This window comes from Nuphar pumila, chromosome 4 (assembly GCF_984573655.1).
Source record: "Nuphar pumila chromosome 4, dmNupPumi1.hap1.1, whole genome shotgun sequence".
Taxonomy (NCBI): Eukaryota; Viridiplantae; Streptophyta; class Magnoliopsida; order Nymphaeales; family Nymphaeaceae; genus Nuphar; species Nuphar pumila.
In genome coordinates this window covers 120951193-121023281 of record NC_143252.1, presented here as the reverse complement: position 1 = coordinate 121023281, position 72089 = coordinate 120951193, and the positions used below count along the sequence as shown (strand labels likewise).

Genomic DNA, 72089 nt, shown 5'->3' with positions numbered 1-72089 from the left:
GACTCACATGACTAAAATGGTCAGTTCATGCATCTTGTATATGTTCATGCATTTTGTAAATGTTAATGCATGTGCATAATTTATTGTATTGATGTAAATCTTAGCATTAATGAATGAGCATTAAATTGAATTGTTATTTTGTTGATAGTATCTTTTTTATGTTATGTCTGTTGAGATATGTGTTATAAAACTGATATATGAGGTTGTGTTTGAATGTATTCTGATATCGTGCATTTATTACAAGTATGTTATTTTCTACATGGTTTTCACGAGTCTGACTTGTTTTATGGAGTTTCAGGTTGATTATGACGTGCGAATGCAGAGCAGATGTAGAATGCTTAAGCGGTGTCGAAAGCCAGTCTTTTCCTTTCTCAGGGATAATTTTGAAAAATTAATTATTGTTATCAAAATACTTTGATATATATTTTAAATTATTAAAACTAAATTAAATCTTAATATTCATATTTTAATTCAGTTATGATGATTGATTACACTATAGCCCGCCCAGAATGTTTAACCCAAAGAAAAAGTTGTTTTCGCTGTTTAAAAAAAAAGTTTTCTTTAAAATTTTGGCGTTAAAATTTTGGAGCGTTACAAAACCGACCTTGTTTCCAGATGGCTACTCCAATTCAACTGTCCAACCAATCTAACATTTGATTTATCCTTTCCCTAGGACAACCAAACCTGTTTAGTTGTCTATCTCTAGACGGGCAAATCAGTTTAGTCGTCCAATCAGTTCAAGCAAATAAGGCACATTTGCCTCATCTCCAACCACTTTTGCACAATTCTGATAATATTCTCTCGAGATAAAATTTCTTCTAAGAAAGACTCTTCCCAATTAGCCTCACCTCTTATCTGGAATGAACACATATCTATTTAGACTAGATCCAAACTTTTAAAGCTCTATGATCCAGATTCGTTCTGAACACCTACAAATAGGGGTCCACCCGTATGATTAGGAGGAAGAAGAAAGACATCCAAACGTTGGTACTAAGAAGAATGAACACAAGACCATTGACACTCATCTCCTTGATTTTCCTCACTTGCGCAGAGGTTTTGTTGGAACAACTGCAGAAAACATCATGCTTATTGATGCTTAAATGAGATATTGGACTGATATGCATGTTAAATGAATGCATTTCTTTATTGATTGAATTGAGCATGCATAAATATCAACGATTATCCTACCTTGACTGTGTAAATGCATAATGATTGCATTATTGTATTGATTTTATGGTAGAAACTAATCGAAAGCATGTATAGATTGCTATGAATATTGTTGCATTTAAACCCTAAATGTGGTTGTATGTTTGCATTATCACGATTAACAAGAGATTTAATTAAGAGATCAGAATAAAATTAATTCTCTTAGGGCTTATTGAGAGAGTATGCATGGTGTTAAAAATTCTGTGAGATAATTGGCTTAGCACGAAAGGTTGCTTTTATCCCTCATCTACATGACCAGTAACCAGGAAAACTACCATGATTTATCTATGGTATGGTAGGTATGACTCATGAGAAAAATTTGATATTTCGAGATTGCAAAAATTGAAAACTCTTTCTATAAAATTATATTCCATCTCTGAAGTATGCACAGTTGGGGCATCATGCAGGTTAATAAGACATAATTATTTGAAAATGCAAACCTTGGTCGTATCTCTATCTGTGAGAGTTTGTGTTGTACCCACAAACAGATATTGACAAGTGAAACAAGATTGTTAATTGCATATAGATAGAATATGGTACACACCATTTAAGTAAGAAAACAATAAGTGGAGATAAGAAGTTATTCATACATGAATTACTCACATCACTAAAATGGTCAGTTCATGCATCTTGTATATGTTCATGCATTTTGTAAATGTTAATGCATGTGCATAATTTATTGTATTGATGTAATTCTTAGCATTAATGAATATGCATTAAATTGAATTGTTATTTTGTTGATAGTATCTTTTTTATGTTATGTCTGCTGAGATATGTGTTATAAAACTGATATATGATGTGTTTGAATGTATTCTGATATCGTGCATTTATTACAAGTATGTTATTTTCTACATGGTTTTCACGAGTCTGACTTGTTTTATGGAGTTTCAGGTTGATTATGATGTGCGAATGCAGAGCAGATGTGGAATGCTTAGGCGGTGTCGAAAGCCAGTCTTTTCCTTCCTCAGGGATAATTTTGAAAATTTAATTATTGTTATCAAAATACTTTGATATATATTTTAAATTATTGAAACTGAATTAAATATTAATATTCATATTTTAATTCAGTTATGATGATTGATTATACTGTAGCCCACCCAGAATGTTTAACCCAAAGAAAAAGTTGTTTTCCCTGTTTAAAAAAAAAGTTTTCTTTAAAATTTTAGCGTTAAAATTTTGGAGCGTTACAACACCTACCATGTTTCCAGACGGCTACTCTAATTCAGTTGTCCAACCAATCTAACATTTGATTTATCCTCTCCATAGGACAACCAAACTTGTTTAGTCGTCCATCTCTAGATGGGCAAATCAGTTTAGTCGTCCAATCAGTTCAAGCAAATAAGGCACATTTGCCTCATCTCCAACCACTTTTGCACAATTCTGATAATATTCTCTTCAGATAAATTTTCTTCTGAGAAAGACTCTTCCCAATTAGCCTCACCTTATATCTGAAATGAACACATATCTATTTAGACTAGATTCAAATTTTTAAAGCTCTATGATCCAGATTCGTTCTGAACACCTACAAATAGGAGTCCACCCCTATGATTAGGAGGAAGAAGAAAAACATCCAAACGTTCGCACTAAGAAGAATGAACGCAAGACCATTGACACTTGTCTCTTTGGTCTTCCTCACTTACGCAAAGGTTTTGTTGGAACAACTGCAAAAAACCCTCACTTTCTTGTGGAAGTGGTGAACAGTCGAAAATAACTCAAAAGCCTAAAATGGACCCGTGTTCAAAAAAGGTGTGTTTGTTTACCCTTTCTCTGTTTTTATTTATTTATTTTATTTATTGAGTTAATTTTATTAGTTTAGAGCAGATACACGTTTCTTTTGCTTATCTGTATCATTTGTTGTGCGAGTTGCGCTATGAAATCAAAATGCATGCTCAGGCTTTACCTTCCCTTTGGCAAAGGATGGTCGAAGTTCGTACAACGTCCCCACATCTTTTCAAAGAAGTTTTTAGCACTTTAAAAGGTAAGTCTCAAAAAAATTTATCAACTATTTGTGGGGATCACGATGTGACCCATTTTCCTTTAAATTTTCATAGCTAGACATGCATTTTGGTCTCTATTTTTTTTTTCTGCTCTGTTGGATGCTAAACTAGGTTTAGCCATCCACCTTATTCTTCTCATAGACTGGGCAGTATGAGGGCCTATCTACACCTGTATTTTTGCTACTTTTAAAAATATTGTTGTTATTTTTGGACGACTAAATTAGGTTTAGTCGCCCATCCTACTTTTCCCGCAGACTTGGTAGTTTAAGGGCCTGTATGCATTTTTGTATTTTTACTGCTCTTCATAATATCGTTGTTTTGTTTGGATAGCTAAATTAGGTTTAGCCATCCATCTTGCATTTTCTTCAGACTTAGTCGTCTCAAGCCCTGTTTGTGTATTATTTGCTCGCCATCTACTCTACTATCTCTAATAGGTATGGCCATCTAGCCAGACTCTATTCCTGATAAGTTTGGTTGTTCGACCAGACTATGTTTCTGACAAATTTGGTTATTTGGTCGAAATTTGTCTTTCTCCCCTTTTATGTTTCTGTAGATTGGTTGTCCATGTCTTGCAGATCAATTTCACAAACTTGACCATCTTGGCCCTGCAACCTCATTGCAGACATGGACGTTTAGGCCCTGCAAGTTTCCTGCAGATTGGTCATCAAGGTCATGCCGATCCTTTTTGCATACTTAGTTGTCTTGACCCTGTAACCTCATTATAGACTTTGCCATTCAGGCCCTGCAAGTTTTCAGTAGAGTTGGTAGTCCAGGCTCTGCAACCCCTTGCTCTTTGGCCATCCAAGGCTATTTTTTGTTTGAGTCATCTAGCCCAATTTGGTTGTCTGACTATTTAGCTGTCTAGCCTCGTTTGGTTGTTCGAGACCCGTTATCCCGAATCTTGATTTCATTGAGTTTCTTTTTATTTTGAATATAAGCCTTTTTGCATTAGTTTTTTACATAAATATTATGTTTAAACTTTTATCACATTTTTAGATACTATCGATAGAGAAATTGTATGACATTTAGAAATTAGGAAAACATAACCTCCAACAATTTTAGGATATTGTGTGAAAACCTTATTTTCCTAATTGTGTGCTTCTTGCTTTTTCCTATTCTCTCTTTTAGGATTAAAGCCCGCTTTTTGTTTTGGATTTTCAATTCTCTCATGTTCTACAATTTAGATCTTCGGATCCCCTCACCTGTATATTTAAGTTGTTAGCTTGGGTATATTGATAGTAGTACCATTCGAAGTCAGAATATCTATACTAGTACTCTTAAGTTGTTAGCTTGAGTACACCAAGTATCGATTTTGGAAGAGAACCCCTATCCTAGAACCCGAAGAAACCTCACAAATCTGTAAAGTATTTTTTGAAGAGACTTACAATACCTGTCTGCTTCAAATTCTCTTTTTACTTGTTTGAGTTTCTTTGAATTACTTGTTTGGGGTATCATGAACACCCGATATCGAGCCAAGAAGACCAATCTCCTATCTATTTCATAGGAACCACCTCAAGAAAATCTCACTTATGAGATTTCACCTCACCTATTTAGATCCATGCACGAGATATTCTATCAGATGTTGTCAAATGCCACCTAGAAGGTGAATTAATATGAAGAGACCCACACATATGTCTCTAGAGAGCTCTAAGACCCTAAAGAAAAGGAAAGAGTCCAGTACAGTCTAAGTTCAACTCTCGCCAGTACTCTTGAGTTCTTCATAACATTCCTTCAATGGATTATGAGAGAGATGATTCAACTCAGACAAGTCAGTTAGGAGACAAGTCCACAAAACTTTTCATGTCAGACCCCCAACCAAGAAGGGTGATGAGCTAGCATAGATGAGACATCAAATGAGAAAGATGGAGAAAAGGATAAAGGAATTGCAAGAAAGCCAAGAGTACCAACATACCCAAGAGGAGTTGGAAGAGAGAAGAGATAAACATGGCTGGAAATAAGAGTATTGAGGTGAACCCTTGGTGTCCGACCGGGAGAGGAAAATGCACAGACACTAGATGACCCATCCGATATACACTAGATCCTTAGAGTCAGACAAGAAAATCAAATCCCTTGAGGACATGGTCTAGACTCTGAACACCAAAATGAGATATATAGATATGGACCGAAAGGAGCATTCTACAGAGGACTTCTTACCTAAATGCTACGATGATAAAGATAATAAATTTCTTCCTAAATTTTTGAAATTCAAAGAAAAAGGTGACCCAAAAACTCACATAGCACTATTTATGGGAACCATGGTCAAATATCGTAACAACGATATGAGGCTAATCAATTGATTTCCCAGGTGCCTAAAAGGGGAGGCATTAGACTTATTCACCACCCTAAATCTCTAGAACAACTGAGAGTTCAAGCAAATTATCAACATATTCATGGAGTGGTTCCATTTTAATATGGAGGCCCTACCCACCATCAACCAATTATATGACTTCAAGTAGAAGAAGGAGGAGAATGCCCACAAGTTTATAAACCGATGGATGTCTATGACTAGCAAGATGAATAAGTCGATCTCATACTCGCATGCACTGGTTATAATAATGGACAATTTCTCCCAACTCCTGAGGATCCTGATTAGCATGGCTCAGGTGTAGAATTATGTCAAGCTCATAAAGAAGGCTACCACCTTTGAGGTAGGCATTAGAAGGAGAGTGTATGATGGGTTTCTGAAAAGCAACAAGGACAACAATGTCTATAAAAAATCAAACCCGATCAAAGCCCAAGTCAATGTTGCTCGAACCACCGAACAAGGTCGAAAATAGGGCCATTAGGGACAAGAGCAAGGTCACCAAGAACAGAGGTAGAGCCATCGAGGTCAGAGGGGAGGTAACTAGCGAGGTGGCCTTAACAAACAGAATAAGAAGGAAAGTGGGTATGATAGAAATCCAAAGTGGACCAGGGATAGGAGGTTCACAAGGTTCAAACCAACCTGATCACAGGTTTTGGATTTGCTACTGTAGAATGATCTAATTAAATTGCCTAAAATATCAAACCCCCTGCAGATGAAGGGTAAAGACCCATCCAAGTATTATCAGTTTCACACAAGCACATCATTAAGGACAATATTGAAAGTGACGAGTTATTGGTTGATAAGAAAAAACATAACCCGATCAATCATGAGCTGGGCATTTTCTAAGAGCCCTTTCTGAATCATAATTTGGAAGATGGGATTCAGGCTTGTGAATAAATAGAGAATTGGTTATCAGAAAAGGATATAAAGCAAAGACTACCTGTCAACTCAGTGATTTTCATTCCTCGGGTCCTCACATGCAATATTAGTCCTCAACAAATGCATATAACTCTGCAAATGTGTTTCCAAAGAGGGGTAAGAGTACAAGAAAGACAGATTTCCAGGGAAGATCTAAGAGATATCACGCGTCCCCTCAAATAAGTGCAATTTGTTTGGACCGTTCAAATAACAATTACATCAGGGTTCCTCCCCCAGTGTCTTATCACAAAGACACTAGCACAAAAAAAAATGGTCTTCCTACATTTTCTCTTTGAAAGAGTCAGCAAAAAAATGATATGAGTCAAACCGCACATCCAAAAAAGACTTATCAACTGAAGAGAGTATCACCCTTGATGCCTCACCAAATCTTTTCTCAATATAAATTTTGTAAGGGAGAGGTAACCCCCTCTCCAAGCTCAATGATGAATGGTGCATCGTTCAGTTTGGGCCAAGCATCAATTGTGAACTCCTCTAAAAGGCTCAAGGAGTTCGAGAACAGGAGCATGATAGACGACTTCTATATCAAGAGTCACCCCTTATATCAGCATGTGTGAAAATATAAAAATTGATAGAGAATCGCCTTATATGTTTGTTATAAGTAAAACAAAGCCCGTTAAAACACCTCTAGCAGCTCACTTCTAAGTTGGCTCCCAAAGGTTTCCCTGCCATGGAAGAAAAAATGAAGATAGAGGATGTTCTGTATGCTAGTTTGGTGGGTAATTTTAATAAGGCATGCTCTTATATCCGTTGCCCAACACCTGATGGGTTTGTTTCCCATCTCTGCTGCTGTTTGCAAAAGAATTGTGAAAGTTATCACAAATTTTTTGTAGAGTGGCTCAAGTAATATAAGAGTGGCTCCATTGGTCTAGTGAGAGGAGGTTGCACAGCTGGTTGATTTTGGGAGCCTTGGGAGAAAGGATTTGTGCAGCCTTAAGGATGCTTTTCTCATGAAATGGTGGTGATTAATTAGTAAAGATTCTGGAACGCTAGCCTTGTTGCTAAGAAGTATGATCTCCATGGTTAGCCATGCAATGGTCAATATGCACAAAATGGCACTGAGGCTCGAGTTTTTGGAAGGGTTTGCTAAGGCTCCTAAAGGATTTTATGATGACTATTAACGTGGATATTGGGAATGGCCGGGCGACTAAATTCTGGTGGGATGTATGGGCAGGTGAGATCCCTCTAAGGGAATCCTTTTATTAATTATTTTGTGTGGCCTGGGGTTCAAGATGTGCTGTTAATGACTGCTGGTCGGCAGTTCAGGGTTGGAGCATGCAAACTAGAACCACATTGACTTAGTTGGGGCAGAGGGAATGACAGGAATTGAGAGGTTTGACCTCTGGCTTGGGACTGAGTGAGCAAAATGGATGAGCTTCGTTGGATTTTCTCTAAAGATGAGTTCTCAGTGGCATCCTCCTATCAATCTCGATGCCCTCCAACGATGCAATAGTTGCCACATGGTGTGCTTTGGGTGGGTGGGCTGCCACCTCGGGGCCCTACTTTTGGATGGTTGGTGATCTTGGGTAGAGTCAGAATGGAGTTGTATTTGAAGAAAACTATATCATTTGGCAAGCATTGTATACTGTGTGGGTCAAGGTGGAAGCGGCAACTCATCTCTTTGGCGAGTGTGTTTTTTTAGGAACTTGGTTCAAAATTTTTGGGGATCTGGTGTGTCACTGGATGATATGTTAAACTCTACTTGGGACCTCATGCTTGCAGCAAAGTATCAAGCAAGACGTAGATGCAAGTTGCTTATCACATGGCGCCAAAATCTGGTTGCATAGAAATGAAGTTGTGTTTGAAGGCATGCATGTCAGTCTCCACTCCACTCAAAACAAGATTTGCTGCGAACTGTGGGAAATGTCTCAAAATTAGGTGGTCTCATACTGACAGTATGATTTGATATATTTTGGACCCTGAATCTTGAGTTGTCTTGTATATCATGATATGATCCAGGGGTGCATGTGCGGAGTTGTGGAGTTTTTAGGATTTTTCAAAGTGATATCTCATCACTTTGTGCTTTTTATGTACAACGGATTTTATTCAAACAAAAGTTGCCTTTCTTCTAACAAAAATATTTATTTTTTCTCTTTTAGGGTTAGTAAGTTAATTTCCTCTTGTTAAAGATGTGTTTTGGTTATTTCAATCTTATTAACAAGTGGAAGAAAAGGTGAGTCGTTCTTATGCTTAGGGGAAACTTTCTCTCATTTTAAAAGGAATATAGGAGGTTTTGTTTTCAAAAGCTTTCCAGATCCATACTTTAGGTCCCAAAGGTACTTTTGAGAGTGTTTGTCATCACGAATCTCAGTGGATCACATATACAATGGTGAAAATACGTTGTCGCCATCTTTTTTGATGGGGTCATTGGTTATAGGGTGTTGGGTGTTTATGGGATTGAGGAGATAAGGTTGTTGATTTCTAATCTTATATTCTCTTTGTGATCTCTTTATTGACAGTGAAATTTTATTTGTTGGCTTTGCTCATGGATGTAACCTTTGTGGGTGAACCACATAAATCTTGATGTGGTGGTTTGTGCCTTCTTGTTTCTTCAGATTATTGCTTTAGTGTGCATGTGTTTTTGAATGCTTCCTTAGGTTGTTTAAATTGTTTTGAGCAATCAGATTAGTGGTGGTTTAGCCACAACAGGATCAGGTGCAATCACATTGCACAAATGCAACATGCCGCTGCACCTGACCACCCATCATCTGTTGTTGAGACCTACGTACAACAGCAGATGGAGAGTGTGCAGCAGCACGTTGCATTTGTGTAATGTGATCGCACCTAATCTCAATTCAAAGAGTTGATACAAGTGTAGGATGACCCTACTCGAAATTTGCCGTAGAATGCTGCAACCAGACATCTCTCATGAACGTCACCAAGCTGAAAAGATGTCAACACGTTTGGAACTCATAGGTGTGCCATGGGGTTTTACACCAGTAGCTCCCGCATGAGTAAGGTAGTTAACCCGAACCCCATCCACCAAGAGCCTTCTCGGATCAAATTCCAATCCTTGAAGGCCAAACTCTGACCTAGATATTTGACAGCTCTATCCACGTTGAATTCTAGAGACAAACATACAAAGAGATAAAAAATCCAATAACAAAATATTTTATCCGAAGTGAGTGCAACAGCATAACACAAAAAGCTTAAAAGGGGTTCTTTTCTGTTATTGAATTCAACTATTTCACTTGATCATGCGAAGCAAACACTGGAGAGATGGTCCTCTTGGCCATCCTGCATGCCAACAAAATCAAAAAGGCTAAAAATGCTCCCAATAAAAAACAAGAAAGAGCAAAAGCATCCCTCACATATATATATATATATATATATATATATATATATATATATATATATATATATATATATATATATATATATATATATATATATATATATATATATAAAGAATTTCTTGAAAGAGAAAACGACAACTTACCAAACATTGGTTTATGCAGAAATGGCGTCCCTATCTTTACCAAACTCTCAATATATTTCATCTACCATACCAACGGGTGGGCTCCGCATGGTTGGTAGGAGCTGTCAGTGCACGCCTCCCTGTGGTGGAAGGTTGCAGGTTCAAAACCCCAGTGGTAAGTTGAATAATAACTGGTGGTCTAGCTTGCCTTTCAAAAAAAAAAAAAAACTCTCCATATACACTTAACTGCCTGCCATTATCAAATCATGGCTTATCAATTCATAAAAGCATTATAGATCATGATCTTGGTCGTATTTCAGGGATCGCCAAACAAGCTTTGATGATGTGTGGGAGTCGAGCATGATCAGTGTCTCCCACCCCACCCCACCACACCAACTTCATGATGACCATGTGTGATGATAATGATGATCTCAAATAGTACCCTGGGAGATCATCAACCTTGCAAAGATTCAACCAAACGTCAGACTCCATGCACGCTTTGGTTGGTTCTATGCATGTCTGTACCATTGCTCTCCCAACGACCTATCATCACAGTAAAACTAGAAAAATTTTAGTTAAAAATGAAGCATTTTAGATCATCATAATACAAAACGTATTAAAATATCATTTGTAACAATAAACAATTAGTTGGTCTCTAACAGGTTTTATCTCCTAATCGTCCTAAACGGTTTTGTTTTTTTTTTTTAGGAAAAAAACAACTGAGGGAAGTCCTAAACGGTTTTGAAATGCAATAGTTGTAAATGGTTTCCTTAAAATATTTTCTCTAACTTTTCTTCTTTCATTTATTAGACAAATAAACTGCACTCGGGTTCGGAGACCAAGCAAGGATACAAGGCTGGCTTAAGTGCCCCACACTCAAAATGCTGTCATGTGATTGGTCTGTGTTACATAAGCAGGCACATAAGTTCGACCCTAAATCTCATTCATCGGGGACCTGGTCATGCTGGTCTTAGCTTGCTATACTTATTGGTTGTCATTCTAGTGGTGCAAAACTTTTTTTTTTTTTGACAGAGAAAGCTGGGGTTAGGCAGACTCCTATCAGTTATAGATACCATTTGGGGTTCGAACTTGCAACATCCCAACACAAGGTGACGTGAAGTAACTCAGAGCCCCCGGTTGGTTTAGTGGTGAAAAACTTTAAGAGTGCCCCGCCTCAACTCTGAGAGAGCTTTTGCTTGGCCTTGAAAAAAACCACAAGGAATCAAACTAAGTGTAGTCGGTTCAAGAGCCCCCGGTTGGTTTAGTGGTGCAAAACTTTAGGTGAGATATTTTTCTTGTTTAGATGTGCTTTTGGACAGATGACAAAAACAAAACAAAAAAAAAATAATGGTGCATATTATATTAAACTTTATGACAAAATATTTGAATTTTTATTTAAATTGGTTTAATTCAAAGCATGTAAACTAGCGATGTTAAAGTAAAGACATTATAGGTCCGAAAAAGTAGTTAGAACAACCAAAAAATAAAACTAGATAGCACATTAACAATTGTCATTTGTGAATTAAAGTAATACTTCCATTCTTTTGAGGAGCTAATCACCTTCATTAACTGCTTAATTTGGGGCTCGAATCCTCGAGACTCGGACCCCTAACACGCCAGGCCTTGACCTCGCCGTCCAAGCTCCCACTGTAGACCAAGACGGACTCAGAAGTGGGCTTGGCCGGAACCACTGCCAAAGACTTGACCGGCCGCTCATGACCTACTAGTACCGCCACCGAGCTGTACCGGTTATCGGGGCCCCTCCACCAGATCCTGACCGTCTGATCTACCGAGCCGCTGACCAGGAGCCCCAACGCGAATGCGAGGCAGAGGACGGCCTGCTTGTGCCCGCGGAGAGCTCCGGCGACGGCCATGTGCTGTGGGCTGTCCTCCCTCTCCCAGATCAAGATTGACCGGTCGCAGGCACCAGAATATAGGACCGACCCGTCTGAGCTCAGTGCCAGTGCGTTGACCGCTGACCGGTGCCCTTCGAGGGTCGCCACGAGCGAGTGCTTCCTGTGACCGTTTGACCTGGCCCAGACCCTGATCCGCGTATCGGCCGATCCGGTGTAGACCGTTCCGTCTCCCGAGACGGCGAGGGCGTTGACCGCATCGTCGTGAGCTCTGACGGATTCGATGCAGCGGAAGTCCGATACGCGCCAGACCTTGAGCGTCCGGTCCCACGAGACGGAGTAGAGGAGGCCGCCGCGGACGGCGAGGGCCGCGACTGCATCAACGTGGTTGATCCAGAGGCTGGTGCGGTGGCGCCGGACACGGACGTGATTGCGCGGGAGGAGGGACCGGAGCGCCCGATCCGATACGGTGGGAAGTGAGGCGACTCGGCGGAGGCGGTCCACGAGCTCCCAGACTCGGATTTTGCCGTCCTGGTGGGCGGTGAAGATCCGTCCGGCGGAGACGGCGATGGACTTCACTGCTCCACCAACAGAGGGAGAGCCGAGGGTTTCGGATTCCGTTAGGTCTCCGGCGATCTGGAACCGGAGGAGTGCAGCGGAGGCCGTGCCGGTGAGGAGGGAGGAGGCGTAGACGGCGAGGGAGTGGACGGCTCCGCCCGGTATCCTGGCAGAGGAAGGAGCAGAAATGGCGGAGCCAGTGGGGCGGTCCGGCGACGGCTTGTAGAGGGAAGGAATAGAGGGGAGGCTGTGTTGCGGGGAGAGGAGGCTTCCGGCATCGGAATGAGGGGTGGCGGTGGCGGAGTTGTCGTCGGAGTGGAGGTATCTCGTCGGAAAATCAACGTTTTCCGGCGGGGTCACTATCGGCGCCTTGGGGTCGTCGGTAACCGGGGAGCAACCGAGGCAACGGAGCACCGACATTGAAGGGATGCAGGGAGAAGCAAAGCATTCTGAGTTGGTGGAGGGGGGGGGGGGGGGGGCTTTAAGTAGACGGGCTAGATACCGACACGTGGAGAAGGTCCGAAGATGAGGACAACTTTTGATTCAGTTGGTTAGGAGGTTTTCGATTGGGACCGAACCGGTGCTTGGTCTCGGGTATGCTCCGAACCGGTCTTGGAGTTTCAAACTTTCTTGGGGGAAACGGCGTATCGATCGTCTATGAAACTTCATATCGATTTATGACTCGGTTTTGTATCAGTGTTCAACTCAGCCTACTCACTGCACTACTGCAGTGAGTGGGAGCAACTCAAAAAAATAAATAATAAAAAAAAGGGATGGTTGTACGTCTTACTAGTGGAGGCGATTATTGTAAGTGTCAAGTTATAAAGATATAGTTGGAGATCATTTTTATTGAAACATAGTGACAACAACAAGCTTTTCCCATAAGAGAAGAATATGCTTATCCTGATACATATATGCTAACTGCCTGTTAAAATAATTGAATTTCTTATAAGACAAATTAAGCCGCAATGCAACGAACCCTAAGATTGAATCCCACAGATTTTACGGATCAAATGTCAAAGACAAAGAGTTAATGATAAGAAAGATATTATAGAAATGATAAAAACAGTGCCTGTTCGGTGGTAGATTATGAGTTTGAAGAAAAAATAAATAGTGACCATATGAGAAGCAGTTTGGAATGTATGTTAAGGACAAATGAAGGGCACAGGATTATTGAAGGAATCAAGTTTTGATATGGCACCCACCGACCAAGTTTTAGGCATACAAAATGGAATTTCCAGCCTAGACTGGTGCTAGAGCTTGATGACAACAATGACAAAATAGAACAAGTTTTATGCATTAAAAATCCTTTTTTATTGATTAAAAAATTATATATATATATATATATAGATAGATAGATATATGTCCTCAGGTGTTTATTTTAACACAAAAAATAAAAATTTTCACCGTGTACCCATCTTGATAAAGTAGCTTGTCAATGTGTGATTGAGAATAGGGATGGCAGTGGACCGGGGGAAAGCAGGGCCCCTCCCTGCCTTGCCCCGTTTGGACAGGGGATGAAGGGTATGAAATGGGGATGGACGCGGGGACGAAGGTTAAAATCCATCCCCGTCCGGGGGTGGAGGCGGGGATGGACACGCACTTTTCCCCGCCCCGCCTCGTCCCCGCCTCATCCCCGCCCCAACCCCGCCCCGCCTCATCCCCGTTTGAACCGGGGATGGAGGACATGAAACGGGGATGAAGGCGGGGGTGGAGGATAAAATCCATCTTCGCCAGGGAGGCGGGGTGGGGGTGGAGGATAAAATCTTGAGGCGGGGCGGGGGTGGAGACCTTGTCCCCCGCCCCACCCCGCCCCACCCCACTGCCATCCCTAATTGAGAAGGTCACTCTCATTTGGCACAGTTTGTTTTGGATTGGATCAGCCCTACAGGTCAACTCAAGCTATTCAGCGTCTACCAGTTTGGGCATACCGCATACGGTACACTTTCAGTGTGGGATGTGGACAAGGGTCCATATATAAGAACTACTAGATCTGGTGGGTTGACTTTGTTAAATAGGTGCCAGGTCCCATGGATCCTACTTTGGAGTACATATCTGGCTGGATCTGGATCTGGATCTGGATCTTGAATATGGCAATACTCAGAACACAACTATTGGCGAAAGCATGACGATTGGGTTCTGTGTCTTATTTCTTGATCATGAACATGTGGGTTAGTGTGGTTTATATTTAAAGGATGACCACATTGTGAACATCCTCTGGCAGATGGGAACTCTTCGACACTTTAATTGATTGAAAATCTATTTCACAAGCTCCTTGTTAAAACTTTGACATGGGACCAAATTTGAGTGATTTTTTTTTTCTTGTCACTTAAGCTTTAATTCGGCGTGACCCTTCATTTCTGTTTTAGAAGTATCATATTATGTCTTCTTTTTTCGTTATTATTATTTTTATTAAGTTGGTATTATATCAGTACGTACTATATGTGGTGTTAAAAGTTAAAACTCAGTGTATTTACAGTTGTTTGCTTTTTAATGACGGCCGAGAACTGGGTCACTTGATGAGCCCACCTCCTGCGAGGCAAACCTCAGGTGAGATCATCGACACTCAAGCCCACTAGTTAAAGGCACATGCACACCTGGTGGCAGTCAAACCGGGTATATGACTCATTTATTTTCATGTTGTTCATGTGCTTTCTCTCATGCTTTCACCCGCTTTCGCTAAACTAGTAACTATCATTGTTAGATTTTAACAAAAATATAATTCTAATACTAAAAAATCATGAAATATAAGAATAATATTTTTTATTTGCTTCATGTTTGATTCCTATTCAGTTCCCATATTGCTTCTTTGTTTGTTCAAGTTTTGTTTTTAACTCGCTTCTCGCTTCCTATAAATTTTAAAATTCTCATTTCTCGCTTTTTTTTGCTTCCTGCATCGCTTCACAACGTTGACCCTAATGGTAGGTATCACCATTTATTGATGATGATGATGATGAAGTGGATGATGTTTTTTTTCAATTATTAAATGAAAAAATCACACTTGGGATCGGAGACCTAGCCACACTGCTCTTAACTTGCCATACTTATTGTCACCAATATTTCAGTGGCATAAAACTTTGCAGGTATGCTCCTCAACCTCCAGGGAGCCTTCTGCTTTGCCTTGCTGAAGTGGGTGCTAACACAGAGACTCAAACTTGGTGTAGGGGGTGACCACTTATCCACGAGTCTGAGACCATGTGGTCAACCCCATGGGTTGTGAGGAGCTGGAACATTAAGTTTTTACACAAAGAGCAGGCAGAAAGGTGCACTAGATTCTACCTTCTCTTTCCTAGATAGCAGACCAAATTGCATAGACAGCATCAAGGAAATTTGCTCCAAACAATATCTTGTGAGGATTTAATCATGAACATACATCTCACATCTGCTTTCTCTAGAAAATAACATGTCAGACCTCAAGAGTGTTAATGGATGTACATGGGTCATAATCCATCCCCATCACCTCTTCATATTGGTGTGAGCTTTTCCATTGCTAAGACCTCTTCTAGCCACATATCTCTGCTGTTTCAATTTCTTATGACTTCTCCTGAAAACTGCAAATAGAGCATTGTCTCATCATCATTATCAATATTACTACTAAGTACTAAGAAGATTAACAAAAAGAAGAAGAAGATGATGATGAAGCAAATAATGAATTTAACTTATTTTTGTAAAATGATAAATTTGTAAAAATGCATCTAAAGTTTGGGAAATAATAAAAAAAGCACCTAAATTTTGAATTTTTTTTAAAAGGCAGTTAAATTTTTGCACTGTTAATAAAAAACAAGCTTCCATCCATTTAACCTAACCTAGGTTATCGCTAACCCAGGATGAATTGAGAGAGTTCATTTACTAGTTAACCCTTAAAAAACTCCTCCCTTTGTAGGTGTATTTTTGAAAATATGATGTTGAGGGTAAAATGGTAATTCCACATCACATTTAACAGCAAACTTGACTGTAGTAAACTCCTAGGCCTTTTTAATTAATCGTGATATTTTTAGGTGCATTTTTAAAATTTTCCAAAACTTAAGTGTTTTTTTTTTTACTAATGCCCAAACTTTAGGTGCCTTTTTGAAAAATTTCCTTGTATAATATAATGAATTTATCTTGGTTCTATGTTTTCTAACATGATATGAATCATCGATGGGCTTCACTTTAGCAAAAGAGAAAATTTTTCAAGCACAAGTTGCCAAATAGTTTTGTGTAGAAAGGTTAGGTTTGCATGCCACAGGAAATTCAGAACGAGCCATGTTTTGGATCTTCTTACTATTGCTAGTAACACAAAATATCCAATAAATTTATGTTTTCAGAACCATGCACACAAATGTATCTGAAGTGTATAAAAAGGATATGGGTGAAAAAGACAGAAAAGTGACTGCACTAATAATTGAAAGAAAAGTTAGGCTTCTCCTGTTTATGGAATTTTCCTTTCTTGAATAAGACAGGTCACGTCGTGCAGAATGTAAGCGGCAGTTTGTCCAAATTTTGAATAAAATTTTGCCAATCTGCATGACTTGAATTGTATGTCATTATGTACTGGTAGGGGTCTGCCTAACCCAGCTTGCTAATAAAAACAAAATCCTAGGGTATGAATTGACACTTCAAGTGAAACCATAATTATGTGATGAATTCTCAAAATTTAGTCATTGTTTGCTGCCGGTGATCACAATTCCATTAGTGCATATATACAATAAATGTTTGGATTTAAAATTCTTAAGTTCACAAATGACACCATATGCATGAGTTTTGCCTGAAACACTGTTTAATATAATTTGCATTTTAATCTTCACGGCATTAGCCCGAACTGGTACAAGAAAGAAACAAAAGGGACTAATGATCTTCAGTATCAAACTCTAGTAAAATTCAGATTTTTTTTTTACCCAGGAGAAACCACCTCACTCACTGACGAGTTTATTGGTGTAACCCTAAGTCTTCTTCGCCTACCAAGAAATATATTCAAATTCAGTTTTACGGTAAATACGCACACCAGTGGGTTTCGAACTCGTGACATCCCTTCAGCTTCCTGACATTCATGAGCCACCCTTATCAAATGAGTGGATCCCTTGTGGGCAAGTAAAAACTAGGTTTAAGATCAATAGCAGCAGGATTAGGATTTTGCTGGTAGCAGTAGAAAAGTGTCATTGTTAACTGTTATGATAAGCTGGTAAAAGTTAACTTTGTTTGGCAATATATCCATATGTTTGATCACCTCCTTTTTATTTTCAAAAGCTGTAGAAATTTGAGCCCTACAACTTTTTATCATTTGTGATCTCTTTTTTGACCTTGTCTGCAAGTAAATAAGTAAATAGTGAAAGTTGCTTGACTTTAGGTTCAAGTTGATAAAGCATAGCTTTAAGAAGTTAGTTTAAGAAAAGATGAAAGTTAAACTGAGAGATTATATAATATTGATGAATTTGTTTTTGGGATTTACATAAACATATACATTTAACAAGGAAAACAATTGTATGAGTGGGAGGTGCTATATATATTGACTATGGCCAGCTTGTTTAGAATAGTTATTCGCGGTGTAAAACTCTGAGTATATATTGCCCCCTGCCTACCAGGGACAGTTTTCCGTTGAATTCAATCTTGTAGCAAGGGACACACCCTGGGTGTCGAACTTGTAACATCTTTCAACTTGAATGCCTTAAGGGAGTGTTTGCTTCACTGGACAAATGTATCCTGCAGGACATGCCAGGTGGAGTCGCTGGTTCCATCCCACTTGAAATGCAAAGGGGTAGGAAGCAACGGGTCCCCACCGAACCAGACAGCAGTTGGGAAGGGACCGATCAGTCCCTGCACGGGTGGGTCCTGTGATTCAAACACGCCCTAAGCCACTTACCTAGCCGGGTGTGTGGAGCTTATGTAGGATTTGCATGAATATCTGACCAGAAGAGTTTTATTAGATGAGAGGGGGGTCATCTTCTGTTTCACTCCCAAAGGCTTCTGGTCCTTGTTTTCATATTTTGTATGTCCCAATGGGTCATGCAACTTCAAACTGATTGGTTTATTATGTCTATGCATGGTTGACAGCCTTAAGGATACCAATAATGACTTGTTTCTTTCATATTGAAATTGTAGATAGTTGGGGACGTCATGCAAATTATAGTGCGAAGTAGACACCCAACATTAAAAGGTGAAAAGGAGAAGCAAAGTAAAACCATTTCTAAAAGCTAAAAAGTAGAGGACTCATTATTGTTGCAAATGATTGCCATGAAAATATTTTAATTTTTCATTAGCATATGCATTTTAGTTCTTGAATACTGTAATTGAAGTGTTGGAGCAGCGTGGAGCATGTTTCCTACCGGGATATAAATTCTTAATTTTTGCAGATCCAACTTCTCTATAAATTGGTGAGGGGTCGAGGGAAGTCGGGTTTCATGCCCGTGAGGTGAGGTTTAGGAGAGTTAGCTCTCGAGGTAAAGTTTTGGAAGATAGTTATGTAATTTTATCCTATACTCTTTGTTATATTCAACAATACTAGTAAACTCTTTGTAAAACTTGTAGACTCTTTTTATTTAAAAGAAGCAATCCAACTCTTATATTATATCTCAGTTAATAAAGAAGAAGTGCAGTCATGGACACCGACAATTCTTGCCGAACCACGTAAAGTCATTGTTTTCATATGTGATTGCTTTTTTGTGCTTGTTTCTTCGATCCATCTGTAGGTTAAAGCATCATTCTTAAACATAAAGTTAGCTCTGATGGGGTTTACTGGTAGGGAGAAAGTCTTGAAAGATAAACCTCCAGACTGATTTTCTACATTGTAACTGGTAAGCATAGTAACAAATATCGAGAGATTTTATGAAAATCTTGCGATAATATCGCCCTGAAAGTTTAAAATGACAATTTCTTGCGAGACTTTCAAAAATATCGCAAGATTTATGAAAAAACATAAATACCGTGATTTAAATGCAATATTTATGTTTTAAACGGCTATTTATCACAAAAAAAATCATGTATTTTTATTTTTAAATAATTTTTATTAATATTTTCTTATAAAAAATAAATTTTATAATTTATAATTTATTTTTTTATTGCTGAGATTTTGCCAAAAAAAATGCGAGATTTATGAAAAATTTTCAATTTCTAGCCAGTTTTTGAAAAACGAGAAATTGCCGATAAAAACATTTGTCACTATGCTGGTAAGGGTCTGCCTAACCCGAGCTTGCCTATAAAAACAAGAGTTTTAGAGACAAAATCTTTGGATCAATTTTTATCTCAAGGAAAGATATATGGGAGTTTATGTATGGCTGACTTCCAAAATAACGTTTTCCAGTTTAGACCTAAAAGAGTAATAAAACTAATTACACTGTAGCTTCTCAACTCAATGAAAATTGTTTAAATCTAACATCAGGATCAACAGTAAAAAAAAATTATGCCCTGATGGTTCATTAAACCCTTAACAACAACACAAGTTGCCGTTAATGATTGTTGACTTGTCATTAACAGTTAAGTTTTCATTAATCATTACTTATAAAAGTAGATTTCAAAGTTTTGAGCTTGAAATTGCATATGGAGGGAGAGTTTTTGCCCAACTAACTCTGCATGTAACCTGTGTCTATATCCCTAAACACATGAATCCATCCAAGGCATCGATCTATAAATAGGCCAGGTCCTCTCCCTTTGCTCCACCCTATTGTGACTATCGAGGAGCCCAGCTCAATCTGTTAGAAACTACCAGAGAGGTTAAAAGAGTGGTTCTCTAAATAAAACCCACACTTTGACCTAGACCATTTAATTAGCATTGACCTAGTGAAGGCTCTTACCAGACTTCTACCAAGGTGAGTTATACTGATCTGTTATTTTGTATCTATTCTCATTTAGATCCTTGATCTAGATATTTCTTATGTTTTGTACACTTTTGTCTCGGTGCTCTTTGAGGACATCCTGTAAACTCGAAAATCCACATCTTTTAAAAATATGTGATTATAACATATTTTTAAAGCAAAAAGTGCAGAAGAAAATTTCGTATTAGCACACAGATATGTTTGAAGGCATTGTATTTATGGCTGTCAATGGATTGGGTACCCAACCCATCAGGATATACTCAGACCCACCCAAATAACAAGTTGTCAGATTCGGGTTTTGATGGGTCAATGAGATGAAATCTCAAACCCGAATGCATATAATTTCAGGAGCTTACGTTCACCAAAAATACACGGGTCGACATAAAACACTCAGGTCAAGCAGGGTTGAATCGGATACCTGGCAAATTTCGTAAAGCAAAGCTGGCCCTCATATTGCTCTGGTTAGGTTCAGAATTAGATCAACCTGAATAATATTTGGGTCGGCATTTTTTTAGGCCCATACTCGGAAATTCTGGTTGGGTGGGTCAGGCACCCAATACAAACCCATTGACAGTCCATGTATTCAGCTTTCCCAATAAAATGTGTCTGAGTAGCTAGTTTCTGATCCTATGTGGTGGGCAGGACTCAGAAGAAGAAATAGCTACACTCCCATAAAATATGGTATCAGGTTTCCTCGGGGACCTTGCATAACGGGCATCGACTGACAAGACTGAAACCTCTCTTCCTTATATTGTTTTGTATAAGGGTTTGTCCAATAGCACCAACCAAGCTAAGATCTTGGAGCACCGGGATGATCTTGAACACCACAAACAACAGAAAATGACTGCTCTGTACGACAAAATGACATGTTTCTTGAAATATCTCACTATTTTGAAATCTGGCGAATGTCCAAATACGCCTTTTTTTAGAACCTTTTTACCCTTCGCATTAGTAAACCTCTCGAGGTTCGTGCGATATATCATTACGCTATCTTGGTATCGCAAACTCTCACTAAAATATAGACTCACACATTTTTTTTTGCAGACCTCACGAAGTTCGCATAACCAAATTTGTGAACCTCACGTAACTGAAACCTACGTAACTTCACAAATACCGTACTAAATTTGCATATATATATATATAGTAGGATATTTATGAGATACCGTGCAGACCTCGTGGTGACCTCTGCACTAGTTTGCTCATGTGGTTGCACATCTTCTGCAGTAATCATCTAATCGTGTACAACATCAATTGTTCATGAAATTTCTTCATTGCGTGCACGTCAAACATTTACATCCCTAACCAGTTCGTGTAACTGCATGCCCTCCGCATGCCTGAAATCAATGTTTGGGATATCAATATCATTCACTGTTTGAGATAGTTGGATGTTTGTCAAAGGATTGAGCTTGATAGATCACTACAACAAAAACTCCAATTAGCGACGGATATTTGCGATAGATTTTTTTTGTCGCCCATTTGCGATGGATTAGTGAGAGAAAAATACCCATCGCTAACATTCAAATTATTTGTGGAATTAGCGACGAAAAACATATTGTCGCGAATCAGTCGTGAGTTAGCGATAACCAAATTTCGTCTCAAACTCCGTCGCAAATGCGTGATGGCTCAGCAACAGAAATTTTCTGTCGCTACTCCGTCATAAAGTTGCAACAGAATTTGGACATCGCTAAATTTCTCATAAATCCCTAATGTGAGCCCCTTTTCTCTTTCTTTTTCTGTTGTTGCCCGCCCGCTGCCCTTCGAGCTCTCGTCGCCCACCCGCCTGCCGCCCCGCAACCTCCTGTCGCCCGCCCGCCACTCGTCGACCTCTCGTCCGACAACTGCAGATGAACTCCCACCCCTCTATCTTCTTCTTCTTCTTTTCTTTTCTTTTTCCTTCCGTCGACCCCTGTCGCATCTTCCGCCCCACTCTCTCTCTGTGTGGTTGTCGGGAGGTCGGTGGCCCCTTGCCGCATATCCTGCCCCCCTCTCTCTCTATGGTTGTCGGAGGGTCCGCCCCCCTCTCTCTCTGTGGTTGCCGGAAAGGCCCCATCTCAGAAGGGACTGAGCCTTTCAGCTAAGCGAACTAGGCTGGGCTCGGTTCAAACCGAGCTCAGCTCGATAGGGTGACTCAGGGGACAGGCATGACCCACGGCAAGTGGGTCTGCCATAAATCAGGGAGGAAGAAAAATGAGGGGGACAAGAGGTGAGGGGATTTTGTGAGAAGGGACAATGGCGTTCGGCCACTATGTTCACACAAAGTGATGGAAGGAGGGGAAGAGTCAGACGACGCTTCCTCTTGGCTGAAAAAAATAGGAGGCAGAAGGGGGTGGGTTGCGGCTTCAACTGCCGCACCAGGTCGGTAGGGGGAAAAGAGCAGGGGGGTGCTCGACACCCTCCCTCCTAGCAAATCCAGGCCGGTGGCCCCATGCCCCCTTTCTCTTTGTGGTTGCGGACAGGGGTCATACTCGTGTTACTTTCTATTCTTTAGTATGGCTACAACCTTCCAAGTCTTCACACTTTTGTAGTTTTACGCAGCATCCACCTTTTGACTCTGCAACCCGAGCCCCGTAGGGGAAAATTACACGAGAACTTTGAAAACTAAAAATCAGGTAAATACCTGTGGTGAGTAAGTGATGCAAGTGCATCACATGTTATTTAATTTATTGGATTCAACACTTTTCTGTTCACACACTCACTTAGTTGTAAATATCTAGGACTACTTTGATGGAGTTCGGAGATCATGTTGAGCATGATTTTAATGTATGAGAATAGAAGTGTTCTTATTTTTGGAATTTGGATTTCATGCTAGTCATGGTAGTAGTTAGCGGGATATTGAAGTGTGTTTGCTGCAAGTACATGTTTGACATTGATTTGATATGAATGATTTGAATGTATTGCAATGTTTGATGTGATTGTATCCATGCTTACATGAAGTTACTTTCAATTTGTTTATGACTTTCATGTGAAATTGTATCATGAAAATATGTTTCAAATGAATGTATCGTGTTATGAATAGTTTGCACATGAAAATATTAAGTTATTAATGCATGCATCATAGTTCTTGTGATTGTATGACATTATATATATATATATATATATATATATATATATATATATGTGTGTGTGTGTGTGTGTGTGTGTGTGTGATATATCAAATCATTACATCTACCACGAATGCATAATAAATTTGATATTTTCTTCATCATAGCATTCTGATGATTCTCTTTTAACTGGTTAGGATAATATTTGTAATATCATACGACAAAATGACTGCAAACTATGAATAGATATACCGTAGGATAGTTGACAATGAGGTATCGCTTGAATATATGGATGGTGTTGAAAGTTTTATTGAATTTGCAACGGTAAGTGTCAGTACAATGGATCCCACAAGTTGGATTAGGTGTCTCTGCAAGATTTGTAAGAACAATCGATTTGTAGAACCTCATGACGTTAGACATCACCTATATAGGAAGGGTTTTGTGAGTGATTATCAGAATTGGACGTTTCATGGTAAAAAATTTAGGAACAATTTTGATACACGGGTGGATATGGTGCACGATAATCCTTATATGGATTTGATATTTGATACTGCATGACCAAAACTGGGTTCTGCTATGGGTCCTAGTGATGTAACAACTGGGGTCGAGGGAGAAGCATCAAACGATGTAGCTAGCAGATTTTATGATTTACTTAGAGATGCTGATAAGCCACTTTGGAATGGTTACGAGAGTCACATTATCTTGTCTGCAGTTCTTCAACTACTGAATTTGAAGTTCGAGTTTAATTTGAGTCAATCATGTTTTGACTGTTTGTGCTCTATTGTGAAGAGTATGTTGCCCAAAGATGAGAAATTGCCACAAAATTTCTATTGTGTGAAAGTTATGGTCAACGCTCTAGGTATGAGGTATCAAAAGATTGATGCTTGTCCAAATCACTGCATGTTGTATTTAAAAATAAGAAAAATAATAAATCATGTATGTCATGTAGGCATCCTCGGTTCAAGCCAAAGACAAGAGGCAATGGTAACCTGAGGTCAAAAGAAGTGTCATACAAGTCGCTCTGCTACTTTTCTCTCACCCCTAGATTTCAACGATTGTATATGTTTTTGAAGACAGCAAAACACATGAGATGTCATGCAAATAAAATTTGACATGATGAAGACAAGATCATGCATCATGTTGACATGGAAGCTTGAAAGCACTTTGATCGTACTCATCAGAACTTCACAATGGAAGTGAGAAATGTTAGGCTCGGTTTATGTACAGATGGATTTAATCCATTTGGGGGTAGATCAACTCCATACTCGTGTTGGCCAGTATTTGTAACTTCATACAACCTTCCTCCAAGCTTGTGTATGAAGCGTCAAAATCTTTTCTTATCTCTATTGATCCCTGGTCCAACCTCTCCGGGCCAAAATCTTGATGTATATTTAAGGTGAATGGTTGATGAACTGAAAGTACTGTGGGATGACGGTGTTCTCCCGTACGATGCCCACAAAAAATAAAATTTCAATATGAAGGTTGTTGTTCTATGAACAATTAGTGACTTCCCTGCATATGGTATGTTATCTGGTTGGAGTACACATGGGAGGTTCGCATGTTCGTACTGCATGGAGGATACAAAATTATTTAGATTGACGCATTGAAGGAAGCCATGATGGTTTGAGTGTCACCGTCGATTTTTACCCAGCGATCATCCGTTCCGACGACAAAAGAATATGTTTCGAGCAGGCACAACTGAAATGGAAGGTCCATCCACAAGATTGTCTAGCATAGAGATTTTAAGAAGATTGTGATACTTTTCATATGGACTGACAGATGCCCGTAGCCCGACGCCCTTCTTTGGATTTGGGAATGATCAAAATTGGACAAAGAAATCTATATTTTGTGAATTACCATATTGGTTGACTTTATTGATACGACATAATTTGGATGTGATGCATGTAGAGAAAAATGTGTTTGATAATGTATTCAATACAGTAATGAATGTTATAGAAAAAACGAAGGATAATCTGAAGGCCCATATGGATTTAAAAGTAATCTGTAAAAGACAAGAATTGGAACTCAAAGAGTACAATGGCAAAGTACTGAAACCAAATGCAAGGTACATGCTTGGACCAGATCAAATAAAGCAGGTATGTCAATGGTTGAGACAGTTGAGATTTCCAGATGAATATGTCTCTAACATTGCTCGGGCTATGAAGATAGACGAGGGATAATTATATGGGTTGAAGAGCCATGCTTGTCATGTCTTTATGCAATGATTGATACCCCTAGCATTCCATGAAATGTTAGACAAACCTATATGGGGGTATTATCTGAGCTGAGTAGATTTTTTAGAACATTGTGCGCATTGGAAGTCGTAGTATCTGAGGTAAAGAATATCGAGGATTCTGTCATCGCTACTATTTTTCAGCTATAGAAGATATTTCCGCCAGCATTTTTCGATGTTATAGAACATTTGATCATACATTTGCCATATGAAATAAGGGTTGATGGTCCTGTGCAATATCAGTGGATGTACCCATTTGAACGGTATATGTTTTCTTATATTTGTCTCTTCAATGCTACTGAAAAATTTATTGTAATTCGAGATGTATATTTTTGACAGATGCATGTTTGACCTAAAAAAAAAGTTCAGAATAAAGCAAGAGTAGAGGGCACTATTTATGAGGCGTACACTTTAGAAGAGATTTCAAATTTCTCATCTATGTACTCTGAACCTCATATTCCAACTAGTTACACATGTTCACCTCGTAATGATGATGGAGAACAATTTTCTGTAGCTAACAAACTGTCGATATTTCAACCACTTGGGCATGCCTTTAGCAGTTGCCGGTCAAGACTCTTGGAAGATCGAGAGCAAGACGCAGCATAAATCTATATCCTTTTTAATTGCTCAGCGATCGACCCATACATCAAGTAAGTATATGTAGATGCAACACAAATCTATATCCTTTTATGTTTTATACATGCATACATGGTTAGGTAATATGAGTATTTGATAAGTGCAGACGATTTGATCCGGAGTTGTGAAGAAAACTTTCACATCTCACTAATGCAGAAGTACAAAAAGAACATGAAACTAAGTTTGTGGCATGTTTGAAAGAGTTGGTAAGGACGATGACATAGATTGTCTCCGTGTAAACAATAATAAGTTACTTAATTGGTCGTGATCACAATCATTGTTTATGTTTGTAGGTCTGCCATGGTGATGTTAAAGATCAAGGAATATGTGATTTACAAAATGGTTCAAAAGTTGTGCAATGTTATAATGGGTACATCATAAATGGTTATTGATTTCATACAAAAGACTATGGTGTAAACAAATCAACGATGAATAATGGTGTGTGTGTCAAGGGTAGCAGTTATAGTGAAAATGAACATGATTACTACGGTGTTATAGAAAAAATAATAGAGTTGACTTAGGCATAAATAATAGGGTAACTTTATTCAAGTGTCATTGGTTTGATCTACCTGTAACAAGAGTTGACAAAGCCTCAAGCATTGTGGAGGTGAATCATAAATCAAGGTTTGGAACATATGAACCATTCTTATTAGGCTCGCAAACTCAACAAGTTTATTATACTTCATATTCGAGTATAAAAAAGTCAGATAGAAATGAATGGTGGGCAGTTTGCAAGGTGAAGTCCAAACTATACCTCAAGTATGATCAGTTACAGGAAGACAAGTTAACTGAAGAGAGTGATTACTAACAATCAGATGATATGTATGACTTCTCTTATGGTCACGATGTCGCGCATGGTATGCATGTCATATCTCCATTGATCGATAAAACATTCATAAAAGAATGTGATCCAAATGATATACCAAGTGGATGGACGGACAATGAAGAAGAAGAAGATGAAGAAGAGGAGGAAGAAGAAGAAGAATATGAAAGTCAAACACGTGATGATGAAGATTTCTTGAGCTAGTAAAATAAATCTTGTAATACAAATCTCTATTTGATGTGAATGATTTGAATTATTTGAATGTATTGAAATGTATTGCAATGATTTGAATAATTTGAAGGTATTGCAATGTTTGAATATATTGCATGACATTTTTTATTCTTTGATTATGTATCTTCGATACGTATAGAGTTATGATTTGAATATATTATAACATGTTTGCATGATTTGAATGTATTGCAATATTTGATGTGAATGATTTAAATTATTTGAATATATTGCAATTATTTGAATGATTTGAAGGTATTGCAATGTTTGAATGTATTGCATGACATTTTTTATTTGTTAGAATATGGTTCATGGAGGTTACAGTGGTCGATCACCCAGTGGTAGTCAGTCTCAGCCTTCATCTTTACAGGCTGCTTTGATAGGTATATCATTTAACTAATTGTATACTTGATTAATTTAAATGCGCGTTCTATGAATTTCTAACTCATTTTTCTACAGATGATGTTTCACCTGCACATGACTCACCTACACCAGTTGTTCATACAAGTCACGAGACAACGCTGGATGCAGGGTCTTCTCAGTCTGACACAAGAAGACTCATTCAAATAGTGTATATCAATAATCGATCGTAAGTATTTCATTTTCATGTATTCTATACTTATCTTGTAAATATTGTATATTGATAGTTAATGTGTATCAATTCATGTGCAGCGCAAGGTTCGAGCCATAAGAAGTAATACGAGAGATTAGGAATTCACTAATTCAACATCTACCATGACCGGTCGCTCAATGAAAAGAGTACCCGAAGGAGGTGTTAGACAAATTATGGTCCTCATTCATGACATACAATTGTTTCTCATAGTTAATGTATTTCATATTTAATTTTTTGTTGTAGTCATGTCTACTAACTTTCTGAAAATATTTGTAGGCTTTGAATCGCTTCGCAACTATGATGAAGGAGCAGAATGCGAGAAAGGTGTGACAGAAGGTGGCTGTCAATCAATTTGCAGACATGCTGCACAATATGAAGACTGCAACAAGAAAAGCATTTGGCGGGATAGATGATCCACTAAAGTGGAAAGACCATAGACCTCCTACTATCAGGTCAGATGTTTGGGATGCAATGTGCGACAAGTGGGCGGGGTATGAATTTTGAAACCGCTCAGCGAAGGTTGCACAAAACCAAGCAAAAATGTCTGATGTTCATCTACACATAGGTGGATCTAGGACTTTTGGAAGCGACTTGAAGAAAATGGTTACTCATCAATCTATATATTGTCAAATTTTATAAGTATTGTTGTAAACCTGTTAAATAATTCTTTTATCATTTAACTTCGCAGGAAGCAGAAAAATGAGACATTGTGCCATACAAGGATGTGTTTGTTGAAACATATAAATGTAAGACCACAAGAGAGTTTGTATCAGAGAAGGCGAGAACGACAACGGTATGTATTTATTATATTAATAAACATTGTAATATACAAGTTATCATAAACATTGTAATTCTTAATTATTAATTCATACTGTAATCATTACTTTATAGGAGTCATATGAGCAACAGATGGTAGAGTGATTTGGTGATGACTCCACTCAGCATCCACCTTTTGTTCCTGCAACATGGGTGACTGCAATAGGTGAACCCAAAAAGGGTCATGTGTTCGAGTTTGGGAGTAATATGAACACTTCATCAGTCATTGCTTCCTCCAGTCACGGCTCACAGAGTTCTTCCGTCAGCATCAGCTCCAAGCATCCGACTGACCTGCCTAATTCTTGGGATGGTGTATGCCAGCTCATTAAGGACACAATGTGTGACTATTTACATGAAGCAATTTCCGACGTTGTTTGTAATGAGTTGTGCAGTTTTTTTCGGGACAGGGGAACTTCGTCTGCAGGTGCCTCTCAGGTATGAAAGTTTTATGTGATGTATTGCATGTCATTAGATTTTATGTTACTTTGATTGTCTTAACTTAGGTGCATTGCATATAATTTATTTCATTATATTTTGTTTATCAATACTAACATTTCTTTTCTTTGTAGGTTGTTGGAGATAATCAGCGTAGATGAGCTGAATGAGCAGATCGAGACAATGAAGAAGATGACGCACAGAATTTTGGCAATGATTAGATTCATGTGTTGAATTTGTTGTACCTTCTTGTTATTTAAAAAATATAAATGTTCACTTGTAAATAATTAGAACTTGGCAAAAATTATAGTGGATCGATAAATTGTTTTAGTTGCTTTTTATATGTATTTTTATGTGTACTTTGTTTTTTATACACAGGAAATATAAATTGTATAGGAAATATAAATTATATCACGAGAATTTTTTTCTCGATATTTATGTTTTAAACAAATTTTTTTTTAATTTTTTTTCTTGTTTGCAACGGATATTTTTTGTTGATATTTACTATCGGCGTCAAATTTAGTGACAGATTAGGGACGAATATTAATCTATTGCAAATGTGAATCGGCCAATGTTTTTGCGATGGATTTTAATTCATCGCTAAGTCTGTCGCTACAATAGCGACGAAATTAGAGACGGATTTTAATCCGTCGCCAAACCAAAATCTTTGTATATTAACGATGGCCTTGCGATGAATCATGGCATTTGCTAATTCATCGCAAATTAGCGACATATAGTTTTCGTCGCTAATTAGCGACTATAATTTTGCGATAGAAGCTATATGTTGCTAAGCCAATGCTAATCCGTCGCTAAACTGTTTGGCGACAGATTAGCGATGGATTGAGGTCATCGCTAATCCACAGATTTCTTGTAGTGGATGGTGTCTGAGATAAATGCACATTCTCCACAAAATTTTCATTATTTCATTTATCAATTGCTTCTTGTATATCACTTTCAACTATTTATTATTTAACTCCGAAAGCAATTTTTTCTTTAACTTTGTAATCAACTAAGTAAATATCACTACTAAATAACATTGATTATGCATCATCATCATCATCCAAGATATCTATCCATACGTGTTGGTCATCTAATTTTAGAGAACAATTATACTGAAGGATCATTGACTCTTTCACATATTCAATTTTATGACATTTAAGCTATAAATTGCTTATATCTACTGTTTTTTGAGACTACTCTAGATCTCCAACTAAGGTGATTAATGTTATGGTAGTATATTTTAATCATTTCAGAGGTCATCATTCAATGCCTACACCAACCACACAATATATCATTCATCTAATGAAAATAGCATATGATAAAAGGTTATCTATATATACCTCGTAAATTCAATTAACATAACTATCTATAGTCAACCTTAGCCCCATTACACCAACACAAAAACAATGAATATTAACTAAAGGATAAGCAAACAAACATAAATTATTTATAATATAAATATATATATATCCTAAATATAGTAAACTCTCACTACAACAAAGCAGTGGATTAGCGACAACCTCATTCTGTCGCTATTCCATCGCTAATCCGTCGCTAACCGGCTTAGCGACGAATTAGTGACAAAGTAGCGACGGATAAGCGATGAAGTAGTGACGAATATCTTACATCACGAATTTTTCGACGCCAACTGACGACGACATAAATTCATCGCCAGTTCCGTCGCTAATTGCGACGGAATAATGAACGACGGATTCCGTCGGTACTAAACGGCGACCTCGGCTTGGCGACGAATTTACAGTCGTCGCTAAATTATATATACAGTGACAGATATATCCATTGCTAATCCGTCGCAAACAAGAAAAAAAATAAATGAATAAATAAATATTTGAAAATTAAATATCGAGAACGCTACAATTTATATTTCTTGTAAATAAAATACAAAGTACACATAAAATTACATATAAAAGGAAACTAAAATAATTAATCGTTCCATTTTAAAATTAACAAGTTTAATTATTTACAATTCAATAATTACATTTTCGAAACAAAAAAAAAAGAGAACAAATTCAACACATTAATCTAATCATCGCCAAGATTTTGTGTGTCTTCTTATTCATTGTCATGATCTGTCCCTTCAGCTTCGCTACGCTAATTATCGCTAGCAACCTACACAAGAAAAGAACAATCAGTATTGATAAACAAAATATATTGAAATAAATTATACATTATATGTGATTCCATCATGTGCTCATATGTGTTCTAAGGCAGTAAAAAAACTCTATATGTGATTCTATCATGCTCATATGTGCTCTAAGGCAGGCAAAAAACTCTATATGTGATTCTATCATGAATGATATGTGTTCTAAGGCAGTAAAAAAACTCTATATGTGATTATATGATGCTCATATGTGTTCTAAGGCAGCCAGAAAAACTCTATATGTGATTCTACCATGCTCATATGTGCTCTAAGGCAGGAAAAAAGCTATATATGTGATTTGATCAGGCTCATATGTGTTCTAAGGTAGTAAAAAAACTGAATATGTGATTATAGCATGCTCATATGTGTTCTAAGGCAGTCAAAAAAACTTTATATGTGATTCTATCATGCTCATATGTGCTCTAAGGCAGGCAAAGCAAAAAACTTTATATGTGATTCTATCATAAATGATGTGTTCTAAGGCAGTAAAAAAACTCTATATGTGATTCTAGCATGCTCATATGTGTTTTAAGGCAGTTAAAAAATAGAATATGTGATTATAGCATGCTCATATATGTTCTAAGGCAGTCAAAAAACTGAATATGTGATTATAGCATGCTCATATGTGTTCTAAGGCAGTCAAAAAAACTTTATATGTGATTTTATCATGCTCATATGTGCTCTAAGGCAGGCAAAAAACTTTATATGTGATTATATCATGCTCATATGTGCTCTAAGGCAGGCAAAAAACACTATATGTGATTCTACTATGCTCATATGTGCTCGAAGGCAGGCAAAAAGCTATATATGTTATTCAATCATGCTCATATGTGTTCTAAGGCAGTCAAAAAACTGAATATGTGATTATAGCATGCTCATATGTGTTCTAAGGCGGTCAGAAAAACTCTATATGTGATTCTACCATGCTCATATATGCTCTAAGGCAGGCAAAAAGTTGTATATGTAATTTAAGCATGCTCATATGTGTTCTATGGCAGTCAAAAAACTGAATATGTGATTATAGCATGCTCATATGTGTTCTAAGGCAGTCAAAAAAATTGAATATGTTAAGGCAATCAAAGTTACATGAAATCTAACGATATGCAATATATTGCATGAAACTTTCATACCTGAGAGGGACCTGCAATTGAAGTTCCTCTGTTCAGCAAAAAATTGTTGAACTCAGCTCAGAGAACGTCGACGACGATTTCATGGAAGTAGTCACGCATTGTGTCATTAACGATCTGGCGTACATCATCACCGAAAAGAATAGGATGTTGTTTGGTGCTTATGTCAATGGAAGAAGTCTGTGAGCCGTAACTAGAAGAAGCAATAATAGGTGAAGTGTTCATATTACTCCCAAACCCGAACACACGACCCTTTTTGGGCTCACCTGCTGCCGTCACTCATGCTGCAGGATCAAATGATGGATGTTGAGTAGCGTCATCGCCATATCGCTCTACCATCTGTTGCTCATATGCCTTTTATAAAATAATGTTTAAAGTATGCATTAATAATTAATGATAACATTATGATAACTTGTATATTGCAATGATTATTAATAGAATAATTACATATCGTTGTCGTTCTCGCCTTCTCTGATACGAAGTTTCACGTGGTCTTTCATTTATGTGTTTCAACAAACACATCCTTATATGGTACAATGCGTCCTTTTTCTGCTTCCTGCGAAGTTAAATGATAAAAGATTTAGTTAACAAGTTTGCAACAATACTTATAAAATTGATATTATATATTGATGAGTTACCATTTTCTTCAGGTGGCTCCCAAAAGTCTTAGATCCACCTGTGTGTAGATGGACTTCGGGCATTTTCGCTTTATTTTGTGCAGCCTTTGCAGAGCGATTTCGAAATGCATCCCTCGCCCACTTGTCGCATATTCCCTCCCAATAATCTCTCCTGATAGTAATAGGGCCATGACCCTTTCACTGTAGTGGATCATCTATTCCGTCAGATGCTTTTTTTGTTGCAGTCTTCATATTGTGCAGCATGTCTGCAAATCGATTGACAACCACCATCTGCCACACCTTCCTTGCATCATGTTCCTCCACCGTAGTCGCGAAGCGATTCGAAGCCTATATATATTTTTAAAAAGTTAGTAGACATGATTATAAAAAAAAAAATATGAAACACATTAACTATGACAAACAACTATATACCGTGAATGAGGACCACAATCTGTCTATCACCTCTTTTAGATACTATTTCCATTGAGCGACTGGTCCTGGTAGATGTTGAAGAAGTGAATTCTTAATCTCGCGTACTACTTCTTGTGGCTCAAACCTCGTGTTGTATATGAATTGGTACACAATAAATATCAATATAAAATATTTATAAGATATGCAATAATTGAAAATGAAATACTTACGGTCTATTATCGATATACACTATTCGAATGAGTCTTTTTGTGCCAGACTGAGAAGACCCTGCATCCTGTGTTGGCTCCTGACTTGTGTGATCAACTGGTGTAGGTGGGTCGTGTACAGGCGAAACATCATCTGTAAAAAAATATGTTAGAAATTCTCAGAATGCATATTTTAACTAATCAAGCATCCAATTAGTTAAATGATATACCTATCATAGGAGCCCGTGAAGATGAAGGTTGGGCCTGGCTACTACTGGATGAACGACCACTGTAACCTCCACGAACCATATTCTAACAAATAACAAATGTCATACAATACATTCAAATAATTCGCATCAAGTATTACAATACATTCAAATCATTTGCATCAAGTATTGCAATACATTCAAATTATTCGCAACAAGTATTACAATATATTCAAATAATTCAAATCATTCACATCAAGTATAATACAACTCATTCATTCGCATCAAGTATTACAATACATTCAAGTCATTCACATCAAGTATTACAATACATTCAAGTCATTCACATCAAGTATTACAATACATTCAAGTCATTCACATCAAGTATTGCAATGCATTCAAATCATTCACATCAAGTATTGCAATGCATTCAAATCATTCGCATCAAGTATTACAAATCATTCAAATCAAGTATTGCAATATAACTCATTCATTCGCATCAAGTATTACAATACATTCAAATCATTCACATCAAGTATTGCAATGCATTCAAATCATTCGTATCAAGTATTACAATACATTCAAATAATTCAAATCATTCACATCAAGTATTGCAATACAACCCATTCATTTGCATCAAGTATTACAATATATTCAAATAATTCAAATCATTCACATCAAGTATTGCAATGCATTCAAATAGAGGTTTGTATTATAAGATTTTGCTCACTAGCATGAGAATTCTTCCTCATCTCTTGTTTGACTTTCATATTCTTCTTCTTCTTCTTCTTCTTCTTCTTCTTCTTCTTCTTCTTCTTCTTCATTATTTACCCATCTACTTGGTATATCATTTGGATCACATTCTTCTATGAATGTTTCATCGGCCAATTGACATATGACATGCATATCATGCACAACATCGTGATCATAAGAGAAGTCATAGATATCATCTGATTGATAGTAATCACTGTCTTCAGCTAACTTGTCTTCCTGTAACTGATCATACTCAGGGTATAGTTTGGACTTCACCTTGCAAACTGCCCACCATTCATTTTCATCTGACTTTTTTATACTCGAATATGAAGTATAATAAACTTGTTGAGCTTGCGAGGCTAATATGAATGGTTCATATGTTCCAAACCTTGATTTATGATTCACCTCCACAATGCCTGAGGCTTTGTCCAGTCTTGTTGCAGTTGGATCAAACCAATGACACTTGAATAAAGTTATCCTACTATTTATGCCTAAGTAAGTCAACTCCATTATTTCTTCTATAACACCGTAGTAATCATGTTCATTTCACTGTAGTTGCTACCCTTGACACACACGCCACTATTCATTGTTGATTTGTTTATACCGTAATCTTTTGTATGGAATCGATAACCATTTATGATGTACCCATTGTAGCATTGCACAACTTTGGTCGAACGATTTTCTAAATCACATATTCTTTGATCTTTAACATCACCATGGTGGACCTACGCACAGACATAAACAATGATTGTGATCATGACCAATTAAGTAACTTAGTGTTGTTTACAAGTATAAAATTTATGTTAGCATCCTTACCAACTGTTTCAACCACTCCACAAACTTAGCTTCACGTTCTTTTTGTACTTTTGGATCAGTGAAATGTGAAACTTCTTTTCGCAACTCCAGATCAAATCGTCTCCAAACCACAAATACTTATATTATCGAACCATGTATGCACGTATAGAACATAAAAAGATTTATAATTGTGTTTCATTTACATATACTTACTCGATGTATGGGTCGATCGTTGAGCAATTAAAAAGAATATAGATGTGTGTTGCGTCTTGCTCTCGATCTGTCAAGCGCCTTGATCGACAACTACTAAATGCATGCCCAGGTGGTTGAAATATCAACAGCTTGTCAGCTACAGTTACTTATTCTCCATCATCGTTACGAGGCGGGCATGTGTAACGTGTTGGAATGTGAGGTTCAAAGTACATAGATGAGAAATTTGAAATCTCTTCTAAAGTGTACGCCTCACAAATAGATCCTTCTACTCTTGCTTTATTACGAACCTTTTTTTTATGTCAAACATGCATTTGTCAAAAATATACATTTCAAATTTGAAATATATGTCATTAAAGAGACAAATATAAAAATATATATACCTTTTAAATGGGTACATCCATCGATATTGCACAGGGCCACCAACCCTTAGTTCATATGGCAAATATATAATCAAATGTTCCATAACATCGAAAAATGATGGCAGAAAATTTTTTTATAGCAGACAAACAGTGGTAATGACAGAGTCCTCAAGATTATTTATATCAGATACTATGACTTTTGATGCGCATAATGTTCTAAAAAATCCACTTAACTCAGACAATACCCCCTATATAGGTTTGTCTAACATATCACGGAATGCTATGGGTATCAATCGTTGCATAATGACATGACAATCATGGCTTTTCAACCCATATAATTGTGCATCGTCAATCTTCACAGCCCAAGCAATGTTAGAGACATATCCATCTGGAAATCTCAATTGTCTCAATCACTCACATACATGCTTTATTTGATTAGGTTCAAGCACGTACTTTGCCTTAGGTTTCAGTACTTTGCCATTATACTCTTTGAGTTCCATTTTTTGTCTTTTACATATTACTTTTAAATCCATACGGGCCTTCGAATTATCCTTCGTTTTCCCTTTAACATTCATTATTATATTGAACACATTATCAAACACATTTTTCTCCATATGCATCACATCCAAATTATGTCATATCAATAGGGTCGGCCAATATGGTAATTCCCAAAAAATATATTTCTTTGTCCAATTGTGACCCTTCCCAAATCCACAGAAGGGTGTTGGACTGTGGGCATCTGTTAATACATCTGAAAAGTATCGCAATCTTCTTAGAATCTCTATGCCAGACAATCTTGTGGATGGATCTTCCATTTTAGTTGTGCCTGCTCTAAACGCATTCTTTTGTCGTCGGAATGGATGGTCACTAGGTAGAAATCGACGATGGCACTCAAACCAGCAAGGCTTCCTTCCATGCATCAATCTAAAAGCTTTGGAATCCTCCATGCAGTACGGACATGCCAACCTCCCATGTGTGCTCCAACCAGATAACATATCATATGCAGGGAAGTCACTTATTGTCCATAGAACAGCGACCTTCATATTGAAATTTTGTTTTTTGTGGGCATCGTGCGTGGTAACACTGTCATCCCACAGTACTTTTAGTTAATCAATCAATGGCCTTAAATATACATCAAGATTTTGGCCAGGTGAGGTCGGACCAGGGATCAACAGAGACAAGAAAAGATTTGGATGTTTCATACACAAGCTTGGTGGAAGGTTGTATGGAGTTACAAATACTGGCCAACATGAGTATGGAGTTGATTTACCCCCAAATGGATTAAATTTATCTGTATATAGACCGAGTCTAACATTTCGCACTTCCATTGCAAAGTTCTGATGAGTACGATCAAAGTGCTTCCAAGCTTTAGCGTTAACAGAATGCGTGATCTTGTTTTCATTGTGTCAAAATTTATTTGCATGTCATCTCATGTGTTTAGCTGCCCTTGAAGACATATACAATAGTTGCAATCTAAGAGTGATAGGAAAGTAGCAGAGCGACTTGTATAAAACTTCATTTGATCTCGTGCTACCATTGCCTCTTGTCTTTGGCTTGAACCGAGGATGCCCACATGACGGGCATGATATGTTGTTTTCATGATCCTTGAAATACAACATGCAGTGATTTTGACAAGCATCAATCTTTTTATACCCTATACCTAGAGCGTTGACCATAACTTTCGCACGATAGAAATTTTGTGGCAATTTCTCATCTTTGTGCAACATACTCTTAACAATCATGCACAAACGGTCAAAACATGATTGACTCAAATTATACTCGGACTTTAAATTCATTAGTTGAAGAACTGCAGACATGAGTATCGCAACCGTTCCAAAGTGGCTCATCAGCATCTCTAAGTAAATCATAAAATCTACTAGCTGCATCGTTTGGTGATTCTTCATCTACTGCAGTTCTTACATCACTAGGACTCATAGCAGAACCGAGTTTTGTTCCTGCAACATCAAATATCAAATCCATATATGGATTATCATGCACCACATTCACTCGTGCATCAAAATTGTTTCTAAATTCTTCTTAATGAAACGTCTAATTCTGATAATCACTCACAAAACTCTTTCTGTATAGGTGATGTCTAACGCCATGAGGTTTTACAAATCGATTATTCTTACAAATCTTGCAGAGACACCTAATCCGACCTGTGGGATTCATTGTACTGACACTTGTCGTTGCAAATTCAATAAAACTTTCAACATCATCCATATATTCATGCGATAACTCATTGTCCACTATCCTACAGTACATCCACTCACGGTTTGCAGTCATTTTATCGTATGATGTTACAAATAATAACCTAACCAGTTAAAAGAGAACCATCAGAATGCTGTGATGAAGAAAATATCGAATTTATCATGCAATATATGATGTCATACAATAACAAGAATTATGATATATGCATTAATAACTTAATATTTTCATGTACAAACTATTAATGACACGATACATTCATTTGAAGCAGGCTTTCATTATACAATTTCACATGGAAGTCATAATCAAATTGAAAGTAACTACATACAAGCATGGATACAATTACATCAAACATTGCAATACATCGAAATCATTCATATCAAACAAATGTCAAACATGTACCTGCAGCAAACACACTCCAATATTCCACTAACTACTACCATGCCTAGCATGGAATCCGTACTCCAAAAATAAGAACACTTCTATTCTCATATAATAAAACCATGCTCAGCATGATCTTCGAACTCTAATAAAGCAACCCTAGATATCAACAACTAAGTGAGTGTGTGAACAATAAAGTGTTACATCCAATAAATTAAATAACATGTGATGCGCTTGCATCACTTACTCACCACAGGTATTTACCCGATTTGCATTATTTTTGTCACTTACTTACCACGGGTGGCTGAGCACAAGCGGGTTCCGTTGAGAAATCTGCAAAAAAAACTGTTTTAAAATGAAGTCACCACCTGCCGAAAAAAAAAACCGAGGCAAATGAAAACATCTTGCATAGGCCTTGAGAAGCCCAGCACCCAATGACCTACCGAAACGCATGGGGTTGACCCCCTACCAAAAATGCAGGGGGTCGACCCCCTGCCGAAAAACGCAGGGGGTCGACCCCCTGCCAAAATTTTACAAATTACCTGCGCGTCTCCGGGCGACGGCGGAAGGCTGACGGGGATCGGCAGCTGGCGAACGGTGGGGGCCGGAGAGAGACCGACGGGACGGATAGGGCGGCGGGAGGGAGAGGGCGACAGGCGGGAGCGGGAGCAGCGAAAGAATAAAAGAAAAGGAGGGTTGGGATTAGGGGTTATGCGACATTTAGCAACGGCTTAGCGATGGATTAATTCCGTCGCTAAACCGCCGTAAATCAAAACACGAAAATGGCGATGAAATATATTTTATCGCCAATTCCGTCGCTAAATCGCGATGAAATATTTTCCATTGCAAAAGACGTCGCTAAATGGTGCATCCATTACGACAAAATATTTCCTCGCAAAATCTGTCGCTAATTAGCGACGGATTTTGCAACGGGATATATTTTGTCGCTATTTTCGTAAATTTCATTGATTATAGTGACGGATGTGTTTCTCTCGTTAATCCGTCGCTAACTAGCGACGAAATAATTCTGTAGCTAATCACCTATTTTCTTGTATTGTCTAAATTGTTAATTTAGTAAAAATATTAAATAAAATATAAAAAAAATATATAAAAACATCCACAATAACAATTAAATACAAATACACATGAAGCTATTAAATGCTCATATCTATAAAAAAAGCTCAAAATGAAATAAAACAATATTCATATATATATATATATATATATATATATATATATATATATATATATATATATATATTGTTTGTATGGAACTCACTTTCGACCTAATAGAAGACGTTGATGAGAAGGATACTGCAACATCATCAGAATGTAACAAATTTTTTTTACAAACATCGGTACAAGGGGAGAAGAAAAATACTGAAGGTTTTATAAGAAAAAGGGTTAGGGTTCTTTCCAGAAATAAAGAAGAAAACAAAATGAACAAAACTGACTTTACATATAATTCAACAAGCATGCAAACCTTATTTGTGATGGTCATTTTGGAGTACAAACTTTACAAAAAATCGCAACATGTTATAGGAGTAGATTGCACATACTTGCAGATCTCCTTAAGGATCGGTTATTGAAAGGAGGTTCGCACAGTATCTCGTGAATGTCGTATTATATATACAAATTTAGTGCCTTATTTGCGATGATCATTTTGGTGTGTGAACTTCACAAAAATTCACATGTTATATATGCAGATCATCACATATTTGTGGATCTTCTTGAGGATCAGATACTGAAAGAAAGTTTACACGGTATCTCACTAATGTCATACTATATATACAGATTTAGAACTGTATTTTGCGAAGTTAAGCATATTTTAGTTGCATGATTTTCACAAATTTGGTTATGCGAACTTTTCTTCATGAGGTTCACAAAAAAAATCATGTGAATCTACATATTAGTGAGAGTTTGCATACTAGAAGAGCTTACCAATATATCATGTGAACCTTAATAGGTTCGCTCGTGTGAAGGGTAAAAAGGTCCTAAAAAAGTCGGGCATTTGCGAATTTGGACATGGGATGAATTCGAAAAGTATAAGACATTTTGGAAAACATGTCATTTTAAAAAACTTACTGAAGACATTTTAAGAGATTGATAGTGGATACAAAGAATTGACCACCTTTAAATCTAGTTGAACTTTTGAAGGTATAGTTATCGGAATAGCTGATTATCATTCATTTTGTCGAACCTATTGCCAAAGTGCAGTTATTTGAAACACTCTCTTGTCTCGCCGAAATTTGTAATGTTGGAGTTAAGGGGCAATAATAGAACCCACAAAAAGAAAAAGTAATTTAGCTGCAATAGTTTTTTTAGAGGAAAGTAAAGATAATTTATTAATCAATGAAAAAAAAATTAGCAGCAGAAAATTTAGCCTAATGTTCTTTTTTTTGCCATTTTTGGTCATGAGGGGGCAGGTAGCTACAAAGACTGCACTTGGAGGTTGCCAATTCAGCTTCCATCACTATGCGTGCAGAGGTAGTCAATAAATTGTATGTTACCTGCAAGAACTATTTTCTGGAATATAAAGATAACTCCAATATCTCATAAACTCTCTTTCTAGTTCATTTGACATCATAGAATGCGATGAAAGACACTTGATAGGCCATTGATATATACTTCCAAAGTTCCAATCCATATCGTGTTGTATCTGTTCTTATCAATTTAATATTACGAGCTTCAGGATTCATGACCCTGAACATAGTTACAAATCTTTAGGCAAGGGAAAATCATAAATAAATTAAAGAAAAAAATCGAAGAAAATATCAGGGAAATCTTGGCATATATATAATAAAACTTTCAGAAATAACAGAAAATATGGAAAAATAAAAATATCTAAAATATGATAACATTGCATTAATATCTTATCGAATTAAAAAAAAGTTGGATTTTTATTTTTCTCTTGATTTTATTGAGAATGCCACGGCATTTGAAGTTCTCACAATAAAATTGCACGAAGTTCAAAATGTCAATGATAATTGTGACCACGCAAAAAAAGGATCATTTTGGCATCTTTCATTTGAAACCATTAAATATGGACACAAATTTCCTTCCATCAATCAAGCTAAACGTTCAAGCTCACAATTAGCAAGCTACAACACATCATCCATGAACAACCCTTTCCAATTGATATTACAGTTTTATGGATTGGACATCAAGCTATCTATAACAAGTAAATGAATGCCTAAATACATTTTCTCATGCAACTACATTCTTTTACAACAGTGTGCAAGCTTTTAGCCTGCCCGTATTCTATCCAAGCGATCAACACTTTTCCTAACCATATCCAGCTGTTCCATGCATTTTTTGGGCCTGTAGTGCTGATCTACACTCCTACGTGACTTCACAAATTGGCTGACAGAGGTTTTAAACTTCTCTAGATTTTCGAACTTAGACTTAAGATCACTACCTTGTTTTGGAGGCCTGTCTGTGCTAGGCCTTGATTTCTCTCTGTGGTCAGTGCTCTGATCTACACTCCTACGTGACTTCACAAATTGGCTTACAGAGGTTTTAAACTTCTCTAGATTTTCGAACTTAGACTTAAGATCACTACCTTGTTTTGGAGGCCTGTCTGTGCTAGGCCTTGATTTCTCTCTGTGGTCAGTGCTCTTTCTCGGCTCTTCATGATGGTCAGTGCTCCGCCTCGATGGCTCATACTGATCAATGCTTCTTCGTGAACCACCATGCAGATGTGATTTCTCGATGGTTGAAACAAATTTCCTGAGGTGTCTAATGTATTCAGGGTAAAGTTCAAGGTCACAGTGGTGTCCTCCCTTAAGCCATAAAGGCTCATACTTCTCTTTGCAAAGTTCCCAGAGCTGTTTACCATGAGACCAATCAACTACTTCATCAGATGTCCCCTGCATAATGACAATGTAGTTACAAGCATCAACTACCCCATCTTGACATAAAAACTGTCTTGACAATAAAATCCGGTGGAAGAAAAATCACCAATGAAGAAAATTCACTCAGATATAACAAGGTTAAACCACGAACTAAAGGTACATAAGAATAAAAATATTTGAACAGAACTCTTAACACCAAAAAACACAAGTTGCACCTAGAGAGAAATCAGAATACATACTAGGAAAAAAGAGAATGAAAAATCTAGACATTGGGCTTTTGCAAAAGAGATTCTACGGTTTCCATAAAAACTGAGAGAGAGAGAGAGAGAGAGCTTGCCAAGTCAAAACAATCCTGATCAAGTCATAAAGATGGAAAACCTAGAGCAAGAATTAATGATGCAATATAGTTTTAACCTATGAGGTATAAGACCTCAGCAGCAAACTATGAAGCCAGTGGAAGCTTCAGTTTCTAGCTTTTCTAGATAATAACATGAAACAAATGTGCCATGTTCCGAATTTATATGTATGATTAGTTTTTAATAATCCTTTCAGATCAGGTTTGTAAAACACTTCCCTATGCAAATTCCTTTATTGCCAACTAATCATGTCCATTCAAGATTTTCCTCGACAAATTTTCCTCTAGCTTTGCTGAATTTTTTGAAGCTGAACAATTATGGTTTCTCAAAAGCCCATGGAAATGAAGGATCCACCTAAATGTAGTTTCTCCTTCTTGGTGAGGGGCCATGACATTTCAAACATTGGAGGCACTAAGTTACATTATGTACACTAGAAGCACCACCTTTCAGTACATGTTATGTGATAGATGATGACTTTTAAGTTCCTTTTGGCAAAAATGTGATGAAATTGTATTTCACAATCTCAAAACAGATTCTGGAGCCCATTTCCCTTATTCAAGAACTAACCTTCTAGTATACAAATTAAGACTCATCTAAATACCATACATTTTCTCACACCAAAACTTTGTTTGGTTCTTTTATATTGAATATGGCACAACCAACCAAAAGCACGCAGGCAATCATGATATGATGAATTCAAAAAATTCATTATTATTGTTTGAAAATAAATAAATGCAGACTTTTCAGCACATAAATGAATTCAAAATTCAGAATGTAGGTTATCTCAAAAGAACAATGTCAGCTAGGCAAATTAGATTCTTATCATACTGACTGAGTGGGGAACCAAAATGTCTTGTCATCTCGTCCATGAGAAACTCTAAGATATGGTAAATTATGTCATCACCTACTTTCCTATTGCTTTTATATTGAGACATTCATCCAGATGAACTTAGGCATGTCATCTAAACATTTTCCACTTGGAAATGTGGGCTAGATTTACTCCCACGGCAACAGTTTATCTATTGCATGTTTACTTCATGTCTTCAGTTTTTTGTCCATGTGGTCATTTTGTTCAGGGATTTATTAAAATTTACATGCACAATGTGAGCTGTCAGTTATCTCATCAAGATAAAGAAAGGGAGCTAGTAGACTATGCCTAGCTCTTTAGCAACTGATATCCACGAACAAAGTGGACTTGTAGGGGCGAACTGCAAAGCAAGGATATTCCAGTCATTAATTACTGGACGAAAAGTGGAAAAAAAGATGCTCATGTTTTAAAACCTTCCATATCTTTAGCAGCGTTCTTAGGAAATTATGTGAAGAAATTCATATATATTACCTTCATTCTGGGCATATTAATTCTATTTAATGATGTATTTTTAGTGCTATGATAAGAGTACACAAGTCAAACTGGTAGATGCCAAAATTATACTTTCTTTATATACACAACCTTATTTGACTTGACATAACAAACACAGGTACATTCTCCTTATTTAAATTTTCAGCTCTTTTTTTTTGTTCAAAGGAGGAAAAAAAATGCAAACATCATAATGAAATTAAATATGAAATCCAGTTTCTTGCACTAAAACGAATGCTACATGAATATACCCAATCACATGATGCTTTCTTACTAAAATAGGTATAGTCTATCAAATATGTAAATAGTCTATGTCTAGGACAATGAAGTCATCAAGTATTTTCATATTTCAGGTCATGCTTCATGACATCCAGTAAACATCTCAACATTTAAGCCAAGAAACAACAAAAGAAGTGGCAATATTTTGTTCAATTGTGAGAATAAGAACTAATATCCTGTCATTATGGGTATAATCTCTTTTAACTGCTTGACAGCATTTATTCTTTTCAAGAAATTGTTCTCCAAGCAGGTAACTCTTCCAGGAGTATTCAGTTTATAAGAGATGTATTTGATCATGATTGATAACTGCGGTAACCCTGGAAGAATTATTTTCTTTATATTAAGAGTTTCTGAAAAACATGATCATGAATATCCAGCAGAAAATGAGAAAAAACCTTGATGAAGGACACAAACACAATTTAATATATATATATATATATAGAGAGAGAGAGAGAGAATAATGTGTACGTTCCAGACCATTTATGTCCCAGACTATCCCATACCCCTTTAAAAAACATACTTGCACGTGTTTTTTGGTTAATCCAAACCTATATATGAATTTATCATTACTTATTTATTAAGAACTATGCTTTGGATGAAATCAATTTAACAAGAGTTTTTTATTTTTAGTTAATCAAGTTTTTGTCAGAAATATCCACCTGCAAGGGTTAGAGATGAGGTAAAGAGAGAAGAGAGGGGTCGGCAGCAATAGGGTTTCCTTCTTTTACTTATTATTTATAAGTGTTGTACATAGTATGACATTACACAAGAAGTAAAACCAAATTACAAACATGCCACCGCCCACGCATCCCAAGATGGATCCTTGGAATGTGGTGCGGGTCGGATCCATGATCCAAAACTAACAACCTCCCTCAAGTTGAGTATGGTCTTTGATCATGCTCAACTTGCCTTTGAGTGCCCAAAACTGATGAGTGGATAATCCCTTGGTAAAGATGTCAGCAACTTGCATATCTGACCGAACATATGCAGGTTTAATTTCTTTTTCTTTCACCTTTTGCCTAACAAAATGTTGATCGATCTCGATATGCTTCGTGCGACAATGAAGGATGGGATTGAAGGCAATATTAATAGCACTCTGATTATCGCAAAGAAGCATAGAGGACGAGATCGGTTCTTGTAATTCTTGCAGTAGATGTCTCACCCATGTAACATCGGTTGTTCCTGCTGCCATTGCACGATATTCTGCTTCAGTACTAGATCGTGCCACTGCCTTTTGCTTCTTGCTACTCCATGTTACAATATTATTGCCGATAAGAATGCAATACCCCGAAACTGATCTACGCTCGTCAGGATCACCCGCCCAGTCCGCGTTTGTGTAGGTGAATAGTCGATGCCCTAACATATAAGTTGTGTCCTTGGTGTACATCAAGCCATCTCCAATCATACCCTTTAAATACCGAAGGATCCTTTTTACTCCTTCCATATGTACATCTGTAGGAGCATGCATTGAAATGAAATGGGGATCTTCGAAACACGAGCTTAGATTAACAAGAGCAAGTGTCAAGAATGACACTAAAGCATAACCCTTAAAAAGGGTATAACTGGAAACAAAATAAAAATAAAAATGTATTCTTTATTGATATGAAAAACCAATTGCTTAAGAAGCATTGGAGTAAAATACAAGAGGGGCTGCACCCCTTTATATACACAGCTGAAAGAGGACTCAATAGAGCTGTTGGGCACAGTCCAACAGCTCTATTTAGAGCTGTTGGAATGTGTCAGTCCAACAGCTCTATTAAGAGCTGTTAGACTGTGTCAGTCCAACAGCTCTATTGCTAGTCAAGTCTGGACAGGACTTGACTAGCAACAGTCATTCTAGTTCAAACTGAACTAGATGACATAAAGACAAAAAATAAAAATAAAGGAAAAAAATTACAGAAATGAAAGAAATGAAAAATGTATTTATATATATAATAATATAATATTATTATATATACATATATGTACAGTTTTACATTTTAACACTCCCCCTCAAACTTACGGTACAATGAGCGAAAGTTTGTCTAAGAGAAAGTGAAATCGGGGAGCAGCAAGAGGCTTTGTAAAGAAGTCTGCTAACTGATATTCTGAAGTGACATATGGCAGATCAATTATTCCGTGTAGATATTCCTCTCTGACGTAGTGACAATCCATTTCGATGTGTTTGGTGCGTTCGTGGAATGTTCTGTTACTGGCAATGTAGATCGCACTTTTGTTGTCACAACACATTTGTGAAGCCTTTGTTGCTTCAACTCTCATGTCAGCAAGCAGTCGTCGGAGCCAAACTACTTCCATGGTCGTGGTTGCCATGGCTCTGTATTCAGCTTCGGTGGATGAGAGAGATACCTTCTGCTGCTTTTTACACCTCCACGAGATTAATGATTCCCCTAAAAAGACACAAAAACCAGTGGTTGAGTGTCTGTTATTGGGATCACCTCCCCAATCAGCATCAGTATATGCAATTAAATCAAGAGAAGAGGAGGAAGATAAGAAAAGTCCTCGTGAAAGAGAGGACTTGATGTATTTGATAATACGCATGACTGCTCCCATATAAACAGAAGTAGGAGCATGTTGAAATTGACTTGCTGTATGAACAGCATGTGCTATATCTGGTCTGGTAATGGATAGATAGGAAAGTGCCCCGACAAGCTGTCTGTAAGGAGTAGGGTCTGCAAGAAGTTCTCCATCATCAATCTTCATTTTAACATTAACAACTTCTGGAGTGTCGACTTTCTTATCATCAGTAATACCAGACCTGAAAACAATATCAAAAGCAAATTTAGTCTGAGATAATAAATATCCTCTAAGAGAATAAGCAACTTCAATGCCTAAAAAATATCTCAACAAACCCAAATCAGTCATTTCAAAATGAGATTTAAGAAGTGTTTTGATTGTTTCAACTCCCTGTTTATCGCTTCCGGTGATGATCATATCATCCACATAGAGAAGAAGCACAATGATCCCTGCATCAGAATTCTTAATAAACAAAGCAATGTCAGTTAAACAGAATTGAAAACTAATATCAATCATAACACGACTAAACCTATCATACCAAGCTTTTGGTGCTTGTTTAAGTCAATAAAGAGCTTTTTCTAAGCGAAGGACTTTACCCTTAGGAATACTTAGACCAAGAGGGGGTTCCATATATACTTCTTCAACTAGCTTTCCATTTAAAAAAGCATTTTTGACATCCATTTGAAAAATAGACCATTTTTTGATAGAAGCTAAGGCAATTAAGGTTCGGACAGTAGTCATACAAGCCACCGGAGCAAAGGTTTCTTCATAATCAATCCCATATTCTTGGGCATAACCTTTGGCTACTAAACGGGCTTTATATCTTTCAAGAGTACCATCACTCTTGGTTTTAATTTTATAAACCCATCGACATCCTATAGTTTTCTTCCCTGGAGGAAGATCTTGAATATTCCATGTAGAAGCCTTTTCAAGTGCATCTAATTCAGCTTTCATGGCTTCTATCCATTTGATATCATTTTTTGCTTGAAAATATGTGGATGGTTCTTCATATGAGTGAATTAATGCAATAACTGCCCTATATGTGGGTGAGAAAGACTCGTATGATACAAACTTTCCTGGAGGCCTCGAGATTCGGGTTGATTGTCTAGTTGGAATGTTAGAATATTTCTCAAGTGCACATGGAGGATTAGACTCTTGTCGCCTGGAATATTGAATACTAGTATCTCTATGAACTTCTTCATTTTCAACATTAAGATCAATAATTCTTTGATCATCATCAAAGTTACAGTCAAGGTCATATTCATCATATGTTGATGTTAGATCTAGCAAAAAGGAGTACTCAGTGACGTCTTTTAATTTTCTAAAATCAAAGAAGCTCTCCTTTTCAAGAAATGAAACATTTCTAGACACATATAGTTTATTATTTTTGAAGTCAAAACATCTATAACCTTTCTGGTTTTCAGCATATCCTAAAAAGGCACAAGGAATCGCACGAGGGGAAAGTTTATCATTTTTGTCAGTAAATATAAAACATTTGCACCCAAATATTCTTAGTCTAGAGTAGTCTGGAGAAATGTTCATAAGTTTTTCAATGGGAGTGATATTTTGTAACGAAGAAGATGGCATCCTATTAATGAGATAGGTAGCAGTTAAGGCAGCTTCTGCCCAAAAGTCTTTCGGGACTTGATTTGCTATTAATAAAGTCCTAGTGGTTTCTATAATATGGCGATGTTTTCGTTCTGCCAGTCCATTTTGTTGAGGTGTATAAGGACAAGATCTTTGATGTGTGATGCCATGCAATTTAAGATAATTTTGAAAATCTGTGGATAAAAACTCTCCCCCTGAATCTGTGCGAAAAATAGTAATATCATTTTGAAACTTGTTTTTAACCATATTATGAAAAGTTTGAAAGTATGAAAATACTTCAGACTTATGTTTGAGAAAGTACATCCACGTATGTCGGGAGAAATCATCGACAAAAATAACATAGTAAACAAATCCTCCTTTAGAAATTACTGGTGCAGGACCCCAAACATCCGAGTGTATTAATTCAAGTGGTCTTGAAGAGAAAAATGTTCTGTTCTGAAATGGTAATCTTTTCATTTTGCCGAGAACACAATCTTTACAATCAAATGATTCAGAGTTACAAAATTTCCCTAGATTTGGAAAATGTTGGATTTTGGCTATATGTGGGTGACCAAGTCTCTTATGCCACAGTTCCAACTCTATTTTTTGAATATTATAACAAAAAACTTTCTTCGGCATTTCCAAAAAATCCATGTAATAGAGTCCTCCTTCTCTATGGCCTTCCCCAATCAGCTTGCCTGACTGGCGATCCTGTACCCAACAACCATGAGAAGAAAAAGAAATATTACACCCATAATCAGAAATTTGAGATACAGATAAAAGATTTAAATTTAATTTGGGAACATGTCTAATTTCTGGAATAAAAAAAATTTTTGTTTTATAAATTTTTTTCAAAATTTCCTGTAGTGTCCAGCAATTGCAGCTCTTTTTTCTCTCAGCTCCTTAAGTTTGGGACATTGTGGCCTGTAGTGTCCCGGTTCATGACAGTGATGACAAATAACTTTCTTCTTATCATAGTCACCATTTTGTCGGTTAAAGTGAGGAGGCCTATATGATCGAACATGATTCCCTGGTCTAGACACGGCTAAAACGGAATCATCTTCAATTTTTAAAGAACCTTTCCGGAGACGATTTTCTTCCATTGTTAACTCTTCAATAGTTTCAACAATAGAAGGAATTTTTCCCCGGTGAAGTAGGGCCGATTTAGTGGTTTCAAATTCCGGCCTTAATCCAGTGATAAACTGGTAAAAATGTTCAGCATCGAGTTGTTTCTGACGAAGCTCGATGTCTTCGGCACAATGCCACTTTGGTTCTAAAAGGGAAAGTTCTTCCCAAAGTTCGGACAACCCATTGTAATATTCACGAATAGTTTTGTCTCCTTGTGTCATCATTCGAACTTTTTCTTGGTGCTTCCCAAGGTTGCACACGTGTGCAATATCTTTAAGGGAATACATATTCTTAAGGTATTCCCATGCCTTATCAGCATGATCAAATTTGGCAAGACTTGAGCATTTTTTAATGTCAACGCTATTGATAAGCCATGACATTATCTTCGCATGAGATATTCTCCATTCTTTCCATTTCTTCTCGTATGAGGCAATAGCCTTGATTTTCTCTTCTTCCGATAGAGGGACCTCTTTATCTCCCTCCTTTTTAGTAAGAGATAGCTTAGGTTCCGAATCGGAACCATCCACAATCCCCTATAAGCCTTTTCCCCATATATGGTGCTTCATGATTGAAGCCCATGTTACATAGTTCGTATCACTTAGTTTCATAGGCATGATGGTGACTTTATCATTGTCATCCATCGATTACAAGGAGAGAAAGAATAGGGATAGAAGAGAAACAAGAAGGAAAATGAAAAAGAAAGAAAAAAAAACAATACAACAAGATGTGAAATCCTCTCCAATGAAGTGATAAAACACTTCTCTTCAAGTGGCGAACACTTTTGCAAACGGGCACAGAAACCGAAGCAGCTTTTCCTCAAGATTTAGTACTTCTGCGGCTCTGATACCATGAAATGAAATGGGGATCTTCGAAACACGAGCTTAGATTAACAAGAGCAAGTGTCAAGAATGACACTAAAGCATAACCCTTAAAAAGGGTATAACTGGAAACAAAATAAAAATGTATTCTTTATTGATATGAAAAACCAATTGCTTAAGAAGCATTGGAGTAAAATACAAGAGGGGCTGCACCCCTTTATATACACAGCTGAAAGAGGACTCAATAGAGTTGTTGGGCACAGTCCAACAGCTCTATTTAGAATTGTTGGAATGTGTCAGTCCAACAGCTCTATTAAGAGCTGTTAGACTGTGTCAGTCCAACAGCTCTATTGCTAGTCAAGTCTGGACAGGACTTGACTAGCAACAGTCATTCTAGTTCAAACTGAACTAGATGACATAAAGACAAAAAATAAAAATAAAGGAAAAAAATTACAGAAATGAAAAATGTATTTATATATATAATAATATAATATTATTATATATACATATATGTACAGTTTTACATTTTAACATGCATAAACTGTGAAGCCTGATTGACAGAGTATGCTATGTCAGGCTTAGTGAATGTTAAGTATTGTAACATCCCTACAACTCGACGATACAAAGTAGGATCATGATAAGTAGTGCCTTCTTTAGCACTTAGCTTATGATTTAGAAGGCAAGGTGTGCTAATGGGTTTACAATTCTCCATCCCTGTAGCAAGTAAAATATCAATGGTGTACTTATGTTGGCTCAATGTAATAGTCTCATGTCGACTATCAACTTCCACACCAAAAAAATATCGCAAGGGACCCAAGTCTTTCATCTTGAATTTAGCCATCAGCATAGACTTAACCCAAGATATGTGAACCTCATCACTCTCGGTAATAATGATGTCATCAACATATATAAGCACCCAAACAATAGCTGAATCACTTTTGAATATGAACAATGAATGATCTAGAACACTTTTAGTGAACCCATGATGCTGGATCTCCGTGGAAAAACTCTCAAACCAAGATCGAGAAGCTTGTTTCAAGCCATAAAGAGAGCGTCGAAGTTTACATACCCAATTGGATTAATCATGCATACTATAACCAGGTGGCTGCTCCATGTAAACTTCTTCCTTTAGTTCACCATGCAAAAAGGCATTTTTAACATCAAGTTGACTGAGTGACCATCCATGTTGTAATGCCAATGCAATGATAATCCTGACGGTGTGTGAAACCTCGTGCGACCAGACGAGCTTTATAGCGCTCAACACTGCCATCCGGTTTGTGCTTGATCTTGTACACCCATTTGGACCCTACAACATTCTTGTTATCTGGCCTTGGTACAATTTCCCATGTATTGCATTCATGCAATGCTTCTATTTCCTCATTCATCGCCTCTACCCATGCACGGGAATGTACAACATCATGAAAGGAGGAAAGTTCTGTTTCTTTGGACACTCTGGTTAAAAATGTTTGAAAATCCAAAGATAAATTGTTATAACTTACCCAGCGATCTATAGGATGTCTAATCCAAGTGGAACGTCGTAGAGGAGTCTCATTATTGACTGAATGAGCTCTACGAGAATAAACAAGACTAGAAAAACGTGAGGATGTTGTTGTAGGAGGAATGTCTTCCATATGCGGATCCACATCGAAAGTATAGGGCTCATTGTCTGTCAATAAAGATGAATCCTCATAAGGCAACGAGTCATATAAAAGTGAGTCACTGAGCCAAGGATCATAACTGTCTTGTGTATCTGTGGAAGACGAACCCAGAGTGTCAAAATTCTCATTATCAAAAACAACATTTCTAGATACCCGAATTTTGGATCATAATGTAATGAAATATGCGGAAAAGCAAAGAGTGCACTAAGCACTTACAACATCCACTAATGAACAAACAACAAGAGCTAATACCCAAACCCACAAGAGACAACACAACATAAAAATATAAATATCTCTTATTGAAAGAGAGAGAGCTCTCAAGAGTGAGAAATACAAGAGGGGTTCACCCCTATTTATATACAAGAGAAGGAGAGGGGGAGGGCCAAGAGGTCTTAAAAAGAGAGCCACCTAGGGGGCTCCCCATGTAGTCGTTGGGAGCCCCCAACGGTCACAAATGTGACCGTTGGGGGCCCCATCGACTACATGGTGGGGCCCCTTTTGTGTGAGCAAAAAAACAAAAAATAAAAATATGATTTACAAAAAATAAAGAGGAAAATAAAATAAGAAAAACAAGTACCCCTATCGGGTACTTGTGAAATGACAAAAATACCCCTATCGGGTATTACATATATATATATATATATAAATATATATATATATATGAATTACAGGTATTTTAACACCCTCCCTCAAGCTTTACGGGGATATAACCGAAAGCTTGTTAAGGAGAAACAAAAACCGAGGAGCCGCAAGAGCCTTAGTGAAGAAATCTGCCAACTGGTACTCTGATGTGACGTAAGGTAGTGCTATAGTTCCTCTTAGGTATTCATCCCGAACGTAATGGCAGTCCATCTCAATATGCTTAGTACGCTCATGGAAGGTGTGATTGCTTGCAATATAGATTGCGCTTTTGTTGTCGCAACACATCTTCGAAGGAGTAGAGATGACAATGCCCATATCACTGAGGAGGCTTCTTAGCCACACAAGTTCCATGGTTGTAGTGGCCATAGCACGATATTCTGCTTCCGTCGAGGACAATGATGTTAAAACATATGTAATAATACCATAATACCCGATAGGGGTATTATGGTCATTTCACAAAGTACCCCATAGGGGTACTTATTTTGTTTCTCGTATTTCACTATTTTTTATTTTTCTTTTTATTTTTGTATTTTTTGGATACCGAAAAGGGGCCCCACAATGGAGTCGTTGGGGCCCCCAACGGTCACATATGTGACCGTTGGGGGCTCCCAACGACTCTATTGGGAGCCCCTTTGGTCTCCTCTTCTTATAAATAGGGGGAACCCCCCATGTATGTTGTATTGCTCTTGAGAGCTCCTCTTCAATAATAGTGATATTATTTTTCATGTGTGTAGCCTTTTTATAAGGCCCTTTGTATATCCCTTAGTGGATTTTCTCTCTTGTGCTTGTTACATTTGTCCGTGTGGGACATAGTGAATGCTTTAGCATTCTTGGTTTCTTCCGCTTATTTCATTACATGGTATCAGAGCCATAAGATCTTCTAAAGGTAAAATCTTGTCTCTCTCTACTTCCTTTCTTTCTCACATCTTCCTTGTGTAGCAATGGAAGTCAAGATCGATCTATCATTCAAACTCAATGGAAAAAATTACATGATGTGGGCATCCGCAATGGAGAATAATCTCAAAGGCAAGAAGCTTTGGGGTTATGTAATGGGAACCGTTCCGGAACCCCAACTTAAGCTCACAAAGATGGAAGGAGATCAAGAGAAAGCACTTGAAGGCGATGCTCGTATCAAGGCCATTGAAGATTATAATCATCAAATGGAAGATTGGGAGAGCAACCATGCAAAAATCCTTGCATGGTTTATGAATAATGTTGAACTTAAGGTATGTGCAAATATTGCAAAATTTCGTCGGGCAAATGAAGCTTGGTTTTTTATGAAGGGTATGTTTACCCAAAAGGATCTTGCAAGAGCTTATTTCTTGCAAGAAAAAGTAAGAACCACAAAACAAGGCGACATGAGCATACAAGATTACTATAGTGCTCTAAATCCTTTGTGGGATGAATTGGCTCTTTTAGAGCCTAAATGGGTATCTATGGAGGATGTGGTTCTAAGACAAAAACAAATGGAACAAGATAGATTGTTTCAATTTTTATTTGGGCTTCGTCCCGAATTTGAACAAGTGAGATCCTCACTTCTCCATAGATCCACGTTTCCTCCCTTAGAAGAAGCTATTGCCGAGATTACTCAAGAAGAGACTAGGCATAGCATGGGTAAAAGCATAGAGGAAGTTCTTGCCGTATCTAAACCCGGCAATCATGTTAAAACATACAAACCACCTCATTTTGGTAAGCAAGGGAGTGGTGGAAGAAAAATGATTATATGTCACCATTGTTATGAGCCGGGACATATTAAACCCGTTTGCCCAAAGCTAAATGGGGCATTCAAGCCAAAGGTGGCTTCCGTTGAAGAATCCACCACCAAAGAAGATGACGGCAAGAACGGGGATCTCAAAGACACTCTTGGACAAATCTCCTTGGCTCTTCAACAAATCTTAAAGGTCACTTCTTCCACCTCCGGTGCCGCCATTGCCTCATCATCACCTCCCGGTACGTACTCTTGGATTTTAGATTCCGGAGCTTCTTTTCACATGACCCCTCATGAAAATGCATTAACCAATGTGCACACCAATTCAAAAATGTCTTGTGTCTCTACGGTCGATGGAACTTTTCTCAAAATAAATGGTGTTGGAACTCTTGATTCTAAAAATGTTCAAAATTTCCTTGTTCCAAAAGTTAGAATAGTTCCAAAATTAAATCTTAACCTCTTTTCCGTTTCTCAGATAGCCGACCATGGATGTGAAATATCTTTCTCATCCCAAGGGTGCTTTGTGCAGGATCTCCGGTCCGGGAAGCGGATTGGGCAAGGCCATAGGAAGGGAGACCTTTATTTTATGGATAATTTAATGCTTCCAAATACCTCATTTTGTACTTATGTCCAAGACAAAAATATTGAAACTTGGCATAAAAGGCTTGGACATCCAAGTTACTCTAAAATGTATCTTTTTCCTTTTGGACACAAGTTTTGTAAAGAAAAATATATCAATTGCAAAGATTGCATTTTTGGCAAAATAAAGTCTACTCCTTTTCCTATTAGATCCTTTGTGACAACAAGACCTTTTGAATTGGTGCATTCCGATGTTTGGGGGCCATCTCCGGTTCTATCTAAAGGTGGTTATTCATATTATGTTACTTTTATTGATGATTATACTAGATATGTATGGATTTATTTTCTTAACTTTAAATCGGAAGTTTTTAACTTCTTTAAAGAATTCCATGCAAAAATTCAAAATCAATTTCAAAGTCAAATATCCATTCTTAGATCCGATTCGGGTGGAGAATACTTATCAAATGATTTTCAAGCATATCTAAAACAACATGGCATTTGTCATCAAAAATCTTGCCCAAGAACTCCTCAACAAAACGGTCTAGCGGAAAGAAAACATAGGCATATTTTGGAAACCACTAGATCCTTACTCATTTCTAAAAATATTCCTAAAAATTTTTGGGCCGAAGCCGTGTTAACCTCCACCTATTTAATCAATAGGATGCCATCTTCAAAATTGAATAATATCTCTCCTTATGAAAAACTTTTTAATATGACACCCGACTACAATCGTCTTCGGATTTTTGGGTGTAAATGCTTTGTTCTTTTACATAAAAGAGATAAATTGTCACCTAAAGCAATAGAATGTGTATTTTTAGGATATGGTGAAAATCAAAAAGGCTATAGATGCTTTGATCATAAAAACAATAAGTTATTTGTCTCCAAAGATGTAACCTTTTTAGAAGATGAAAATGGATTTGACATATTGGAAAAATCAAATGAAATTGATTATATGTTTATCAATGATCTTTTAGAAGATTCAAATGATGACTCTTTGAGTCATCCGGAAATTTTAGAAAATACTCATGATTCTCATGATAATGATGTATCACCAACTAATGGTGACAATCTCCAAGTATACACTCTGCGTGAGGAAGCCCAACCTATTAGTGCTTTAGAAAAATTCTTGCGGCTTAATGAACCCCTAGAAGAAACCTCCCTTACGCGTTCTTCTAGAGAATCAATTCCACCTAATAGGTTTGTCTCATATGAAACTCTTTCACCTAAATATAGAGCTTGTCTAATAGCCTTGCATTCTTACTATGAACCCTCCCATTATAATCAAGCAAAAAGTATACCTCATTAGGTTGAAGCAATGAAAGTTGAACTAGATGCTTTAAATAAAGCTAAAACTTGGGAAATAGTTCACCTTCCTCCAAATAAGAAAGCTATAGGATGTCGATGGGTCTACAAAGTCAAAACAAAAAGTGATGGTTCCCTAGAGCGCTATAAAGCTAGATTAGTTGCTAAGGGATACTCACAAGCATATGGCATCGATTATGAGGAGACTTTTGCTCCCGTGGCTCGCATGACAAGCGTTAGAACTTTAATTGCGGTAGCATCATCTAAGAAATGGCCTATATTCCAATTAGATATTAAAAATGCCTTTCTTAATGGTCAGTTGAATGAAGAAGTATATATGGATCCTCCGCCGGGAATCAGTGTTAACCAAGGTCAAACCCTTCGGTTATTAAAAGCCTTATATGGTCTTAAACAAGCCCCTAAGGCTTGGTATGATAGATTTAGTGCTATCATGTTACAATTGGGATTTCGCTCATGTTATACTGACACTGCTCTTTTTGTTAAAAATGCAGGTAATAGTATCATCATCCTTCTGCTTTATGTTGATGATATGATCATCACTGGCAATGATGAAAGCGGTATTCTTAAAGTTAAAAATATGTTAAAACATAATTTTGATATGTCTGATCTGGGTTTTCTCAGGTACTTTCTTGGCATAGAAGTTGCATACTCTCCTCGAGGGTATATACTGTCACAGATGAAGCTTGTTGCAGACATATGCTCCAAATTTGGGATTTCAGATGATAAAAAGGTGGAGACTCCCGAGGTTATCAATGCTAAACTACGACTGAAGGATGGAGTTCTGCTGGACGATCCTACGCCCTACAGGCAACTCATAAGCTCCCTCACCTATCTGACTATCACCAGGCCCGATATTGCTCATGCTGTGCACTCTGCAAGCCAATTTCAGCATGCTCCTACATCTGTGCATATGAGTGCTGTGCTCCGGATCATTCGATATATTAAAAATACTTTGACTAAAGGGCTATTCCTATCCTCAATCTCTTCCTTAGATTTACTAGCTTATACTGATGCTGACTGGGGAGGAAACCCAAATGATCGAATCTCAACTACTGGCTTTTGTGTATTCCTAGGAGATTCGCTAATTGCTTGGAGGTGCAAGAAACAGCAGAAAGTCTCATTGTCTTCTACTGAAGCAAAATACAGGGCTATGGCAACCACTACAATGGAGCTGGTGTGGCTTCGAAGTCTTCTTCAAGATATGGGAGTCGAAATTACCGGGGCTTCGAAGCTTTGTTGCGACAACAAAAGTGCTATCTACATTGCCAGCAACCACACTTTCCATGAGAGGACGAAACATATTGAAATGGATTGTCATTATGTACGTGATGAATATCTTCGTGGGACAGTAACACTGCCATATGTCACTTCAGAATATCAACTTGCTGATTTCTTCACCAAAGCCCTGCCTGCTCCTCGCTTCTTGTTCCTCCTTGGCAAACTTTCGGTCATTCCCCCGTAAAGTTTGAGGGGGGGTGTTAAAACATATGTAATAATACCATAATACCCGATAGGGGTATTATGGTCATTTCACAAAGTACCCCATAGGGGTACTTATTTTGTTTCTCGTATTTCACTATTTTTTATTTTTCTTTTTATTTTTGTATTTTTTGGATACCGAAAAGGGGCCCCACAATGGAGTCGTTGGGGCCCCCAACGGTCACATATGTGACCGTTGGGGGCTCCCAACGACTCTATTGGGAGCCCCTTTGGTCTCCTCTTCTTATAAATAGGGGGAACCCCCCATGTATGTTGTATTGCTCTTGAGAGCTCCTCTTCAATAATAGTGATATTATTTTTCATGTGTGTAGCCTTTTTATAAGGCTCTTTGTATATCCCTTAGTGGATTTTCTCTCTTGTGCTTGTTACATTTGTCCGTGTGGGACATAGTGAATGCTTTAGCATTCTTGGTTTCTTCCGCTTATTTCATTACAAATGATACTTTGTGTTGCTTCTTGCATCTCCACGAAATCATAGAGTCACCTAAGAAAACACAAAATCCGGTAGTGGAGACTCGGTCATTGGGATTTCCTCCTCAATCTGCATCAGTATAAGCAATTAAATCAAGTGAGGAGGCAGAAGAAAGAAAAACTCCCTTAGTTATGATATTTTTGATATATCTGACAATCCTTAAGACTGCACTCATGTGCACGGTTGTAGGTGCATGTTGAAACTGACTGACAGAGTGGACGGCATGAGCAATGTCTGGCCGTGTGATGGATAAGTAGGTTAGAGACCCAACAAGTTGCCGGTAGGGAGTAGGATCCTCGAGAGGTGTTCCATCTTCCAACCTTAATTTTGCATTGATGACTTCTGGGGTTTCTGTCTTCTTATCATCGGAGATACCAGATTTGGAACAGATGTCAGCAGCAAGTTTCATCTGAGAGAGAATGTACCCTCGAGGAGAGTACGCCACTTCAATTCCTAAAAAATATCTTAAGAAACCAAGGTCAGACATATCAAAATTTTCTTTCAAAACCTTTTTAATATCATTAATGCCTTGCTCATCACTTCCTTTGATGATCATATCATCAACATAAATTAGTAAAATAACTACTGAAGACCCTGCACTTTTCACAAACAAAGCAGTGTCAGTATAACATGAACGAAAATTCAAACTTGTCATTACATTACTAAATCTATCATGCCAAGCCTTTGGGGCTTGTTTTAAACCATATAATGCCTTTTTAAGTTTGAGAATCTTATTTTTACCAATACATACTCCAGGTGGGGGATCCATGTAAACTTCTTCATTTAATTCGCCATTTAGAAATGCATTCTTAACATCGAGTTGATAGATAGGCCATTTTTTCACTGACGCAATAGCAATAAGAGTCCTAACACTAGTCATTCTAGCAACATGTGCGAAGGTTTCTTCATAATCTATTCCATATTCCTGAGCATATCCTTTAGCTACTAACTGTGCTTTATAGCGTTCTAATGAACCATCACTCTTGGTTTTAATTTTGAAGACCCATCTACATCCTATTGATTTCTTTTCAGTGGGTAACGAAGTTATTTCCCAAGTTTTTGCTTTTTCAAGGGCACTAAGCTCTAAGTTCATGGCTTCAACCCAATGGGGAATATCTTTGGCCTCATTATAGTGTGAGGGTTCATGAAATGAATGCAACGCAATTAGACATGCTCTATATCTTGGAGTTAGGGACTCATATGAAACAAACCTATTAGGAGGATTGGAGATCCGACTGGATCTCCTTAAAGAGGTTTCTTCTATGTTGGATCCTTGAGAGTATTTTTCTAAGGCGCTTATCTGAGATTGTTGACCACGCCTAACATATGTTTGGATTGGTCTATTATTCTCATCTATAACATTATCAAGAGGAATTTCCTCTAGGTCATTCAAAGACACATTAGAGATTTCCTCTTCTTGAGGAGTCTCATCTTCTTGAGATAGAAGATCAAATAAAAAAGTATATTCACTTTCGTCAATCTCTTTAGTTTTCACAAAACCATTTTCATTTTCCAAAAATGTTACATCTTTGGATACATAGAGTTTGTTATTTTTCAAGGCAAAACATCTAAAACCCTTTTGATTTTCTCCATAACCCAAGAAAACGCATTCAATAGCTTTAGGAGATAATTTGTCCCGTTTATGAGTAAGGACAAAACATTTACATCCAAAGACTCTTAATCTATTGAAGTCGGGTGTTCTTTCAAATAGTTTTTCGTATGGAGATGTATTTTGTAAGGATGAAGATATCATTCTATTTATTAAGTAAGTTGAGGTTAAGGCCGCTTCGGCCCAAAAATTCTTTGGAATTTCTTTGGAAATAAGGAGTGTCCTAGTGGTTTCTATGATGTGTCTATGCTTTCTTTCGGCCAAGCCGTTTTGTTGGGGAGTCCTAGGACACGATCTTTGATGACAAATTCCATTTACTTCTAAATAGTTTTGAAATTCATTTGATAAATATTCTCCACCCGAATCGGATCTAAGAGTAGAGATATTACTTAAAAACTGATTTTTAACTATCATATAAAATTTTTTGAAAAAATCAAAGACTTCGGATTTTAAATTGAGAAAGTAGATCCATACATACCTAGTGTAGTCATCGATGAAAGTGACGTAATAGGAGTACCCTCCTTTAGACATGACGGGAGAAGGACCCCAAACATCCGAATGGACTAACTCAAAAGGTCTTTTAGACACAAAAGTTCGGTTTGGAAAAGGAGTAGATTTCATTTTGCCAAAAATACAATTCTTGCAAACAAAATGTTTCTCATTACAAAATTTCTTTCCAAATGGAAAGGAGTACATTTTTGAGAAACTTGGATGTCCAAGTCTTTGATGCCAAATATCAATATTTTTATCTTGGACATGGTTACAAAAAGAGTTAGTGGGGAGTTTCAAGTTGCTCATGTAATAGAGATCTCCCCTCCTATGGCCTTGCCCAATCAGCTTCCCGGACTGGAGATCCTGTATAGAGCAATCCTTAGTTGAGAAGGAGATTTTACATCCATGATCACATATTTGAGCAACAGAGAGGAGATTTAAATTAAGTTGAGGTACAACTCTCACGTTTGGCACAAAGAAATCTTTTGAAAAGTTTAAGGTTCCAAAACTTTTTACTTGTAAAGATGTACCATCGGCAGTTGAAACATAGGAGTTTTTATAATTATTACATAAATCGAAAAGCTCATTTTCAAGAGGGGTCATATGAAAGGAAGCTCCAGAGTCAAGGATCCAAGACGACATACCTGGAGGAGAGGAGGAAGCTACGGCGGCACCCGAAGTTGATGGAATCTTTAGTAGAGTTTGTAGTGCTTCCGATAGTTGAGCAAGAGAAAAAGAGTCATTTCCTTTGATTGCTTCCTCTTTCTTTTGAGTAGCTTCTTCAACGGAAGCAACCTTATTTTTTGGTGCTTCATTCAACTTAGGACAATTAGGTCTTATATGACCCGGTTCTTGATAATGATGGCAAATGGCTTTTCTATAATTGCCATTATAGTTATTTTGCCTTCCAAAATGTGGAGGTTTGTAAGTTTTCATATGGTTGTCGGGTTTTGATACGGCCAAGACATCATCTCCTCCTTTAATCATACCAAGACGGGTTTCTTCTTGGCATATTTCGGCTATGGCATCTTCCAAGAGAAGAGGCTTTGATCTATGTAGGAGGGAGGATCTAACTTGCTCATATTCGGGCCTAAGCCCATGTAAAAATTGGAAAAAGTGTTCTTTTTCCATTTGTTCTCTCCTTAATTCCACATCTATACTAGAAACCCATTTTGGTTCTAGTAAAGATAACTCAGCCCATAGAGGGCCAAGAGTGCTAAAGTAGTCCCTAACACTCATTTCTCCTTGCTTGATAGTCCGGATTTTTTCTTGAAGAAAGAATTGACGAGCAAGGTCTTTTGGGGTAAACATACCTTTCATGAAGAACCATGCTTCATTTGCCATTCGAAATTTGGCAATGTTGGCGCAAATCTTGAGCTCCACATTGTTCATGAACCAAGCAAGAATCTTGGCATGCTTACTTTCCCAATCTTCTATTTTAGATCGGTGATCTTCAATGGCCTTCATGCGGGCATCTCCTTCAAGAGCTTTTTCTTGATCACCTTCCATCTTAGTTAGTTGGAGTTGTGGTTCCGGAATAGTGCCCATAACGTATCCCCAAAGCTTTTTCCCCTTGAGGTTGTTTTCCATGGCGGCGGCCCACATCATGTAGTTGGAGCCATTGAGCTTGAAGGAGAGATCAATCTTTTGTTCTCCTTCCATAATAATCACATACAAGAGGATAAAAAGAAGAGAGATACAACAAGAGAAAAATATAGCTACACAACTAGCTATATTAAGAAGAAGAGCATACACAAGGCTCTGATACCATGTAATGAAATATGCGGAAAAGCAAAGAGTGCACTAAGCACTTACAACATCCACTAATGAACAAACAAGGGCTAATACCCAAACCCACAAGAGACAACACAACATAAAAATATAAATATATCTTATTAAAAGAGAGAGAGCTCTCAAGAGTGAGAAATACAAGAGGGGTTCACCCCTATTTATATACAAGAGAAGGAGAGGGGGAGGGCCAAGAGGCCTTAAAAGGAGAGCCACCTAGGGGGCTCCCCATGTAGTCGTTGGGAGCCCCCAACGGTCACAAATGTGACCGTTGGGGGCCCCATCGACTACATGGTGGGGCCCCTTTTGTGTGAGCAAAAAAACAAAAAATAAAAATATGATTTACAAAAAATAAAGAGGAAAATAAAATAAGAAAAACAAGTACCCCTATCGGGTACTTGTGAAATGACAAAAATACCCCTATCGGATATTACATATATATATATATATATAAATATATATATATATATGAATTACAGGTATTTTAACACATAACACCTGTATCCCTTATATTCATCTGCATACCCAAGAAACTTGCACTGTACAGCTCTGTCTTGAAACTTATTTCTCAATGAATGATCAATGTGAACATAACATACACAACCAAAATGATGTAGTTCTTCATATGATGGATGACAATTATAAAGAACAAAGTATGGAGAATTATCTTCAAGGATGGTCATGGGCAACCTGTTGATAACGTAAACAGCTGTATGGAAAGCCTCGGTCCAAAGAGAGAAGGGAATACCCACAGTGTGCATCATGCTCAAGGTTGTCTCAACAATATGCCTGTGTTTTCTCTCAGCTACTCCATTTTGTTGAGGGGTAAAATCATGGGATATGTATTCTCCCCCCCCCCATCACACTGGAAATATACAACATTGGTATTGAATTGGTTTTGGACTAGTGCATGAAACTGTTTAAACAACTTGAAAACTTCATGTTTGTTTTTCATGAAGTAAATCCAACTAAATCGAGTGTAAGAATCAAGAAAGAGTACATAGTATCAAGATCCAGAAAGAGAGGCAGTGGGCGCAGGACCCCAAACATCTGAGCATATAATCTCAAAAGGCTTTGCTGCTCTTTTATTTATACTATGAAAAGGAAGTACATGACTTTTGCATAAATGACAACTTGGACATTTTGACTCTAAACTGACTGCGGGTATTAGACCTTTAGCAGACAACTTGTCAAGAAAAACTTGACTACAATGACCTAAACGAAGATGCCATAAGTCTGGCTTATTAAGTTTCAAGACTCTAGATAAAGAACTATGATCTGTGGATCGACTCAAAAATGTTAGAAAGGAAGGAGCTAAAGAAGCCACGGCTACGGAAGACGACGTCATCAAAGGCACATGAGATTCTTCAAAGACGTACATGTTCCTGCGCCGATCACCTTTAGCGAGTGTCTTCTTGGTGTGAAGATCCTTAAGATAAACAGAAGAAGGAGTAAATTCAACGGAAGAATTTGTTTCATCAACTAATTTAGACACAGATAGAATATTCTTTTGAATAGCAGGTGTAAGTAAGACATTTGACAAGGGTAATTGAGATTCAGGCAAAGAAAGGGAGACATTTCCAGTGTGAGAGATGGGGTGGTGAGATCCATCTCCTATGACTATAGTGTCATTTCCAGTGTAAGGAGTCAAGTGAGAAAATTTACCTGCATCAGAAGTAACATGTGTTGATGCCCCTGAATCAATATACCATACACCATCATCATTTTGACGCAAGTTCATCTGATTGAAAGTAGTCATAAGGATATTTTGTACGTCCTGTGGAAGAACCTGTCCCTGAGGAGTGCGTGCAAACGTCTGAGTTGCCCTTTGCCCTGGCCTCCCTGTTTTGTTCCGGTTCTGAGGATTGTACCAGCAATTTGCTTTAACATGTCCCCGCTTGTTGCATAGAAAACAAGTAGGAACACATCCCCCTCGTGGTACACTGCCTGAGCCAAGGCCTCCTCCAGGTGGTGTAGGTAGTAATCCTCCTTTGTTTATAGTTGTTCCATTTGGACGAGGAGGAGTAAATAAGGCTCCTGTTTGAATAGGCGTATGTGCCATCATCACAGGATGAGTACCATCTGACGCGTGTTCCTGATTTAAACTGACCTCATATTACAAAAGCTTAGATTGAAGATCATCAAAACATGGAAGAACTGAGACAACCTGTAGTGCTGTGCAAAACATGCGATATTCAGGTCCAAGGCTACCTAATACCTGTTGTACCATGTCCTTATCTGATACAGGACTTCCAATGGCAGCTAACTGATATGTAATAACCCTGACATCCCCCATGAACTCTGTAATAGATTTGTTTCCTTTTCGCATGGATTGGAATTGCCACTTGAGTTGCAAAGCCCGAGATTCAAAAACCTGAGAAAAGGAATGAGCTAGTCCATTCCACAACTCGGCAGCAGATTGCACGATCAGAAAGTGTGGAAGTTATGTAAGCAACTAATGTCTGATCCCGTTGTACCCATATGTCATAAGCAGGATTGGTGGTTCGAAGTTGACTCACCTTCCCATCTTCACCTGTTATTTCTTGCATGATATGTGTAGGTGGGGTGGGTGATCGCCCATCTAGATGCCCATAAAGACCATGACTGCGAATAAAAGGCACAATCTGACGTTTCCAAAGTAAGTAGTTATCATGAGATAACTTGTGGGTCATGAGGTGAGTAAGAAAACTAGGGTTCAACTTGGAATCCATGGATTATATGAAGAATGAGAAGCCAAAACTGTTCTAACAGTGTATTGAAGAGGAGACAGCAATGCTGTGTGCTGAAAATAATATCAGCACACACGTTATTCAGAGAAAGAGGAAAACAACAATGCTGCTGTGTGCTGAAAATGCTACCAGCACACACGTTACACAGAGAAAAAGGAACAGCAATGCTGCTGTGTGCTGAAAATGATATCAGCACACACGTTACACAGAGAAAAGGAAGCAACAATGCTGCTGTGTGCTGAAAATGATATCAGCACACACGTTACACAAAAAAAAGGGAAAGAATCAGAAATATTTTAGGGAGAAAAACAAAAACTCGGCAGACTGAAACAAGATGTTAAGACGTGCGTACCAGAAATATTGAGAATGAGAAGAACCAAAAAGAAAAACTGGAATGACGTGAAAGAGGGTTAAGAAAAAGGAGGAAAGAAGCAAAAACTGATTAAGGAAGAAAGGACAGAAATAAACCTACGTCCTTTAGCAGCACGTGTTGGTCTTTAGAGGCCTTCTAGATGATTGATTTCCGCGCCTGTGCTTTGATACCATGTCAGAAATATCCACCTGCAAGGGTTAGAGATGAGGTAAAGAGAGAAGAAAGAGAAGAGAGGGGTCAGCGGCAATAGGGTTTCCCTCTTTTACTTATTATTTATAAGTGTTGTACATAGTATGACATTACACAAGAAGTAAAACCAAATTACAAACATGCCACCGCCCACGCATCCCAAGATGGATCCTTGGAATGTGGTGCGGGTCGGATCCATGATCCAAAACTAACAGCCTCCCTCAGGTTGAGTATGGTCTTTGATCATGCTCAACTTGCCTTTGAGTGCCCAAAACTAACAGTTTTTGGTGTACTATGAACCGTTGATTTTTTGTTGAGTTAAAAATACATCTAAACAAATAAAATGTTTAAACTAATACATGTTTTCTACTAAATAAATCATAAAAATCACATCTACATCTACGGGTTTATATTAAGTAAAGAAAACATGCAAATATGTTTTAAAAGAGTCTAGAACTTGCACATTACTCTATATATAAATATAAAATTTATATATATATATATTAGTATTGTTAAAAATGCGCCTCACCTCAAGGTGAGGGCCTTTGTGCCTTGAGGCGCAACAAAAAAACATATATGCCCTGAGGTGTATGCCTCATACGCTTTGAGGCGTACGCCTCACGGTGAGGTGCACCCCTTTAATTAATGGGTCAAATCCTCCATTTGAAAAAAAATTGGGGCTAATTATCAGGCCCCGACCCTAATTAGGGTCGAGGGCCTCCCTTAGTCTCACTCTCTCGTCTCTCCCTTTTCTCTCGCTCTCTCGTCTATCCCTGCTCTCTCATCTCCTTATTCTCTCACTCTCTCATATCTCTCGTCTCTCCCTTTTCTCTCTCTCTCTCTCGTCTCTCCCTGCTCTTTTGCTCTCTCATCTCTCCCTGGTCTCTCGCTCTCCTAGATCTCCGGTCTCTCCTTGCTCTCCCGTCTCTCCTTGCTCTCGTCTCTCCCTACTCTTGTCTCTCTCTCTCTCTTTGCTGAAGAGAAGGTCGAAAGGAAGAAGAAGAATAATCAACCCAAGGTACGCATTTTTTTTCTTTTTTCCTCTTTTTCTTTCTCCTTACCTTTTCTTTTTTATTCCTGTTATTTTTTCTCCTCTTCTGAGCTCTCACCCACCACTCTCTTTGTTTTTGTTTTTCTTTTTCTTCTTCTTCTTCTTTTTTCCTTCCCTTTTTCTTTTTTCCATTTTCAGTCATATACATACATATTCTGGGTTTAGACAGGTGTATATTATATAATCTGTTTTTTTTGTCAATCCTATTATGCTTATAGTTTGTTTCTAAGTCATATAATTAGTTTCTCAATCATATAATAAGTTTCTCAGTTATATAATCAGTTTCTCAGTTATATATATGTTATATATTTAATTAATTATATAAATTTGTGTGTATTTGTGTGGAAAACAGATATACATACACGTTAGGATGTTATATTTTACTGTCAATCCTGTTATGCTGTGTAGTTTTTATTTATTGTTGGTTGTTGCTTCATCAATAAAGCATTTTTTTATTTATAATTTTAGATATTTTTTATAGTTATTTTTTAAGTTATCAAAAAAAAATTTGAGGCTTACGCTTTACGCCTCGCCTCAGTTTTTGGTGGAGCGCCTCCCTTCGCCTCAACGCTTTTCACAATATATATATGTATATATATATATATGGTGCTATTGAAGGCACCAAATTATATGGAACTATTGAGCTGAAAATCATAGGGTTTAGTTTTTTTTGTAAATTAAATCTTATGGATGTGATCTACATTATTTGTTTAGTGGGAAATGCATTTTGATTCATATGGTTGTGAAATATAAACAGGTTTTTTAAGGGATTCAAAAATTAATGGTCCAGAATGCACTAAAATTTTCTAACTCAAAAAATCTTTTGATCCTTAGCAAACAAACCTTCCTGAACACATCTATGTGGTCAGATTGAGTTGATAAAGCTTGAACCTATGATTTCCAGCTTAATAGTTCCATATAATTTGGTGCCTTCAATAGCACCAAATATTAACCCATTATATATGTTCGCATTGATCTAATCGATAGAATTCTAATGTGCCTTTTTATATTTAATTGAGAAAGAAAAGCTACTTACATGAATAACCAAGACAGGACAGGTTACAAATGGGATTTTGTCAATGTTCTGCACCACAAGAAGATGAAACTTAATCAGTGTTACACCAAGCATGTGCACGTCCCAGAGTAAAATTATACATATTTATGATAAGAACGAGACCTTATAAATATCAAACCAATATGTGCGCTTCAGATGATACATAACCCGCAGGCCTGAAAGTATAGGACTGTGCAGAACAATAGCACTCAATTGAGATAAGCGAGTTGCCAGATCTAGTGTTGGCCCACTTCCAACAGACTGACCATAAAGAATTATATTTTCCGCCTTTACCCCATAGTTTTCTATAAGACACTTATAAGCAGCTTCTATATCTGCATAAGTACTGCCCTCACTTGGCTAAGGAAAAAAACAAAACAATCACAATACAGTTTAATAACAATATAGTGAATGGAAATAAGCACAGAATCTCACCCTTGCAACTAACCTTTCCAGAGGACTGGCCATACCCAGAATAATCATAGCTGTATAAAAGAAATTTTCAATTATACAAAAAACATATCACATGATACAATGTATTGGAGAGAGAGAGAAACAAACTCAAAATGCTACAAATTAAAGCTAATATTTATATCTGTTCACTGCTTATGCACATTCGCACTTCATTTTTATCATCATAGGAAATGAAGGTCATTTAGTTCTTTCTGATTCACAAAATAGAATGATGATCCAATTCAATAGGTAGAAAAAATGTATTAGTAAGAGATTTGATACCATATCAAATACCACGCCAATGTGTAGCAAGTAAATCAACTGTGAAATTTCAGAACACGCATACAAGTTTTACATAAATACAATTCCATTTTTCCTCATTGATGTCACTCAGAATGCCAGAGAAGGCATTTTACAATAGTTACAACATAGCCTCCACAGATTTGCTTCACTTCTTCTAGATGGCAAAGATCAATCAACTGCAAATTTGTATGAGCAGCCAATGGGTGCTCGACTTCATCAAGAATGGGCACTTTTACTATAAAAAAGGAGAAAAAGGGAAAAGAAATTGGACAGTCTCTCTCTCTTTTGCTATATATATATATATATATATATATATATATATATATATATATATATATATATATATATATATATATATGGGATAGTATTTTCAACAAATGTATGTATATACAAACAACCTTTTTTTTTAGATTTTTCACTGATTTGGTTTCTTTCATGAAACTAAGCTTACAAATGTGATCTACATGCTTTTTTGGTGGGAATCAACTCTTGGATCATCCATTATGACATGTAGTCACAGTTTTATAAGGCTTGAAAATTCAATGGCCTGCAATCTGTGATAGTTTCCAGAAACCTAAGATAATGTTTTTAGATTGAAAAACATGATCCTGATTCCTAGCATTTGGACCATGCTTAATCAATCTATGAGGTCCGATTGGATCACAACAACCTGAGCCATGGTGAACTAGAGGCATTTGTATTACTACCTACAAAAGTATGCAGAAAATTATATATGCATACATATATAAAGTTATGAATCCATAGCAGGACTTGATTTCCTTCAAGAGATGGTCATCCACATACTAAATCTTCAAAACTCTTCTCTATTCCACATTGCAACACTAAGATTGAGTTTGTCTAAATTTTTGTAGAGAAAACTTCCAAAGTGACCAGAATCTACTAGCTCCCAAGTAGTGTGACCAAACAAACTAACCAAGGACTCATTTAGCAAACAGTGAAGGAAGACTATTAATTCATGCACAGATGAAAATATATCACTTCAATATTTCATTAGAAATAAACAAGGCTTGCATACAAAAGAAAAAGGCAACAGATTTCAGCAAATTAGACATCATCCACTTATCTCACAAACCATACAGCATCAGAAGGTACTCACCTGCATAATTTGAGGTAAGAAAGCAAATGGGCAAAGAGATTAAATTTTGAATTGCATGGGCCTTTCATGGGTTAAATAGAGTCATATAGGTTTCAATATGGAGAAGAACGGTGGTTCATAGCCTGATTGCATGGGTAGCAAGAAGGGTTAATGAATGAAGAATGCCCCAAGGTAATCAATGATTCATATGAGAGACTTTCAAATAGAATGGTTAAAACTCGTATACTTGAGACCAAACATAAACAAGACGCAATATCTCTAAAGAAAAGAAAGCAAGTTATAATAAAATTTTAACAAAATTAATAAGTAATAGAATACAAATTTAACACAATTGTCTGCAAGACTGTCCTTGAAGATATGCTTAAAGTTTGTTCAACAAGAACTGGAAAAGGAAAATGGGTTGGTACACAAAATAACGAGCCAAGAACTGAAATTATTACAGTAAAATGCAAAACCTGGTAGCTGTAACTAAAGACAAAAACCATAAACAATATCATGGAAAATTTCTGGGTTCGGCTAGAGCAATCATCAACTTTTTGAAAAATTAGGTCCCGTCATGAGTTCTCCTACTTATCATTGGCATCTTAGAAAACCTTATCAATTGAAATCTATAACAGCAGAACAAAAAGAATACACATTAAAATATGGACAAGCACATATAACTTGCTCCGAACAAGCATTCTAGACATGGGTGTCATGTTGTTTCTTCTAGTTGTGCCAATTGATCCCGACTTATTATTGATTTTGCATCCCCAGGGTGTTGAACTCTTCTAGATCAAAACAAAAAGAAAGGAAGGCAAACTGGGTCTGCTATAGAACACTCTAAAATTCTAAATTAAAAGACCATGATCAGAGAAAGACTTCTATAACCAAAATCTTCTGCGGAAGGACATAAAATCCAAATGGGTATCAGAGAAGATTGCTAAAAATAGTAAAAAAAACTGAACTTTTCAAAGTGTAAACCTCCAAAAATGCCAAAAGAAGGGAAAAAAAGCTAAATTTATCATGAGAAGCCAGATGTATCTCAATCTAAAGATTAACAATTCCATCTCACAGAAGAAAACAAAAAAGAATAAAACTACTTGAACACAGAAAAGAAAGAGAATGAAACAAGAAAGTCATACCCCATCAGATTGACTCTGAGATGAATACTCAATTCCACGAAGAGCTCATACATTTGGCCCAAATCGGCGGCGTTTCCGTGAGAGTAGAGGAGGGTGAGGTTGGCCATCGGGTTGCGCACGTAGATGGCGATGATTTCGTTCACCTTCCTGGTCTTCAACCTCAGAACGTCGACGTTCTCTCTGTGGGGCACGTTGGTCATGGACAAATAACCCCCACCAGAATCATCCTCAATGATCTTGTAGGAAGGAGGGTTTGGTGGGAAGAAGGCGAACTTGGCAGCCATGGAGGACGTTACAGCACCCATCTTCAGAGAACCCCACAAGGAGGAGGACAAATTTGGAAGAAATTTCAGAGTTTTGCAGGGATAACGGCCATTGCAAGTGAGAGATTCCTGGTGGTTAAGAGCATCAGATGAGGGGCATACGGCCGAAAGTGACAGTCCAAAAGCAGGAGAGAGAGAGAGAGAGGTGGCTAAGTTAGTGAGAGAAAGAGAAATAACCATAGTGGGTTTTGGCATCCTAAAACCTACAACAATGCCATTAAAATATTTCTGCTAATTAAGTTGATCTTTTTAAATTTCATTGTGCCCTTGTTGTCGCCTAAATCAAAATGGCCAAGATCAAGCGATACTTTAAATTTTGGTATGTCTGTTTTTCACTAGTAGTGTAATGTGTAGTACATAATTGCCCTTCTAAATGTTAGGCCTTCTTTAATTGTTTATGGTTTATCCTGTCAAATGCATAATAATTAATGCATGCTATTATCAATTGAGCCACATGTGCCTTACTTGCCCTTGAGGAAAGTGAGGAAATTGTTACCAGTAACCTTGTGTATCATATCCTTTTCCTGACTAACAAGACATTGGCATTAGTGTATCTGAATATCTAGGCAGATTCTAACTCAAACCAACAATGTAAACAGCTCATCTTTACACTTGGTGTCCTACATTCATATCCAAGAAATTGTTTATAGCTCAATAACTAGTTGAATACATAGCCTTTTCTTTCACTTCATGAAATTATTTATGATAAGGAAAAGATCTAATGTATCCTCAGATGTGTTTGTTTCACTTTCTGTCTTTCATTCACCACACCAAGCAATGCTGTGAAATAGACTTTTTATTTATAGGCAAGCTGGGGTTAGGCAGACCCCACTTCCCTTGTCCACCGGGAAGCCTTTGTGACAAGCGAAAGCACACCTTGGATATCAAACTCTCGACGTCCTTCAACTTGAATATCTTAAGCCCATATGTCACCTTGTGATGGGACGTTGCAAGTTCGAATCCCAATGGTATCATCCTATAACTGGTAGGAGTCTGCCTCACCCCAGCTTGCCTTTCAAAAAAAAAAGTGTGGAGCCCTTACTGAATTGATTTCTAGCTAGATTTGTTGCCACTACTACACATCCAAGAATCTTTTTTACTTGGGTGATGTGGCTAGATATGCTTTGTTTGTTACCCAAGATCTAAATGTCATAAAGGATCCTACCCTACACCAGGGTTCTCTAGGCAACAGCCAACCCATGAGCTTGGTGTATATCTATGTTTTGTTCGTGAAAATCCAAACATGCAAGATATTTTTCATCTTCATTACATACAAAACAAACACTTAAGCTACAAGTTCAGAGTTTCTGGCCATTGATGGGTCAGGTTTAGCCATAAACCTGCAGCCAAAGTCCAAACAGTGATATGGGCCAGACCTGGCCCGGTTCAGG

The 72089-nt window shown here is 37.5% G+C and overlaps 2 protein-coding genes across 2 annotated transcripts; both read right to left on the bottom strand.

Annotated features, from left to right (window-relative positions):
* Window positions 1-11390: 11390 nt before the first annotated feature.
* LOC149840842 (protein JINGUBANG-like) lies at window positions 11391-12693 on the bottom strand. The gene has a single exon (XM_090005144.1). The coding sequence runs from the start codon at window positions 12691-12693 to the stop codon at window positions 11428-11430; it is 1266 nt and encodes a 421-aa protein (XP_089861270.1). The 3' UTR covers window positions 11391-11427.
* A 28673-nt stretch (window positions 12694-41366) lies between these two features.
* Window positions 41367-70744, bottom strand: LOC149840841 (uncharacterized). Its single transcript, XM_090003374.1, has 5 exons — window positions 70376-70744; window positions 67827-67863; window positions 67502-67738; window positions 67361-67408; window positions 41367-42188 (listed from the first exon to the last, which is right to left on the bottom strand). Exons 1-5 carry the CDS (start codon window positions 70678-70680, stop codon window positions 41565-41567), a joined length of 1251 nt encoding a protein of 416 aa, XP_089859500.1. The 5' UTR covers window positions 70681-70744; the 3' UTR covers window positions 41367-41564.
* Window positions 70745-72089: the final 1345 nt, after the last annotated feature.

Coding starts and splice junctions, on each gene's coding strand:
- LOC149840842 (XM_090005144.1), bottom strand. CDS start 12,693: ATGTCGGTGCTCCGTTGCCTCGGTTGCTCCCCGGTTACCGACGACCCC.
- LOC149840841 (XM_090003374.1), bottom strand. CDS start 70,680: ATGGGTGCTGTAACGTCCTCCATGGCTGCCAAGTTCGCCTTCTTCCCA. Junction 67,739..67,826: donor ATGGCCAGTCCTCTGGAAAG/GTTAGTTGCAAG, acceptor TTTTTTCCTTAG/CCAAGTGAGGGCAGTACTTA. Junction 67,409..67,501: donor ATTGGTTTGATATTTATAAG/GTCTCGTTCTTA, acceptor CTTGTGGTGCAG/AACATTGACAAAATCCCATT.